Source organism: Moschus berezovskii, chromosome 4, assembly GCF_049115385.1.
Source record: "Moschus berezovskii isolate FMDL1 chromosome 4, NW_MosBer_1.0, whole genome shotgun sequence".
NCBI classification, from domain to species: Eukaryota; Metazoa; Chordata; class Mammalia; order Artiodactyla; family Moschidae; genus Moschus; species Moschus berezovskii.
The window spans coordinates 83,131,952-83,204,040 of NC_142463.1; the positions used below are offsets into that span (position 1 = coordinate 83,131,952).

The 72,089-nt window shown below is 37.7% G+C and overlaps 1 pseudogene; it reads left to right on the plus strand.

Moving 5' to 3' along the window:
* Positions 1–25,071: 25,071 nt before the first annotated feature.
* LOC129540397 (NEDD8-conjugating enzyme UBE2F-like) lies at positions 25,072–25,655 on the plus strand (annotated as a pseudogene).
* Positions 25,656–72,089: the final 46,434 nt, after the last annotated feature.

Genomic DNA, 72,089 nt, shown 5'->3' on the forward strand with positions numbered 1-72,089 from the left:
ACACAGTTTACAAGTCATAGGAATGCAACTCGATGAATTTTCAAAAGTGTACAACCATGTAATCACCACTCAGATCAAGAAACAAAATATTACCAGCAACCCAGATGTTCTTCTTGTATCCCGTTTGAGTTACTCCCCTTTTCCAAAGGTCATCACCATCCTATGTTAGAACAGCAGAAATTATCTTTCTCTTGTTCTTGGACTTTATAAAGACAGAATCATACGGCATGTAACAATGTAGTCCATTCTCTCAATTTGCATAAGCACATAGTACCAGTTTCTTCATTATGGATAATTACTACTCTGACTGTTGTTCTCTGGGATCTTGGTTCTAGTTCCTGAGATCTTATATCATTCTTTATTTTCAATAAAAACAAACAATAACAAAAACCTAAGATTGAAATTTGGGAAGAGCTTTGATGAGTGGTTCTTGTTTGAGTCTCTCTTGCAGCTGTGGTCAGATAGTGGCTGTAGTTACAATGTTGTGGTTGGGAGCTGATTGGATATTTCTCTTTCTTCACACAGGCACATAGATTCTGCATGTAGTTTCTCCATGTGAGGTAGTTCAGGCTTCCTTTCCATGTGGCAATCTCAGGACATAAGCATGAGTGTTTCAGTAAGCAAGGTGAGCAATGCATTGTCTTTTCTTACTTTGCCTTGGGGCTTGGGGATCATGCAGTGTCATACCCATCACATTCTATCACTTGTAAGTAAGTCATAAATCCATAGATTTAAGGGGGAGGCAATTAAATACCACACTTGAAAGATGTGTAAAGTTTCTATGACAGAGTTTGGCAAAGTTTCTGGAAAGGGGCAAATAAATATTTTAGGCTCTGTGTCCCCCACACAATCTGTCATGTATTCTTCATTATTTTATAATTGTTAAAAAGGTAAAAAAAAAAATTCCTAGCTTGAGGGAAGTAAAATATGAACAAGGTGATATAAGTCTAGACTGATTTGCTTAATAGTCTGTAGCTTGTCAAATCCTATACTGGAAGAACACGTGGGATGAAGGATACTACTACTGCAGCATCTTTTTAAAACACTACATAGCAATGAATATGAAGGACTTCCCTGTAGCTCAAACGGTAAAGAATCTGCCTGCGATGCAGGAGACCAGGGTTCCACCCCTGCGTTGGGAAGTTCCTCTGGAGAAAGGAATGGCAATCCACTCTAGTATTCTTGCTTGAAGAATTTCATGGACAGAGAAGCCTGGCAGGCTACAGTCCACAGGGTCACAAAGAGTTGGACAAGACTGAGCGACTAACATGCAATGAATATGAAAGGGACTCTCAGCCTGGGATGACCACTGAGGCTTGATATCAGAGTATAATGAATAGAAAATTAGACTCAGTGTAAATAATAAACCATATGCACTTGATGCTGGGAAAGGTTGGGGGCGGGAGGAGAAGGGGACGACCGAGAATGAGATGGCTGGATGGCATCACCGACTCTGTGGACATGAGTTTGTGTGAACTCCGGGAGTTGGTGATGGACAGGGAGGCCTGGCGTGCTGTGATTCATGGGGTCGCGGAGAGTCGGACACGACTGAGTGACTGAACTGAACTGAACTGAACTGAACTGAATGTTTTTATATTTTATACTATGAGGAATTGGGAATATATAGGTAGACTAAGACATAGACCTTGTATTTTCAAGAGTTTATATTATGTTAGAAGGACATAAAAGGAAAGATATATGATAGAAAAGCATGATCAGTGTTATGGGAAACATTTATGCAAACTGCTCTCAGAGATAATGCATAGAAGTAAAATTAGTTTTGTTTTGAGAGATTCATTCAAAGAAAAAGAAATACTTGAAGGATGAATTCAAGTTATTAAGCATAGAAAGCGATGAAAGAAAACAAATGAATAAATGCTACATTCAGTGAACTTTGAGTAGTTAGGATTGCAAAATTTAGGATAAATGATATGGGAGTATTAAAAAAAAAAGTAGATAGGCATAGCCCATTTAGGGTCTTCAATAAAACGCCGAGAAGTCTGAGGCTTTTTAACAGGAAATTTTTTAGAAAAGGCAGAGGAACCAGAGATCAAATTGCCAACATTTGCTGGATCATTGAGAAAGCAAGAGAGTTCCAGAAAAACATCTACTTGATCCTATCACTTCAATGCAAATAGATGGGGAAACAATGAAAACAGTGAGAGACTTCATTTTGGGGGGCCCCAAAATCACAGATGACAGTAACTGCAGCCATGAAATTAAAAGATACTTGCTCCTTGGAAGAAAAACTATGACCAATCTAGACAGCATATTGAAAAGCAGAGACATTACTTAACCAACAAAGCTGCATCTACTGAAAGCTATGGTTTTTCCAGTAGTCATGTATGGATGTGAGAGTTGGACTATAAAGAAAGCTGAGCACCAAAGAACTGATGCTTTTGAACTGTGGTGTTGGAGAAGATGCTTGAGAGTTCCTTGGACTGCAAGGAGATCCAACCTGTCAATCCTAAAGGAAATAAGTCCTGGATATTCATTTGAAGGACTAATGCTGAAGCTGAAACTCCAATACTTTGGCCACCCGATGCAAAGAACTGACTCATTTGAAAAGACCTTGATGCTGGGAAAGATTGAAGGCAGGTGAATAAGGGGATGACAGAGGTTGAGATGGTTGGATGGCATCAGTGACACGTTGTACATGAGATTTAAGTAGGCTCTGGGAGTTGGTGATAGACAGGGAAGGCTGATGTGCTGCAGTCCATGGAGTCACAAAGAGTCAGACATGACTGAACGACTGAACTGAACTGACTGATCTTGAATTCTCAAGATTCATCAGAGGTGGTCCAGAATGCAGTGAATAAAAGGATTCAGCAGGCAAAACTAGGTCCTTTACCCACTACCACTCACATCCCTGCTTTGGCTAAAGTAATTTTTCCTATGTATGGACATCTTCACAGAGAAAAATAATAAAGAGCCATTGCTGATGTGATGATAAAATGAACTATTGCTATATGAACTAAGGAGCCATCGAGTGTTTTTAAAAAGGAGAATGCTACACTGAATTGTATGTTTTAAAGTGAGGTTCTGATTATTTGTGGAGAATATGCAGTTTGGAGGTAGTAGACACATCAAACAGGGACACCAGTTAGGAGGCTGGTGGTTTGAAAAAGCTTCAATTAAATGTAGGGGTAGTGCAGTTTCTAGTAAATGTATGTAGGAAGCAATATTTAGGTAATGCAGAAAGAACCCAGATGTGAAGGAAAAAGTGTATACAAGCAATGATTCATAAGATTGTTGTTGTTGTTGTTTTACTGTTTTTGGTCACTAGATCTTGTCTGACACTTTGCGATCCCATGGACTGAAGCACACAGGCTTCCCTGTCTTTCACAGTCTCCTACAGTTTCATGCTCTCATGTTCATTGAGTTATTATTGCCATCTAACCATCTCTTCCTCTGTCATCTCCTTCTCCTCCAGCCTTCAACCTTTCCTAGTATCAGGGTCTTTCCCAATGAATCAGCTCTTCACATCAGGTGGCCAAAGTATTGGAGCTTCAGCTTCATCAATACTTCCAATGAATATTCAGGATTGATTTCCTTTAGAATTGACTGGCTTGATCTCCTTGCTGTCCACGGGAGCCAAGAGTCTTCTCCTGTACCACAATTCAAATTCATAAGATAATTGAAAATTTATTCTGATGCAAACAGAATAAGAAAAGCAGGCTTGCCATTTGAGGAGGATAATGAAATTCATTATGAACATATTAGGTTTGAGGTATTATCAGAACAATAATAATCAGTAAGCAGCTGAAAATACAAATTAGAGTATGAAATAGAATTTAGAAAATCTTCAATGGTATCCACCAAAAGACTGGAGAGCAGATGCTATCCCTACAGACATGTGTAGCAGAAAAGAAAAATGAAAAAAGGCTGAACTCTAGGAAGTCAATTGCTTAAGAAGTAATAAGAGAGAGTAAAAAGAATAATTGAGAAATAGAAAAAAGGATTAGGAAAGATCAAAGAATCCAAACTAAAACACAGCCTAAGAAAGAGGTAATCAACAGAAGCAAATTCATCAGGTATGAAATAATCCAAAATGATAACTCAAAAGAAGCCAGTAGATATAGGGATGAGAAAGTCATGAGAGAGTTTTGCAAAGCTTCAGTAGAAAGGTGGAAAAAGAAGTCAGATTTGGTAGGTAATTTCTAGGCCTTATTATTTTGGTTAATCCTATATTTCATATTACTTGTTGGATCAATTTATTTTGATTTACAACTGTATAAATTACCTTTATTACAAGTTCCCAAAGAAGTAAATAAAATTAATAGCACAGAAAAATTACTAAATTTTAAAGTGTACAATTAAAATTTGCATTTAAAATAGATCCCTGAAATTTCTCAAGTTTAATTTTTCATAAAAATAGTTTCATAATGAAATATTGAAATAGTATACTATACATCTGAAAAAATGCACATGGAATAGTAAACACAAACATTCTGATAAAACTACTAGATTTTAATAAAAGGAAAATATCCTTTGGGTCTCTAGGAAAACCCACTTGTAAGTGAAGGAAATCAAATTATTATTAGACATTTAGATAATAATTTTATGCCAGAGGACAATAACACATTTAATATTCTAGGAAAGAAAATGTGAACCAAATACTTTATATCCAAATAGCTGACTTTCAAATAAAAAGACTGTGCACTGTTATAAAAATACAAGTGTATAATACTGGCACAATCATTACCTTAGGAAACATTATTTTCACAGATGTTTCTTGAGGAATCTATTAAAGAGTTAAATTAGATTACCAAATGACATCATAAACATTGGCATGAATATGTTGATAAACATAAAAGAAACATTTTCCTTCAGAACCAAGAGTAAGCAATGTTTATAGAAAAAAGTGGTTATAATAATGATTATAAAAGAGTAAATTATGGCAAACTTACACACTCTGATGATGTAGAAAAAGTATATTCATAAAAAATAAGAAGATAGCGATCAGTATGAAAGGTAGAATAAACTTTTTGATTGTTTTTAAGTTATTGAAGCTAAAATTTATTATTATATATCAGATGCTATAGGAAAGGGGGGAGGGTGGAAAGAACTGGTTAATGACTAATTTCCTTGTTGATCATAGGAGGATATCAACATATATGAAAGGAAAAAAGTCTTTTACTTTATATATAGTTATTAATGTAAAAGAAAATGTTGGAATGAAACTAAAACCCCTCCTACATATAAAAATAAAGACTAAATAAATCACATAATGAATATAAACTACATAAAATGGTTAACACAAAAAACTATCAGTCATTAAGTGCAAATGAACCTGACTAATCTGTTAAGTAAAAGTATTTTCATATTGCCTGGCAAACAGCATATTAGATAATAAATTGGCAAAGGGATTTAGAAAGGACCAGTCAAACAAAATGCAGTGTGCCCACCAATGGACAGGGCAATAAATGATGTGGATGTCACACAGTTCAGTTCAGTTCAGTTGAGTTGCTCAGTCGTATACAACTCTTTGCAACTCCATGGACTGCAGCACACCAGCCTTTCCCGTCCTTCACCAACTCCCAGAGCTTACTCAAACTCATGTCCATTGAAACGGTGATGCTATCCAACCAACTCATCCTCTGTCGTCCCCTTCTCCTCCTGCCCTCAATCTTTCCCAGCATCAGGGTCTTTTCAAAAGAGTCAGTTCTTCGCATCAGGTGACCAAAGTATTGTAGTTTCAGCATCAGCCCTTCCAATGAATATCCAGGACTTATTTCCTTTAGGATGGACTGGTTGAATCTCCTCGCAGTCCAAGGGATTCTCAAGAGTCTTCTCCAACACCACCATTCAAAAGCATCTATTCTTTGGTGCTCAGCTTTCTTTATAGTCCAACTCTCACATCCATACATGACTACTGGAAAAATTATAGCTTTGACTATATGAACTTTGCTGGCAAGTAATGTCTCTGCTTTTTAATATGCTGTCTAGGCTGGTCATAGCTTTTTTTCCAAGAAGCAAGCATCTTTTAATTTCATGGCTGCAGTCACCATCTTCTGTGATTTTGGAGCCCCCCAAAATAAAGTCTCTTACTGTTTCCATTGTTTCCCCATCTATTTGCTGTGAAGTGATGGGACCGGATTCCATGATCTTAGTTTTCTGAATGTTGTGTTTTAAGCCAATTGTTTCACTCTCCTCTTTCACCTTCATCAAGAAGCTCTTTAGTTCTTTACTTTCTGCCATAAGTGTGGTGTCATCTGTGTATCTGAGATATTTCTCCTGGCAATCTTGACTCCATCCTCTGCTTCATCCAGCCTGGCATTTCACACAATTATTTATTTTTAGTTCAACTGAAGTAACCACCATTTTTAATCTTATACTCAGTGTCTATTTTGTACTGTAATTTTATTGCACCTATATATATTACTATATATTTTTGAATTTTTTTTTTTTTGGTTGGTTTTGCCATACATTGTCATGAATTCGCCCCGGGTTTACATAAGTTCCCCCTCCTGAACCCCCCTCCCACCTCCCTCCTCCCTTTATCCTCCCTCTGGGTCATCCCCGCATGCCAGCCCCGAGCATCCTATAACATGCATTGACCCTGAACTAGTGATTCGTTTCACATATGACAACATACGTGTTTCAATGCCATTCTCCCACATCCAAAATCATGTGATATGTCTTCTGTCAAACTTATTTTTCACTTCCATTAATGCAATATCAATGTGGTTCTAGTTCATTTGCTTTGACTGTTTTATATTAGTTGTAGGGGTGTGTGTGTGTGACGTTATTTATCCTCTTTTCCATTGTTACCCTCTTAACTTTATTCTAAGTTTTTGCTATTGTAAATAGTGTTAATATGGATGGATAATCCTATATGTAAATGAGGTAGGGAAATAGTTTCATTCTTTTTTTAACATAGTTAATTACTTTTTCTAACTTACTTGTCACTCATTTGACCTGCTTGGAGAAGGCAGTGGTACCCCACTCTAGTACTGTTGCCTGGAAAATCCCATGGATGGAGGAGCCTGGTGGGCTGCAGTCCATGGGGTCGCTAAGAGTCGGACACGACTGAGCAACTTCACTTTCACTTTTCACTTTCATACATTGGAGAAGGAAATGGCAACCCACTCCAGTGTTCTTGCCTGGAGAATCCAGGGATGTGGGAGCCTGGTGGGTTGCCTTCTATGGGGTCGCACAGAGTCAGACACGACTGAAGCGACTTAGCAGCAGCAGCAGTAGCATTTGACCTGCGAACTCTGACTTCTTCCAGGTTCCATACCTGCATATGTCAGTGTGTTGGGATCTCTATTCTGTATGTTTAGTATATATTTCTGTCAATATATCAAAAGCTTATTTACTATGGTTTCGTAAGTTCATTTTTCTGTTCTAAGATTCATCCTCCTACCCAAGATTCAATGTTGAATTTAAGTGTTACTTCTTAGCGTCCAGCAGTCCTTCAACAGATCCTTAGCTTTGCTTTGTCTTTCAGGATCTTGACACTTTTGAAGTACTTACAAATTACTTTTTAAAATTCTCTCTTTGGGACTCTGTGGGAGAGGGTGAGGGTGGGATGGTTTGGGAGAATGGCATTGAAACATGTATATTATCATATGTGAAATGAATCGCCAGTTCAGGGTCCATGCATGTTACAGGATGCTTGGGGCTGGTATGTGGGGATGACCCAGAGGGAGGATAAGGGGAGAAGGGAGGTGGGAGGGGGGTTCGGGAGGGGGAACTCATGTACACCCGGGGTGGATTCATGTCAATGTATGTCAAAACCAACCAATATAATATTGTAAAATAATTAGCCTCCAATAAAAATAAATTAAAAAAAATAAAGTTTGAGACTCCATAAAAGTCTCAGCAAAAAAAAAAAAAGGGGTCTATGGTTATATAAATAATCAGGTCAAGTTTATTGAGAACAGATCTATTTTTTAAATGTCTTAATTTGGTTATATTTGGTAAAAATGAGGGTGATTTTAGGGAGAAAAGGATGTTTCAATAAATGTTAAATCCCAGTTTGTTAATGGTGGTCTACCAATGGAGTAGTAAGACTCAAATTTAATTGAATTCTTAAAGAACACCTTAAGTTTGTTTCTGAAGCTTATCTCAGTGATCTATCTTTGGATGAAGATCAGATGCCTCGTGACCTGCAACCAGGACTAAAAAAAAAAAAGGACATAATATAAAGGACTGTCTCCAACCTGGATGGAAGAACTATTTTCAGAAGAAACTACACTACACCAGGATGAGAAGACGACGACATCAGAGGTAGACAGCTTGCCCAAGATGCTGGACCTGATTCATATGATCATTTATAATGTTTTCTTGACTTCTTAGCCCTCTGCATATAAATCAAATGCTTTTCTACCATAGGCCTGATCCTATGCTAGTTTTAGAAATTAATCCAATTGTCGGGTTTGTAGACATGTAAAAACTCATTCTCCTTCTGCAAAAACTCTGTTAAACTTGTGCCATCCTAATGTCCTTAAACCATGGCAACAGTCTGCTTCTAAATTTGAAAATTAAAAACAATAGCTGGAAATCAGAATCAGGGTTATGGGAAATCCAAGATGGCTGCTTGGCTTTTCCCAGCTCCCTGACAAACCTCATTTTTTATTTGATGGGTTAAAGCCTCCCTGGCTACAGGGCCTTAATGATGAAAAATCACGGAATATTAAGTTTTGTAAATTGTTAAATTAAGTTTCTAGTTTTGTTAATGTCTAGTGTTTACTAAGACTCACTGCTGAGACAGTTCCTTGTTACGTGATACTGCTAAAAGATCTAATTAAGTTATTAAAAAGGACACTCTAGGTTAGTTTCTAAGGCTTATCTCAGTAACCAATCTTCAGATAAAGGTCGGATGCTCCATAATGTGCAATCAGGAGATTAACACCAGACTATAATCATTTAACAAATGAAGTCAGGTGACTTGGGGTATACCAGGCTTTATCTAATGAAAGTTCTTGGCTTATAATTCTTATTTTACTAATAACTGCTAGCTATGGTTTATTATTTTCTATGTCACTTGTTTCACTGAGCCTGTGATATAATGCTGAACTGACAGTTCCATATGAGATCAATAATCATAATAATGTGACTCTGGGTATGGGAAAAAGCAACAAGAGGAAATATTTTCCTGGACCAGGAGGTTAGTAAGACAGTGGTCCAGAGACTTTTGCTACTTGCAAGGCCTGGTCCAATTTTAGCACACTGAGTGGCCCATCAATTCCCTAGATCTGGGAATGAGCCTTCCCAGCATCGCAGGACACAATGGCCATGAAATGGTGTCACATGGTCAGATATGTGGCTATGAAGGGACCCTGCTGACTGGAAGTTGGTACTTGCCAGCTGTCTCTACAAAGATTACATCATGACCATTGCAAGCTGCTGACCTTCAACAACCCCTGAAGGAAGTCCAGGGTGAAAATCAGGAATGAGGCACTCTGTGCTCTGAAAAAAAGAAAAAAACTGGCAGAACAGGCCTTCAGATAGTTAGATCTTTTCAGAAAAAGGTTTTGTGAGTTCCAATTCTTGCATCTTCTCATACCTAGAAAAACACTGATGTCATTAATGGTGAAACCTGCTTTGGCTATTTAAAAAAATTTTTTTTTTACAATTAAAAGTCAAAATAGAGTAGCTATGGTTCAGACACCCTGGGAAATAACTATTTCCCAGATATCCTGAAAAATGATATTATGGGTGTGATTTCAGATTAGATGCTGTGACCTAATGTAGAACTTAATGCTCCTGTAATGCATTTTTGATTCTGTACTTTGCTTCCTGCTCATAAAACCAAAGTTACTCCATTTTAAGATAAGGTTGTTTTTAAGTAAATATTCCTAAAATTGTTTTTGAAAAAATAAAAAAAATAACTATCAAAGAAAAAAAAATTTTTTTAATAATTAAAAAAAAAAAAAAAGAGAGAAAGCATGTAAAAAAAAGACATGACAGTAAGGGCAGGAGGGTGCCAAAGAAACAAAAGGACAGATTTGAATCTGGAGACGGTAGAAAAAAAACACAAAAAAATGCTGCTAAAGCATGATTCCACATAATAAGCAGTGAAAAAACCTGCTTGTGAAATAAAGAAAAATACTAGTCACATTTATAATGTGGGCATTATTGTAGTTAAGACGGTAAGATTAAGATACCAGCAGCCAAAATTGAGTACTGTAGGAGGTCATATGATTGAAAACTATAATTTTCTTAGAAACTAAGAGATTTCCTATTATATGAGAAAGGCACATATATAGAACATTCAGAGTTATTCTCCCTTACCTTTTCCATAGCAAGCATGGGCAATACATTGTGAGCCTTTTCTCTCTGGAGCTTGGAAGTGGTCTCTTAACACCATTATTATTCATCTGATGACCATTGCCAACCAAAGCTGGCACATGATCGACATTCTCTCTTACCAATGTTGAATCTTTGAAAGTGAAATTGTTAGTTGCTCAGTCATGTCTGACTCTTTGCCTGCCAGGCTCTTCTGTATGTGGGATCCTCCAGGCAAGAATACTGGTGTGGGTTGCCATTCTTTCTCCAGGGGATCTTCCCTACCCAGGGATAAAATGCGGGTCTCCTGCTTTACAGGCAGATTCTTTATAGTCTGAGCCACTGGGGAAGCTTTTTTTGTTGCTATTGAACCTTTAAGCTTGTACTAATATAATCAACATAATATAATCGAATTATATGTCTAAAAAGGCACCAAACAACATTGGGTTTGTCACCTGCTTACCCACAATAATTAGATCTTTGCATTAGAACCTTCCCAAATTTTGATCTACACTGTGACTGAAGACAGAACCACTGGGAGAGGTTTTATGACGGAGAAAAAATTCTCAGGTCTAACATTTGGGCATTTGCTGTTCTTTTTCTATTTTCTTAACCTGCTTCCTAAGATGAGTATTACGGATTGAATTGTGTCACTCCCAAATTAGTATATCATCACCCTTACTTCCACTACCTTAGAAGATGACCATATTTGGAGATATGGCCTTTAAAGAGGTAAGTTTAAAAGGGGTCATTCAGATGTGTCCTAATCCAACATGACTTGCGTCCTTATAAGAAGAAGATTACACACAAGACAACACAAACTGAGGGATACCCGTGTGAGGACATGGAAAGCGGGAAGAAATCTTAGGTCTCACAAGAAATCAAGCCTACTGACACTTCGGTCTTAGAACTCTAGCCTCTAGAATTGCCCTTTTCATTACAGCACTAGTAACCTAACAGAATGAGAAATATTTCCTGGTTCAACACATTACTTTAAAGGACTTCTCTGGTGGTACAGTGGATAAGAATCTCCCTGCCAGTGCACGGGACATGGGTTTGATCCCTAGTCCAGGAAGATTCCACATGCCACAGAGCAACTAACCCTGCATGCCACAACTAATGAGTGTGCATGCTCTAGGGCCCACGAGCCATAACTAATGAGCCCTTGTTGCAACTACTGAAGCCCATGCACACTAAAGCACATGCTCTGCAACAAGAGAAGCATTGCAACTAGGTAGTAGTCCCCACTCTTTGCAACTAGAGAAAGTCCACTTGAAGCAATGAAGACTCAGCATAGCCATAAATAAATAAAACAGTATGCATGTAAAAAAAAAAAAAGCCCATCACTTTAAAGAGCAAAATTTTAACTGACAGATCATTCCATTTTCCTAAATTCTGCTTTTTCTCCCCATGACTACTTTTTAGAGGTAAATTGTCATGAAGTCAAGCCAAGAACTTATCAAAAGCTTTGTTTTAACTGAATGACATGTGTAGCAGATGATTTCCTATTGAAGATATTTTGTGTATGACTATTATATACTGTGAATTAGCAAGGCATGGATCTCTTTCCTTCATTCCATTGCATTGTATATTTTTACAAAAGCATAAGGGATAGTTTGTATGCCTTACATACATAGTTTGTATGTTTATACAAAAATAAAATTTTTCCCATTCATTTCATCCAAATGTATTCCATTGTACTTTAATTATCTTTTTTACTATTTTCACTGAGTATACTTTGTTTTTATACAATACTAGGACTTCTTCTTGGAGAAGGCGATGAAGGAAATGGCAACCCACTCCAGTGTTCTTGCCTGGAGAATCCCAGGGACGGGGGAGCCTGGTGGGCTGCCGTCTGTGGGGTTGCACAGAGTCGGACACAACTGAAGCGACTTAGCAGCAGCAGCAGCAGCATCAGGACTTCTTCTTACCTTTCTTTTAAATTATATATTTCTTTTTGTTGCTTCTGGCTAGTTTTGAAAACTGCCAAGGCACTTAAGGGGCTTCCCAGGTGGCACTAGTGGTAAAGAACCCACCTGCCAATGCAAGAGATGTAAGAGAGGCAGGTTTGACCCCTGGGTTGGGAAGATGCCACCTGGAGCAGGGCATGACAACCAACTCCAGTATTCTTGCCTGGAAAACACCATGGACAGAGGAGCTTAGTGGGCTATAGTCCATAGGGTCTCAATGAGTTGGATACAACTGAAGCGTCTTAGCACACATGCACAAAGCATTAAGAAGCTATTTCACATTTCGTATAATTTCATGTTTAACATCCAAAGTCTATGCATTGTTATAAAGACATCTGATGATATAATTGTTGTTTCTGACTTTATAATTATACTTTTAAGTTTATTAATAGAAAATTTGTCCATCATTATTTTTCTTATATGTAGTTTTTACAGTCCCTTGCTCCTGTTCCCATATCATTAGTGAACTTCTAGATAATACACTTGTCATGCATCTGCCTGAATATATTTCTCCCACTAAATCAGGTCTAAAAATATTCAGATTTAAAAAATGTAGTCTTTCTAGCATTTTTCTTGATCGCTTTTGGGATGTGGATATCCTCATCCTTATTTTCCAAACATGAGAACGTGGTAAAGATAATGGGTTTATGTCCAAGAATGAACGTAAAAACCCTAAAAAAAAAACGAAGAAACCATCAAGACACGTCTTTTTTTCTTCTAAATTAATTTATTTATTTTAATTGGAGGCTAATTACTTTACAATATACTGGTCATATCTGTGAATCTACAAAGATTTTTTAAAAAATTAATAAACTCATGATATTTAGTGAATCCACAAACAACACCAGCTTCTTCTCGTTTCTTTTCAAACTGGAATGATAACCCATTATGCAATGAGACATAGATCTATGTGCACATTTATACATTCAGATACACATGCACAAAATTTTTTTAATTTTACATCTTATCAAAACAATCGCAAATCACCCTGACAGTAGTATGTCTTGGTTTTTGAATCACCTACCATGCTTGTTTACCTGCTGATTAGCCTTCAAAATTCAGATCAAGGACCACCTTTTTTATAAAGCATCTTCTAACTCTCCATGATTACCAAGAACTACTTATTCCTATCTAAATTTTGTGTTGTTGAACATTTGATATCTTATTGCTATATTTATTTGCAATCAGTTCCGCTAAGTCACTTCAGTCGTGTCCAACTCTGTGCGACCCCATAGACGGCAGCCCATCAGGCTTCCCTATCCCTGGGATTCCGTTCAGTTCAGCTCAACTCAGTCGCTCAGTCGTGTCCGACTCTTTGTGACCCCATGAATCGCTGCATGCCAGGCCTCCCTGTCCATCACCAACTCCTGGAGATCACTCAAACTCATGTCCACAGAGTCGGTGATGCCATCCAGCCATCTCATTCTCCGTCGTCCCCTTCTCCTCCTGCCCCCAACCTTTCCCAGCATCAGAGTCTTTTCCAGTGAGTCAACTCGTCGCATGAGGTGGCCAAAGTATTGCAGTTTCAGCTTTAGCATCAGTCCTTCCAATGAACATCCAGGATTGATCTCCTTTAGAATGGACTGGTTGGATCTCCTTGCAGTCCAAGGGACTCTCAAGAGTCTTCTCCAACACCACAGTTCAAAAGCATCGATTCTTCGGCGATCAGCTTCCTTCACAGTCCAACTCTCACATCCATACATGACCACGGGAAAAACCATTGCCTTGACTAGACGGACCTTGGTTGGCAAAGTAATGTCTCTGCTTTTTAATATACTATCAAGGTTGGTCATAACTTTCCTTCCAAGGAGCAAGCGTCTTTTAAATTCATGGCTGCAACCAGCATCTGCAGTGATTTTGGAGCCCAAAAAAATAAAGTCTGACACTGTTTCCACTGTTTTTCCATCTATTTCCCGTGAAGTGATGGGACCAGATGTCATGATCTTTGTTTTCTGAATGTTGAGCTTCAAGACAAACTTTTCACTCTCCTCCTTCACTTTCATCAAGAGGCTTTTGAGTTCCTCTTCACTTTCTGCCATAAGGGTGGTGTCACCTGCATATCTGAGGTTATTGATATTTATCCCGGCAATCTTGATTCCAGCTTGTGCTTCTTCCAGCCCAGCGTTCCTCATGATGTACTCTGCATATAAGTTAAATAAGCAAGGTGACAATATACAACCTTGACGTACACCTTTTCCTATTTGGAACCAGTCTGTTTTTCCATGTCCAGTTCTAACAGTTGCTTCCTGACCTGCATACAGGTTTCTCAAGAGGCAGGTCAGGTGGTCTGGTATTCCCATCTCTTTCAGAATGTTCCACAGTTTATTGTGATCGACACAGTCAAAGGCTTTGGCATAGTCAATGAAGCAGAAATAGATGTTTTTCTGAAACTCTCTTGCTTTCTCCATGATCCAGCAGATGTTGGCAATTTGATCTCTGGTGCCTCTGCTTTTTCTAAAACCTGCTTGAACATCTGGGAGTTCACGGTTTACATACTGCTGAAGCCTGGCTTGGAGAATTTTAAGCATTACTTTACTAGCGTGTGAGATGAGTCCTTATTGCCAAATTCAGACTGAAATTGAAGAAAGTAGGGAAAACCACTAGATCATTCAGGTATGACCTAAATCAAATTCCTTATGGCTATAAGGAAGTGGAAGTGAGAAATAGATTTAAGGGACTAGATCTGATAGATAGAGTGCCTGATGAACTATGGACGGAGGTTCATGACATTGTACAGGAGAGAGGGATCAAGACCATCCACATTGAAAAGAAATGCAAAAAAGCAAAATGGCTATCTGAGAAGGCCTTACCAATAGCTGTGAAAAGAAGAGAAGCAAAAAGCAAAGGAGAAAAGGAAAGATATAAGCATCTGAATGCAGAGTTCCAAAGAACAGCAAGGAGAGATAAGAAAGCCTTCCTCAGCAATGAATGCAAAGAAATAGAGGGAAACAACAGAATGGGAAAGACTAGAGATATCTTCAAGAAAATTAGAGATACCAAGGGAGCAGTTCATGCAAAGATGGGCTCGATAAAGGACAGAAATTGTACGAACCTATCAGAAGCAGAAGATATTAAGAAGAGGTGGCAAGAATACACAGGGGAACTGTACAAAAAAGAGCTTCACAACCTAGATAATCACGATGGTGTGATCACTCACCTAGAGCCAGACATCCTGGAGTGCAAAGTCAAGGGGGCCTTAGAAAGCATCACTATCAACAAAGCTAGTGGTGGTGATGGAATTCCAGTTGAGCTATTTCAAATCCTGAAAGATGATGCTGTGAAAGTGCTGCACTCAATATGCCAACAAATTTGGAAAACTCAGCAATGGCCACAGGACTGAAAAAGATCAGTTTTCATTCCAATCCCAAAGAAAGGCAATGCCAAAGAATGCTCAAACTATCACACCATTGCACTCATCTCACACGCTAGTAAAGTAATGCTTATTTGCATTACTGCATTTTTATTAGACCATAAAAGCTCCTTGAGTACAAGAACTTAATCATCTTTATATGTTCAGCATTTAGCAGTATGTTTGCAAAATAAGTACTCAGTAAGTGTGTGGTGGATTAAAGAATAAATATATATGAAGCAAAGTCTCTAGATATGAGTCTAATGAATACACTTTTTTTTTCAGTGTTCAGACAACCTAAAAAATCATGTGCTTGCATTTTTGCATTGAAAAGTGAAGTGTGTTAATGTTTCTTAACTGTTAAGAGACAGAGCTAGGCTATTAGAAATAAGACTAATGAGTATAATGCACATGGAGCATATCTCATTTTTGTGCCCCAGTGCCTCCTACAATAGCAGTAAGGGTAAATGATTAATGGATAAAAAGATGATTAATGTGATCCTTTTTTACTAAGAAAATAAGAACACTTGCAGTTTTGACTGAGATAATATAGTTCTAATATGTTTTTGAAATTGCTAAAAGAGTGTTAAATAGCAAATATAGAGTCTATATGCCATTTATTTTTATTTTTAAATTCAAAGCCTTGATTATATAATAAACGGTTTTGTTTACCTGTCATCCTTGGTTTAATCAGTATATAAGTTGAAATAAAAAGAATACACCTATTCAGATAAGAATTTTATTTTCCTAAAATAGCTAAAATTCTTCACCAGGATTCTGAGGGACAGCAGCATCACAAGTAAGTGTGCAGCAATTGAACTGAAATATCTTTCATATTTCTGATGGTTGGTGGTAATTTGGTTGGCTCCTGAATGTCTATGACCTTGATCAGTGCTCATGAGTTTTCCTTTTGCTTTGCCACACAATACCAGAAGATGAGTTTTGCAGATGGAGGATAAATATTCTTTAGTCAAGGATATAGAAAATGGAGCTAAAAAGGAAGGTGAGAACTTTTAATATGATTTCAGCACATTTGCACTTCATCATCATTTACGTACTTCACTTCCTATTCTAACTAGTAATCTCTATTTCTGCCATCAGGAATCTATGCATTGCAAACAGACTTGTACAAAATTATGAAATTTTGCTCCTTGAATTTTAAATGCAAAATCTGTCATGCTCATTTGCATGAGAGGAAATTTGTAGTTATAGCCAACAGAAACATTTATTTTCTGTATGTTCAAAAACATATTTATCTATGAACAAAAGAGAAAAATATTTGAACAAATTGAATGGTATGTTATTCTTAAACACAAATCAGTTTCATTTTTGGCTATTTCATCCTATTATTATCTGACATTTATATTCTGCTTTAGTGAACTTTGTTTCTTCACTATCTCTTATTTGCCATCATTTCTGGAGTACATTCACCCTTCTTTTCTTTACTGTTCAAGTTCTCCATATTTTATAAGATTGAATGCTTGTTTTCTTCATCCCAAAAGTCTTTCAGAAATATTTCAGTCCCATTTAAATTTGTTTTTGGCACCAGCTGACAATTCTGACAATCTCCTCTTTGAAAGTGAAAAGTGAAAGTCACTCAGCTGTGTCTGACTCCTTGTGACCAATGGAATATACAGTCCATGGAATATTCCAGGCCAGAATACTGGAGTGGGCAGCTGTTCCAATCTCCAGGGGATCTTCCCAACCCAGGAATCTAACCCAGGTCTCCCGCATTGCAGGCAGATTCTTTACCAGCTGAGCCACAAGGGAGGCCCAACCTTCTCTTTACTCCTTCTTAATTTTTTTTGCATATATATTTCTGTGTAATAATAATAACAAGACTTTTTATGACATGAGCTACATCTTATAATTTTTTAGTGTTTCCTATTTCACTAAACTAAGTAGCAAGAACAAGATTCAACAAATATTTTTTGAACCGAAATAAATGGATCGTAAAAATGCATTTTATATTTAAAAAAAAACTATGAAAAATGCTTTAAGATTCAGAGGAATAAAATTGACATGGCAGTATAATAGAGGTTCCCAACTAAATTCAGAGCTGCCACTATGATCACAGAAATTGTATACCCCAACAAAGTGGTTAATACACTCTATTTTGGTTATCTGTTGCTGAATAATAATCTCAACATTTAAACCAACAACAGCCATTTATTATCTTTCACGATTTTATGATTTGTCTGAACATATTGGGTGGATCTTCTGTTACATGTGGCATTGACTGGGGCTGCAATCACCTGGAAGCTCCATTGAAACATCCAAGGTGACTAACTCGCATGTCTTACAGTTTAGTAATGGCTGTTGGCTGGGAACTCAGTTGAGACTGTACAGCAAAAATCCACAGTTCACACCTGTGTGTGGCCCCTCCCTGTAGCTTTAGTAATAGCTACTAATAGTGTCTCTTTCCCTATTAGTAAAGAGGATCTCTCTCTATAGATTGGATTTTTCACAGAATTCCAATTAGATTTTAAAATGGAGTATTGCAAGTGATTAAAGTAGAAACCACAAATCTCTTTAGGTACAACTTTAGAAGTTGTGGCATCACTACTACCAGATTCTGTTATTTAAAGCAAGTAATAAGGTCAGACAAAAAGAAATAAGGAGATAGATGCTATTTCTTGACAGGAGGAGTGGCAAAAGATTTGCTGTCATCTTTGATAAAAAATCATCTCTTTGATTTTCAACTAAAATCCTGGATATTCATCAATTGACTAACTAATTAGCTGATACTTTGAAACTAGATTTTTCAACGTTTAAAAGTTAATGTAAATGACTGTACTGGATTTTCTATCTTGCAATGTTAAATTGCACTTTGATGATGAAAATATTATTTTTAGTGAGAAATATTTCATAATATTAATATGCCTTCTCAGATTTGTATAAAGCAAGTATAATTACCTCTTCTTCCTATACTTGTACTATAATATATATAACTTTTAATTTTTGTTCATCTTTTCATCTGTCCACTGAAAAAGACAAAACCAGAGTTTTCTTACAGATTGTGTAAGACAAATAGTAGTCCCAGATAATACGTCAATCTGCAGCATATATCATTAAAAGCTAGAATGACTTCAGGTCATTGCCTATTCTTCTTGTCCAGTTTGATGGATCTAGTTGACATAATTCTCTGAGATTCCCACAAAGTCTCCTAAGGTGATTTGATGTTAATAACTGTGAGTTTCTGAAATGTTAGGGTATAGTCTTAGTATAGAAACCACAGAAAACTGAAAGCACCATCAGAAGGTTTCAGTGCTAAACTGAATCTGGCATATTTTATTGGAGTTAGAAGTACAAAAAAAAATATCAATAGTAAGTTATCTGTGGTTTCTTTGAAAAAGACAACCATGGTGGCTAAACTTAGAAAAACAGTGTTATTTTCATCAGCAACTACAAATACTGTATTGTCTTAAATTTTCTTTTATACTGACCCTATGACATAAAAGGTACACTTTAGAGAATAATATATGGATAGTTAAATTCTAATACTTATATAATTATAGGATATATTTCTAGCTTAGGGAAACAGAAATACATTATCAAACTACTTTTATAATTTGTACTATACTTTTATCATTTAGTTTTTTTAATTCTTCATTTTGAAATAAATTCAGACAACAAAAAAGTTACAAAAGTAGTCAGCAGATTCTTATACACCTGACCTTGTCTCCCAAAATGTCAAAGTCTTACATAGCCACAGTATGATTCTCTAAACCAAGAAATCAGCACTGATACAATATTGTTAAAAAAAACCTACAGGACTTATTTAAATATCATTAACTGTCTCAGTATCCAATCCAAGATCATAAATTGAATTTAGTTATCAAGTCCATTTAGCTTCCTTTAGTCCCAGACAGTTTCTTAAATTGAAGTCATTTCTACCTGATGAGAGAGTGAAAAGAAGAGCTTCTATAAATATATGTGATATTATCATGTTTAAAGTATTAATTCCCCTCTATGTATTAGGATCAGAAAAAACTCCTGAAACTGTGCTCAGTTGCTTTCTAGTCCCCAAAATAGCTTCTTCCAGATGAGTCTTGCTGAGGTTTCCAGGTTAAGGATTAACACCAGTGGCATATTAACCAAAGACTTTATAATATTCTAATACTATTTGAATATGACACATTATACTAGAAGATTTAACTTTGTACAGATCACATCACATTGTCTTATAATTATCTGTTTTCGTGTCTCTTTCCTTACTATACTATGAAGTACTTAATGAACCTAGTCATCTCTTATTTATTCTTATGTTCATGATATCAAATACTACCACCAATATATAGTTGATTGTCAGTACATGCTTAACATATATATTGTTAGTCATTTAGTCATATCTGACTCTTTGCTACCCTATGGCCTGTAGCCTACCAGGCTCCTCCGTCCATAAAATTCTCCAGGCAAGAATACTGGAGTGGGTAGCCAACCCTTCTCCAGGGGATCCTCATGACCCAGGGATTGTGCCCAGGTCTCCTGCATTGCAGGCTGATTCTTTTACCATCTGAGCCACCAGGGAAGCACAATAAATTGGACAATGGATATTATCCATATATACATATATATGTATATGCATACATACACATATACCATTTTACCTTTAAAACAACTTTCAAACAAAATATGGATTAATAAATTGCCAAATGTTTTATGTATGCTTTATAAAATTTAATGCTTTGTTTTCCAACAGAATTGAGAATTATCTCTAAATGTGTTCTTTGCAAGCTGGTTTGGAATTCTCTGTATTGGTCATTTGCACTGGAAAATAATACTTAGTAATTTTCCAGTCCTGTGTTGAAAGGTCTTCTATTTGGCTCATGCAATCCTCTTGATCATCTTTTAGCCAATACTGACAATATAATCCAGGTTTAGACCAATTTACATGTAAATAGAAGTACATTGTGAGCTTCTTATAGAACTTTTGCTTTTCTTACATAGATGTCATCTTGTTCCTTCTTTCATCTTTCCACTGAAATAAGTACAATAAGACTCCTTTATAATGAACTGCTGCATTAAGCATCTTATGATCGTGGGAGACACAAGTAAAAGCCAACGACAACGACCATGGTTATAGGTCCACCTTATTTAACTCCCAAAGAAATGGCAGCAATTGCTTTCATCTGAAATGTCTGCATATGAGGTGAATAAGCCCTATGTGTTTTTTTCACTGTATCTGTGATTTCTGTTACTTAAAAACTTGATTCATTCCAAATGGATAATAAGGAAAAGCTACTTTTTTTGTTAACCAGATTTTAAATTCTATGAAGCAAGTGCCATGTTTATCTTTACCTTATGTTATCTTTGTAATGACTAGTAGAGGGCTTCATACATATTAGAGGACTGAAAAATATTTGCTTAATTTATGAATAAAAAATTTCTGAAATTTGTAGGTGAAGTTTATGTTAAATTGAAAAGTATTCTTTTTGAGATAGCCATCCTTATTCAGAAATTTAAAAAATAGATTTTCAGGAATCAAAAAATGCAAAAGGACAACCACAGAATGGGAGAAAATATTTGCAAACGATATGACTTTTAAGGAGTTAAATATCCAACAATATAAACAGCTCATAAATTCTACATTTAAAAAAATAAACCTGATTTTAAAAAATGGGCAGGACTTTTCCATCAGTCCAGTGGTTGGGACTCCATACTTCTGCTGCAGAGGGCATGGATTTGATCCCTGGTTGGGGAAGTTGTGCATACTGTGCAACGTGGGGGAAAAAATAGGCAGATCTTAATAGACATTTTTCCAAAAAGGATGTTCAGAGGGCCAACAGACACTTGAAACGATGCTCAACATGTCTAATCATCAGGGAAATACAAACCCAAACCATCATGAGATATGTTTGGCAAGGATGTGGAGAAAAAGAAACCCCCATGCACTGTTGGAAAGAAGGTAAGTTGGTGCAGCCACTGTGGAAAACAGTATGGAGGTTTCTCAAAAATCTAAAAACAAAACTAGCACATGACCCAGAAATTCTACTTCAGCGTAATTTGGAGTAAATTGGAGTATTTGGTGAGTAAATATCTGAAAATAACCAAAAACACCAATTTTAAAAGATACACACATCCAAATTTTCATAGCAGCAACTGTTTACAATTGCCAATATATGGAAGCAATCTAAGTGTCCATCAACAGATAAATGGATAAAGAAGATGTGGTACATATATACAATGGAATACTACTCAGCCATAATAACGAGTGACATTTTGTCATTTGCAGCAAAATGGTTGGACTTGGAGGGTTTTAATCTAAATGAAATGTCATGTATAGTCTGAAATTAGAGTTTTCTCCTGATACATGGCCAGGAAGGGGATTTCAGGATCATATGGTAACTATGATTAGTTTTTTAGGGAATCTCCATTCTATTCTCCAAAGTGACTGTACCAATTTACATTCCCATCAATAATACATGAAGGTTCCTTTTCCTCCACATCCTCTACAGCATTTATTATTTGTAGACTTTTAATGAACTCCGGGAGTTGGTGATGGACAGGGAGGCCTGGCGTGCTGTGATTCATGGGGTTGCGGAGAGTTGGACAAGACTGAGCAACTGAACTGAACTGAATGATGGCTGTTCTAACTGGTCTGAGGTGATATCTCATTGTAGATTTGATTTGATTTCTCTAATAATTAGCAAACTTGAGCATCTTTTCATAAGCTTATTGCTGTCTGTATATCTTCTTTGGTGAGATGTCATTTTAGAACTTTTGACCAGTTCTCAATTGGGTTGTTTTATAATTCTTGAGTTTTAAGAGACATTTATATGTTTTTAATACCAGCACTTTATCAGCTATGTGTTTGCAAAAATTTTCTCCAAATCTACGTCTTTTCTTTTTGTTCTCCTAACAATAACTTTTTTCCAATATAATAAATTTAAAGAACAATAATACAATTTTAATCTGTATTTATTACTTGTAGAGATTCTCCATAGCAATAAAACATTATATAACTATAATTATTTATATGACTAAGGAAATATAATATATAATATTAAATAATTCTCAACTATTTCTGGGAAAATTGTCTCCATTTATTTGAAATAATTTCTGAAAAAAATGTATGCCTATGTGTTGGGTATTGGTATTGTTGATTAATGGAAGTAAAATAAATAAGTTTCTTCTAGGGATTTTTCAAATATAATGTTGCCATAAGTGACAAATTGTTTATAACTATGAGACCTTCCTTGTTTCTAAATGTATACACCACAAACAGAGGCTTGCAACTTTTTTAGTGTTATAGAGTCACTAAAACAGTCATCTGTTTAGTGTCACAGATGAGAGTGGGTTTCATGAGCTATTTATTGATAAATAATCCATTTATTATTAAAATAAGAAAGTCAATAACATAAAAAGAGTTAATTCAATGTAATTTATACTAACTGGTCCAATTATAGGTTGATTTTGATCAAGTAATGAGAATACAGCTATATTAGGAAGAATTCCCAGTTGCAAACAATCTACCTCTGGCAGATTTAAGCAAAACAAACAAGTAAACTCATTGTAACACACTCATAGCACAATGTCACAAAAATGGATAATTATGACACAGGTTCTGTATTTTCTATTCTGTTGAAAAGAATTGTTGCTAAGAAATTGCTGCAAATTATGTACAATATCACCCTTCACCCGTGAATCCATGTGGGTCTGGTGTCTGGGTCTCATCTAAGAAGGTGAGGATAAGTGATGCGCGTTGTTTCAAAGAATGACTTTAAAATAGAGTAACTTCTTCATTCCTATTTGTTCTTGCTTTTATTGCAGATGCTGACAGTCTTAGGGAGTGACAGAGTATCAAGATGGAAACAATCCAAGCCATCTACTAACTAAAAAGCCTCGAAGTTTAGTGACTTGATGAGAAATAAACTTCTATATTTTAAACCACTGAGGCTTTGAGTGGTTTATTCAAGCAGCTACAGTTACCTCAACTGATATATGAATAAATTTGCTGGAATTCTAGATTATCATGCTTGGAAAACTGGCAACAATAAAAGAAAAGTGAAAGTGTAAGCCACAGCCAAATTTCACCACTGAATCAGTTGGGTGAAGACTCCTGTTTCTACAGCTGAACACTGGAAATTGTAACTTTGACTGCCACTAGCACTAGGCAGTGGGTATGGCTACTGGTTCTGTGGCCTCTGGCACACCAGGGTGCTTGAAGTTGCTATAGTCTCTAAAGCTATTATTAGAATTTGTTTTATATCACCTTTGATTGACTGTATTAATAACTTTTGACTCAAAGTCCCAGGTGAAATTGAATGAGCTTATCTAACATGTAGGTACAGTGTTCAGTATTGAAAATGTTGGAAAAGTGAGTGTCTGCCCTTTTGGAGCCTCTACAGTGGGAGGCAATCACTAAGTTTATATGCTGGAGAATCATCAAATTTTTAGGTTATTCAGATATACACTAAACTAGCACTTAAGACATTAATTTTGAAAAGTATACTAGTTAACCATTGTATTTGTGTTACTCAGTCGTGTCCAACTCTTTGTGGCCCCATGGACTATAGCTCACCAGGCTCCTCTGTCCAGGGAATTCTCCAGTCAAGAATACTAGAATGGGTTGCCATTTCCTTCTCTGCTAAACTTCCCAACCAAGGGATCAAAACCAGGTCTCCCACCTTCCAGACAGATTCTTTACCATCTGAGCCACCTGGGAAATCCCAGTTACCCATTATTACACAAAAAATTAATCTCCAAAAAATCAATTCCCTAAATGAAGGACTAAAACAGTAAAAATTAGTATCTTACAGTTTCTGTGAGTTAGGAATTCATGAATAACTTGTTGACTGGTTAGTCACATGGCCTCTCATGAAAGACCTCATCATGAGAGGAGATAAAGGGTCTTCTCATAAGATGGGTCACTCATAGGGCCTTTGGCATAAGGTGTAAGTGGATCTCTTCATAGTATACCAAGTGACCTCATGACATAGCAGCAGGCTTCCCCCTAGCCACATAATCTAAGACAGAGCAAGAGGTAAATGCCATAATTTCTATTATGCTTTAAACTTCTAAATTGTACATCACTTCTGTCATATTTTATAGGTCACACAAGCCAATTATGACACAATATCAGAGAGAACTACACAATGATGTGAATATCCAGAGTCAGGGATCATAGGGGTCACTTTGAACAGTGACAGTCACAGGAAAAGTGGACTTTATTAAGCCACTACATACTTCAGTTTTCACTACAGAATTTTAATTGTAGAATCAGTAAGTTTCACAGAATAGTTAATTTTATTGATTTAGGTACTACCAAATATTTCTCTGAGTTTGACTCTTTAATTGCTATCTATATCTACCGATTTCTGGGATTCCAGTCAATTTGGGGGCTGGGAGGTGTGTGTGGAGATTAGCTTCTTTCAGCTTTTAAAAAAGACTGCCAAGGAAAAAGGGAGTAGCTGAGTCTCTTCCTCACTACTCTGGTCCTACTGTGCGCCTGGCCACTTCCTGTCCCATATTCTGCCTCGCCTGTCTCATGGTGACCAGAGTAAGGTAGCCATAATGCTGATGCTGGCAAGCCAACTGAATCAGGATAATCATCTTAAGGAGTCCCAAGCATAGACACAGCCTCTGACTTCACCCATCAGGTTTCTGTGAGAGACAGGATACTTGTTACAGAGGTTGAAACTAATTTACCTTGTAGGTATAAAATTCATTTTCTTCATCCAACCAAGATTTATTGCTTTCAGCTAACTGTAAACCCCAGGATTTGTTGTTGCTGTTTTGTGGTTTTTTGATAGATGAGGGTTACTACCAAGGTAGAAAAATTGTGTGAAATTGAAGTTCCTGATGCATATAATGTGGTGCCTCCCACAGTGAGATGCTTCACCAGGTTATAGCATTCCAACATCACAGAGACAGGTGAAATATGTCTAGGTTTATTGAGAGAACATTCGATTGACAGCACTGGCTGGGATTCCAGGAGGACATTGAGGAATGTTGTTTGGAGATTCAACTCATTGTTAACTGATCTTTTGAATTTTGATTATCCACCAAATATTGTAGCTGCAGAACATCATTTGCAGGAAAAGGATGGCTTCCAGAATAAAGTTGAAGACAGAATGAAGTGTTGTGCCAGAGGATAGGAGAAGACTACAGCACTATGTACTGTGTGTTATAAGTTTGTCTCCAACTGAAACAAAAAGGAAGCCTCTTCCCCAGTCCTCAGGCTCCCCTAAGTCCCACTGGGTCCTCCAGAGTCCTGTGAATATGTTGTCCTGAGGAAGAACCTCTTCACACAGCCCATGGTATATAGAGAGTTCCACACAAATACAGCAAGATAATGTGTTTGGGGTTATCAAGAGTTATCCACTTATCTTAACATGTTTACCTTTCTTAAAACTGTAGTGTATAGATTGTTGATGAGATTCTTGAGAAATTGTTATGAACTCAGAATTGAGGCTAAGGCATGCTTCTTTCTCTTTTCTCAGAATCAGTCCCAAAGTCAGTCTCCTGCACAGGTGATGCTCCGATGTGCTCCGTGTAGCTTGCAGATGGGTGATTAGAAACCAGTTACAAACTGTGACTGGATGCAAAAATCTTAGCTCCTTTCTGGAATATTAGCCCTGCCTAGATGTCATGAAACTGCCCAGTCACCATAAATCTCTTTCCAAAATGAGTATTTTCTATAATATAAGTATATTTTGGAATAGATTTGGAATTTATATGATTTAATTAATTTTTTCTATTCTCAGTTAATTTGTCTTTTCATTGTGTAGAGAAGACAGAAAGACGCTGAGTCAAGCAACTATTGAAGAGGAATACAAACAAAATGTCAAAGAAAAGATGACCAGCAAAAGCACTGCTGATAATTTCTATACCTTCATATTTCCAAGGCAGGATCAAACAAATGGTCTGGTGAGAACTGGTAAGAATGAAAGGTAAGATGAGAAGTTGATGCTGTTTGGTTGTCTGCATGAGAGTTGCTAAGACTTAGGTGCCAATGTCTGAGGGAGAAAAAATACAGAAATACGCTGAGTATCCAAGAGAAACGATGTGCATTCAGGTCCAGGTACATTCTTGGACTTTCCTGATGGAAAGCATGTATATTTGGAAAATATCAGCAGAGGAAAGAGTGTTTAGTTGGAGTAGAATGAACAAGGAAAAGTACAAAAGATATAAGCCATAAAGTGTAATGGGGGACCAGATTATGTAGGTTTTTATAGGCAATTATAAAGACACTGGATTTTACTTTAATATAAGAGGGTTTTAAAGGGTTTCAAGTAAATGAAAAACATTAAAAACACTTTAAGGAATAAAGAGTGAATGTAGAGAAACAGACTAAGAAGGTAATACAATGAAAGAAGCAAGAAATGATGGTTGGTTGAACTATAATAGTATCTTAAAAGTTGGTGTGGAAAGATTGGTACTGGATATAATCTGATGGTATACAACTTACTTCTGAGTTGGATGTGAAGTATGTGAGAAACAAATAAGCCACAGATGATATCAGGATATTTACTTTGAGCTCCTAAAGTAAGGGAAAATTTTTTAAAGAAAGACCGTTCTTTATTAGTGGTGAGAGAATCAAGAGATTGGTTTTGAACCTGTTACATTATTTAAGCACGCTAAACTTCAAGCTAAACATTCCTTTATTTGGGCTTCCCAGGTGGTGCTAGTGGTGAAGAATCCATCTGCCAATGTAGGAGACATGAGATGTGGGTTGCATCCCTAGGTTGGGAAGATATCCTGGAGGAGAGAATGGCAACCCACTCTGGTATTCTTGCCTGGAAAATTCCATGAACAGAGGAACTTGGCAGGATACCGTCCATGGGGTCACAAAGAGCTGAACACGACTGAAGCAACTTAGCATGCATGCAAACATCCGAGGGAATTTTGAATAGGCAATTTGATGTACCAAAACCTGTACATTATGAGATGTAGAGGAATCAAATATGTGGTTGGAAAAGAGACAGGGTGGTGCCTCAGAAGCCAAATGTAGAAAGTGAGTCAATAAAATTGAACTATTAAATTGCACTAAAGGTTTAAGTATGGTGATAACTGGGTTTAGTTTAGTCACGTTATTGTCACTAACCATTGCTACTGGACTGCATTCCTACTGGAATGAGATTAAAAATAATTCAGTTCAGCTCAGTCTCTCAGTCGTGTCCGACTCTTTGCTACCCCATGGACTACAGCACACCACGCCCCAGAGTTTACTCAAACTCATGTCCAGTGTCATGATGTCCAGTGCCATGATGTCCAGTCAGTGATACCATACAACCGTTTCATCCTCTGTTATTCCCTTCTCCTCCCACCTTCAATATTTCCGAGTGTCAGAGTCTTTTCAAATGAGTCAGTTCTTCACATAAGGTGGGCAAAGTATTGGAGTTTCAACTTCAGCATCAGTCTTTCCCGTGAATATTCAGGACGGATTTCCTTTAGGATGGACTTGTTGGATCTCCTTGTGGTCCAAGGAACTCTCAAGAGTCTTCTCCAACACCACAGTTCAAAAGCATCAATTCTTCAGCACTCAGCTTTCTTGGTACTCCAACTCTCACATCCATACACAATTACTGGAAAACCCATAGCTTTGGTGAGACAGACCTTGGTTGCCAAAGTAATGTCTCTGCTTTTTAATATGCTGTCTATATTGGTCATACCTTTTCTTCCAATAAGCAATCATCTTTTAATTTCGTGGCTGCAGTCACCATCTGCAGTGATTTTGGTACCCAAAAAATTGAAGTCAGCCACTGTTTCCATTGCTTCTCCATCTATTTGCCATAAAGTGATGTGACCAGAGGCCATGATCTTAGTTTTCTAAATGTTGAGCTTTAAGCCAACTTTTTCACTCTCCTCTTTCACTTTCATCAAGAGGCTCTTTAGTTCTTCTTCACACTCAGCCATAAGTGTAGTGTCATCTGTGTATCTGAGGTTTTTGATGTTTCTCCCAGCAATCTTGATTCCAGCTTGTGTTTCATCCAGCCCAGCATTTCTCTTGATGTACTCTGCATATGTTAAATAAGCAGTGTGACAATATACAGCCTTGACGTACTCCTTTCCCGATTTGGAGCCATGTTGTTCCACATTCAGTTCTAACTGTTGCTTCTTGACCTGCATACAGGTTTCTCAAGAGGCAGGTCAGGTGGTCTGGTATTCCCATCTCTTTAATTTTCCACAGTTTGTTATGATCCACACTGTCAAAGGCTTTGGCATAGTCAATAAAGCAGAGGTACATGTTTTTCGGAACTCTCTTGCTTTATCGATGATCCAACACATGTTGGCAATTTGATCTCTGGTTCTTCTGCCTTTTCTAAATCCAGCTTGAGCATCTTGAAGTTCACAGTTCAAGTACTGTTGAAGCCTGACTTGAAGAATATTGAGCATTACTTTGCTAGCGCGTGAGATGAGTGAAATTTTGTGGTAGTTTGAGCATTCTTTAGCATTGACTTTCTTTGGAATCAGAATGATAACTGACCCTTTCCAGTCCTGTAGCCACTGCTGAGTTTTCCAAATTTGCTGGCATATTGAGAGCAGCACTTTCACAGCATCATCTTTTAGGATTTCTTTATTTTTTGGCGGGGGTGGGGTTCAAATAAATTTTATTATTTTTTTCTTTTTATTTTAATTGTATGCTGATTACTTAAAAATATTGTAGTGGTTTCTGCCATACATTGACATGAATTAGCCATGGGTGTACATGTGTTCCCCATCCTGAACTCCCCTCCCACCTCCCTCCCCATCCTATCCCTCAGGGTCATCCCAGTGCACCAGCCCTGAGCACCCTGTCTCATGCATCTAACCTGGAGTGGCAATCTGTTTCACATATGATAATATACATGTTTCAATGCTATTCTCTCAAATCATCCCACCCTCACCTTCTTCCACAGAGTCCAAAAACTGTTCTATACAGCTGTGTCTCTTTTGCTGTCTCGCATATAGGGTCATCGTTACCATCTTTCTAAATTCCATATATACACGTTTGTATACTATATTGCTATTTGTCTTTCTGACTGACTTCACTCCGTTTGATACATTCCAGTTTCATCCACCTCATTAGAACTGATTCAAATGTATCCTTTTTAATGTCTGAGTAATATTCCATTGCATTTATGTACCACAGCTTTCTTATCCATTTGTCTGCCGATGGACATCTAGGTTGCTTTCATGTCCTGGCTATTATAAACACTGCTGCGATGAACATTGGGCTATACGTGTCACTTTCAATTCTGGTTTTCTCAGTGTGTATTCCCAACAGTGAGATTGCTGGGTCATATGGCAGTTCTATTTCCAGTTTTTTAAGGAATCTCCACACTGTTCCTCATAGTGGCTGTACTAGTTTGCATTCCCACCAACAGTGTAAGAGGGTTCCCTTTTCTCCACACCCTCTCCACCATTTATTGCTTGTAGACTTTTGGATAGTAGCCATTCTGTCCGGCTTGAGATGGTACTTCATTGTGGTTTTGATTTGCATTTCTCTGATTATGAGTGATGTTGAACATCTTTTCATGTGTTTGTTAGCCTTCTGTATTTCTTTTTTGGAGAAATGTTTGTTTAGTTCTTTGGCCCATTTTTTGATTGGGTGGTTTATTTTTCTGGAATTGAGCTGCAGGAGTTTGTTGGATATTTTTGTGATTATTTGTCAGTTGTTTTGTTGCTATTATTTTCTCCCATTTTAAAAGCAGTCTTTCCACCTTGCTTATAGTTTCCTTCATTGTGCAAAAGATTTTACCTTTAATTAGGTCCCATTTGCTTATTTTTGCTTTTATTTCCAATATTCTGGGAGGTGGGTCATAGAAGATCCTACTGTAGTTTATGTCAGAGAGTGTTTTGCCTATGTTTTCCTCTAGGAGTTTAATAGTTTCTGGTCATATGTTTAGATCTTTAATCCATTTTGAGTTTATTTTTGTGTATGGTGTTAGAAAGTGTTCTAGTTTCATTCTTTTACAAGTGGTTGACCAGTTTTCCCAGCACCACTTGTTAAAGAGATTGTCTTTTCTCCATTGAATATTCTTGTCTCCTTTGTCAAAGATAAGGTGTCCATAGGTGTGTGGATTTATCTCTGGGTTTTCTATTTTGTTCCATTGATCTATATTTCTGTCTTTGTGCCAGTACCATACTGCCTTGATGACTGTGGCTTTGTAGTATAGCCTGAAGTCAGTCAGGCTCAATCCTCCAGTTCCATTCTTCTCTATCAAGATTGCTTTGGCTATTCGAGGTTTTTTGTATTTCCATACAAACTGTGAAATTATTTGTTCTAGTTCTTTGAAAAATACCATTGGTAGCTTGATAGCGAGTGTACTGAATCTATAGATTGCTTTGGGTAGTATACTCATTTTCACTATATTGATTCTTCTGATCCATGAATTTGGTATATTTTTCCATCTATTAGTGTCATCTTTGATTTCTTTCATAAGTGTTTGGTATTAGGGTGATGCTGGACTCATAGAATGAGTTTGGAAATTTACCTCCCTCTGTAATTTTCTGGAAGAGTTTGAGTAGGATAGGTGTTAACTGTTCTCTAAATTCTTTGTAGAATTCAGCTGTGAAGCCATCTGGTCCTGGGCTTTTGTTTGCTGGAAGATTTCTGATTACAGTTTCAATTTCCATGCTTTTGATGGGTCTGTTAAGCTTTTCTATTTCTTCCTGGTTCCGTTTTGGAAAGTTATACTTTTCTAGGAATTTGTCCATTTCTTCCAAGTTGTCCATTTTATTAGTATATAGTTTCTGATAGTAGTCTCCTCTTATGATCCTTTGTGTTTCTGTGTTGTCTGTTGTGATTTCTCCATTTTCATTTCTAATTTTGTTGATTTGATTCTTCTCCTTTTGTTTCTTGATGAGTGTGGCTAATGGTTTGTCTTATTTATCTTCTCAAAGGACCAGCTTTCAGCTTTGTTGATTCTTACTATGGTCGCTTTTGTTTGTTTTGCATTTATTTCTGCCCTAATTTTTAAGATTTCTTTCCTTCTACTAACCCTGGGGTTCTTCATTTCTTCCTTTTCTAGTTGCTTTAGGTGTAGAGTTAGGTTATTTATTTGACTTTTTTCTTGTTTCTTGAGGTAATCCCGTATTGCTATGAACCGTCCCCTTAGCACTGCTTTTACACTGTCCCATAGGTTTTGGGTTGCTGTATGTTCATTTTCATTCTTTTCAATGCATATTTTTATTTCTTTTTTGATTTCTTCTGTGATTTGTTGGTTATGCAGAAGCGTGTTTTTTAGCCTCCATATGTTGGAATTTTTAATAGTTTTTTCGTGTAGTTTACATTTAATCTTGCTTCATTGTGATCAGAAAAGATGCTTGTAAAATTTTCAGTTTTTTTGAATTTACCAAGGCTAGATTTATGGCCCAGAATGTGATCTATCCTGGAGAAGATTTCTTGTGCACATGAGAAAAATTTGTTGTTTTAGGGTGAAATGTCTTATAGATATCAATTACGTCTAACTGATTCATTGTATCATTTAAAGTTTGTGTTTCCTTGCTAATTTTCTGTTTAGTTGATCTATCCATAGGTGCAAGTGGGGTATTAAAGTCTCCCACTATTACTGTGGTGTTATTGTTAATTTCCCCTTTCATTTTTGTTAACATTTGTCTTACATGTTGCAGTGCTCCTATGTTGGGTGCATATACATTTATAACTGTTATATCTTCTTTTTGGATTGATCCTTTGATCATTATGTAGTGTCCTTGTTTGTCTCATTTCACGGCTTTTATTTCAAAGTCTATTTTATCTGATATGAGTATTGCTACTCCTGCTTTCTTTTGGTCTCCATTTGTGTGAAATATCTTTTCCAGCCGTTCACTTTCAGTCTGTATGTGTCCCTTGTTTGGAGATGGGTCTCTTGTAGACAGCATATATAGGGGTCTTGTTTTTTTATCCATTCAGCCAGTCTTTGTCTTTTGGTTGGGGCATTCATCCCATTTACATTTAAGTAATTATTGATAAGTATCATCTCATTGCCATTTACTTTATTGTTTTGGGTTCAGGTTTATACACTCTTTCTGTGTTTCCTGTCTAGAGAAGATCCTTTAGCATTTGTTGGAGAGCTGGTTTGGTGGTGCTGAATTCTCTCAGGTTTTGCTTGTCTGTAAAGCTTTTGATTTCTCCTTCATATTTGAATGACATCCTTGCTGGGTACAGTAATCTGGGCTGCAGGTTATTTTCTTTCATCACTTTAAGTATGTCCTGCCATTCCCTTATGGCCTAAAGAGTTTCTATTTAAAGATCAGCTGTTATCCTGATGGGAATCCCCTTGTGTGTTATTTGTTGTTTTTCCCTTGCTGCTTTTAATATTTGTTGTTTGTGATTGATGTTTGTTACTGGGATTAATATGTGTCTTGGGGTTTTTCACCTTGGGTTTATCCTGTTTCGGACTCTCTAGGTTTCTTGGACTTGGGTGGCTATTTCCTTCTCCATTTTAGGGAAGCTTTCAACTATTATCTCCTCAAGTATTTTCTTATGGCCTTTCTTTTTGTCTTCTCCTGGGACTCCTATGATTCAAATGTTGGGGCATTTGACATTGTCCCAGAGGTCTCTAAGGTTGTCCTCATTTCTTTTAATTCTTTTTTTCCTCTCTGCTTCATTTATTTCCACCATTCTATCTCCTACCTCACTTATCCTATCTTCTGCCTCCGTAATTCTACTGTTGGTTCCCTCCAGAGTGTTTTTGTTCTCATTTATTGCATTATTCATTATATATTGACTCTTTTTTATTTCTTCTAGGTCCTTGTTAAATATTTCTTACATCTTCTCAATCCTTGTCTCCAGGGTATTTATCTGTAACTCCATTTTGTTTTCAAGATTTTGGAAAATTCACTATCATTATTCGGAATTCTTTATCGGGTAGATTTCCTAACTCTTCCTCTTTTGTTTGGGTCAGTGGGCATTTATCCTTTCCTTTTATCTGCTGAGTGTTTCTCTGCTTTTTCAGCTTGTTTATATTGGTGTGTTTAGGGTGGCCTTTCCGTATTCTGGCACTTTGTGGTTCCTCTTTATGTGGAGGTTCCTCACTGTGGGTGGGGTTGGATGGGTGGCTCATCAAGGCTTCCCAGTTAGCGAAGCTTGTGTTGGTGTTCTGGTGGGTGGAGTTGGATTTCTTCTCTCTGGAGTGCAATGAATGTCCAGTAGTGAGTTTTGAGATGTCAATGGGTTTGGTGTGACTTTGAGCAGCCTGTATATTGAAGCTCAGGGCTATGTTCGTGTGTTGCTGGAGTGTTTGCATGGTATGTCTTGTTCTGGAACTTGTTGGCTCTTGTGTGGTCCTTGGTTTCAGTGTAGGTATGGAGGCTTTTGATGAGCTCTTATAGATTAATGTTCCCTGGACTCCGGAGTTCTCTGGTGTTCTCAGGTTTTGAACTTAAGCCTCCTGCCTCTGGTTTTCAGTCTTATTCTTACAGTAGCCTCAAGACTTCTCCATCCATGCAGCACCGATGATAAAACATCTAGGTTAATGGAGAAAAGATTCTCCACAATGGTGGACACCCAGAAAGGTTCTCTGAGTTACATGGAGAAGAGAAGAGGGAGGAGGAAGATAGAGGTGACCAGGAGGAGAAGAGGGGGAATCAAAAGGGGAGAGAGCAATCTAGCCATTAATCACTTCCCTATGTGCTCTCCACAGTCTGAAACACCCAGAGAGTTTCACGGAGTTACACAGAGAAGAGAAGAGGGAGGAAGGAGACAGAGGTGACAAGAAGGAGAATAGAGAGGGTCAAAAGGAGAGAGACAGATTTAGCCAGTAATCAGTTCCCTAAGTGTTCTCCACAGACCAGAATACCTAAAAATATTCACAGAGTTGGGTAGAGAAGAGAAAGGGGAGGAAGGAGATAGAGGTGACCTAGGGGAGAAAAAGGAGAGTCAAACGGGAAACAGGGCAATCAAGACTGTAATCACACTTCTAAGTAAAAATGGATACTGAAGATTGGATTCTTAAAGATAGAAAATTGATAACAAATACCAAAAAACAAAGATTAAAAATCTAGAGTAGAAGTTAGACTCTCAAAAATACAATATTAAAAAACAAAACAAAATCACAAAAGTTATAAAAAATATATATACAAAGATTGCTTTAAAAATAGGGTCTCTTTTTGCAAGGTAATAGTAGGTTATATAAATGAAAATTAAAGGAGTAATAAAGGACTTAAAATTTTTAAAAATGTTAATTTAAAAACTGATAATAAAAATATATCTAGGAATTTCTCTGGAGCTGTTGTGGGCAGTGTGGTGTCAGTTCAGTTTCAGATAGTTCCTTGTTCCAGCTTATACTTCTCAAGATCTATAGGCCCCTTCCAATGTAGTTGGTGCTAACGACAGGGCTTTAATATGTTGCACCTGTTGTTTCCAAAGCGGTTCCCTCTGTTTATTTTGTCTTCTTCTGTTTGCAAGTCTCTTCAGTGTCTAATTTCTGCCCTGACACAAGGGGGCGAAGGTGGTCACTTATTTAGGCTCACTTGTTCAGTCGTGCTATGGAAAGGGAGGAACACTGCAAACAAATATCACTGGTGTGTGTGGGCAGTGCTCACAGTGTCTCAGCCACATTGGCTTTGTCCCCGCTCACGACGTGTGTCCTTTTCCAGTCTACACTGCTCAGGCTCCAGATTTCTCAGCAGGGGAACCGTCTAAAGCAGGCCCTGGGTTGCATGCACTTCCCAGGTCTAAGCCACTCAGGTTCAGGTTCCTGGGTACTCCACAAAGGTGCAAACTCAATTGGGCCTGTGTTTTGTGCCCTCACATGTCTGAGCAGCTCAGGCGACCAGGTGCTTGGCGAGCTCACACTTCCCAGGTGCGGTGCGTCTTATTGCCTCACCCATCCCAGCCGCTCAGTTTCCTGGGTGCGCAGTGGGAGCGCCATCTCAGGTGTGCCATGTGTCTCTTCTGGAGAGCTGATCTCTGGTTGCGACCCTCCTGGCAGATGTCAACCATCCAGGATCCCAGGAAGAGTTGGTTAGCAACTGGGGGCCTGCTCACGGTTTGGTGGAGAATGTCATCTCTAGGGTCGAGATTGCCCCAAGCAATCTCTGGGGTCCACGCCTCCCTGTTCAGCCCCGACTTGCTGGTGTCGGATGCAAGCCTCTGGGCTACTTCTCCGCTGGGAGTTGCTGTTAGTCACGTAATCTGGGGTTTATTTATTTATTTTTCCTCCTGGTTATGTTGACCTCTGAGATTCCAAAACTCCCCACAGACCCACTGGTGAGAGGATTTCCTAGTGTTTGGAAACTTATCCTCTTTTATGACTCCTGCCTGGGATGGGTCTCCATCTCTAACTCTTCTGTCTCTCTTTTTATCTTTTATATTTTGTCCTACCTCCTTTTGAAGACAATGGCCTGCCTTTCAGGGTGCCTGGTGTCCTCTGCCAGAGTTCAGAAGTTGTTTTGTGGAAATTGCTCAGAGTTCAAATGTTCCTTCAATTAATTTGTGGGGGAGAAAGTGATCTCCATGTCTTATTCCTCTGCCATCTTAGAACCGCCCCTCCATCTTTTAGGATTTCAAATAGCTCAACTGGAATTCCATCACCTTCACTGTCTTTGTTTGTAGTGAAGCTTCCTAAGGCCCACTTGAATTTGCATTCCAGGATGTCTGGCTCTAGGTGAGTGATCACACCATCGTGATTATCTCGATCGTAAAGACCATTTTTGTAGAGTTCTTCTGTGTATTCTTGCCACCTCTTCTTAATATCTTCTGCTTCTGTTAGGTCTATACCATTTCTGTCTTATATTGTTCCCATCTTCGCATGAAATGTTCCCTTGGTATCTCTGATTTTTTGAAGAGATCTCTAGTCTTTCCCACTCTACTGTTTTCCTCTATTTCTTTGCATTGATCACCGAGGAAGGCTTTCTTATCCTCCTCGCTATTCTTTGGAACTCTGCATTCAAGTCTTTCCTTTTCTTCTTTGCTTTAGCTTCTCTTCTTTTCTCAACTATTTGTAAGGCCTCCTCAGACAACCATTTTGCCTTCTTACATTACTTTTTCTAGGGGATGATGTTGATCACTGCCTCCTGTACAATGTCACAAACCTCCATCCATAGTTCTTCAGGCACTCTGCCTATCAGATCTAATCCCTTGAATCTATTTGTCACTTCCACTGTATAATCATAAGGGATTTGATTTAGGTCATACATGAGTGGTCTAGTGGTTTTCCCTACTTTCTTCAATTTAAGTCTGAATTTGACAATAAGGAGTTCATGATCTGAGCCACAGTCAGCTCCCGGTCTTATTTTTGCTGATTGTACAGAGCTTCTCCATCTTTGGCTGCAAAGAATATGATTATATTTTTTGATTGATTGATTAATCTGATTTTGGTATTGACCATCTGGTGATGTCCATGTTTAGAGGCTTCTCTTGTGTTGTTGGAAGAGGGTGCTTGCTGTGACCAGTGCATTCTCTTGGCAAAACTCTATTATCCTTTGTCCTGTTTCATTCTGTATTCCAAGGCCAAATTTACCTGTTACTCCAGGTATTTCTGACTTCCTACTTTTGCATTCCAGGGCCCCATAATGAAAAGAACATCTTTTTTGGCTGTAAGTTCTAGAAGGTCTTGTAGGTCTTAATAAAACCATTCAAGTTCAGCTTCTTCAGCATTACTGGTCAGGGCATAGACTTGGGTTACTGTGATAGTGAATGGTTTGCCTTGGAAACAAATAGAGATCATTCTATCGTTTTTGAGATTGCATCCAAGTACTCTATTTTGGATTCTTTTGTTGACTATCATGACTACTCCATTTCTTCTAAGGGATTCTTGCCCACAGTAGTAGCTATAATGGTCATCTGAGTTAAATTCACCCATTTCAGTCCGTTTTAATTCACTGATTCCTAAAATGTCGACGTTCACTCTTGCCATCTCCTTGATTCATGGACCTAACATTCCAGATTCCTATGCAACATTGCTCTTTACAGCATTAGACTTTACTTCCATCATCAGTCACATCCACAACTGGGTTTTGTTGTTGCTTTGGCTCTGTCTCTTCATTCTTTCTTCTCCTCTGATCTCTAGCACTATATTGGGCACCTACCAACCTGGAGAGTGCATCTTTCACTGTCCTATCTTTTTGCCTTTTCATACTGTTCATGGGATTCTCAAGGCAAGAATACTGAAGTGGTTTGCCATTCCCTTCTCCAATGGACTACATTTGGTTAGAACTCTCCACCATTAAAGAGAATAGAAAGAGATAAATAAGAAGTAGCTCCTGCCTAGAAGCTCAACTGTAGAGGAGAGTAAACAAGTGAATGATATCTATAAAGGGATATAAGTGGGGGCAGGGGGTGTGGAGAGAGAGGGATTTTTTTTTTCACCAAGAGTGAGAACCCAAAGCCAAGTATCTAATTAGTTTTTGGAGTTGAGAGTCTATTTATATTACTACTTATTTAAACCTTCCTTGGTGTTCATAACTGGATAGTTTACATATAGCTGAATTTTCATTCCAAGTAGTAGAGACTAAATAAAAGAGAAAGATTGATTTTGTTGAAAAATCATAAGAAAACTGCAGCTATCCTCTCTTCGGAAACTCAGAAATTCATGATATACAGTTAAAATTTAGATGTAAGTCTGAAAGATTTCAGCACTGGACCTCATGTTTTGGTAAAGAGCCCACAAAACTTAGTATAACATTCCATTGCCTAAAGATGAAAAAATGAAGGCATTGTACATTTAATGTGTGACATAAGAAAGATAAAATGATACTTTCTAAATCAAAAGATTGGGAGTCATATTAGGTCTATAAAATATGCCTACCTATCTCATTATTGAATCTAATTAATAAATTCATCAAATTATACTCTTTGAGTTTCTAATTTTGTGCAAAGTAATGTACAAAATTTAAACATGTATTAACTCTAAACAATTGTAATTCGCATCCTGTGCCTTAAGACAGGTTTTGAAAGTTGTTTGAATAGAGTTTTATTGGGATCTGATAGTATCTTCTTCGGGATACACATTAGTTTTAAGTCTATATCTTGACTTACTTTTTTATCAATTACTTTTTTATCAGTTAGAAGTTGACAATTTACTGCACTTTCTTATTTGCATTATCTTAGTTTTAGAGTCAATAATAGCAATAAAATATCCTGATTGATCTTGGGTAGCACTGGCCTGCAATAGCTTGAAGTGAGACTTGCGTTCTCAGAGTTTGGGGTCAGGTTGTGGCAGTTAAAGCACCGAATCCTTGCCACTAGGTCAGTGGTCAGTGACAAGGGCCCTGGCCCTTTGGCTTTGCAGAAAAGAATTTCCACAAAGATCTAAAGTAGTGGAACAAGTAAAGTACTTATTAAGTGGGAAAAATATACGGTATATGTGGATAGACACATGGGCAGACTCAGAGAGAGAGAGTCCCTGAGTCACGTCCTTGTGGCAGCTTGAATTACATTTTTGGGACATTTCTTCTGGGCTTCCCTGGTATTAAATCTCAGGATCCTACCATGTGTGCACACGCCTCCCTTAGCCAAGATGAATTTTACTGAAAAGGTGTATAGGTAGAGGCCATCACTTGAGGGAATGAATCTCCAATTGCTTTACACCGGAGAGGGGTGCACATCTGTCTCCTGTCTCATGATTAGGAAAATCCTGGTATTTACAATCGAGGTAATAGCAAATAAGGTGACAGATAGTCTTTATCTGATAAAAATACATGCAAAGCAGCTTTTTTTGTCTTTTTCAGTAGAATAATAAGAAATAGATTAGTTCCCTTCTCTTTGTTCCCTTCCCACAGCTTTACAACTGTTTCCCTACATACACTATAGTCTCTGATTACATAGGTGATTCATACTACTTGGAGAAATACATTATATTTTTAGGATTACAGGATATTTTTATTGTGAACATTTATAGAGTAGTATGGAATAATAAAGAATATTATACCTTAAAAATACAATACACATTGACAATTCCTTGAAAATACTTTATAATAAGTATTTCTTATAATTTTTAGGGAAATTTGTAGTTTCTGTGTTTAATTTATTCTTGAATTTATTATAATTTGGGTTCTTTTCTTGGCACCCAACTACCTAGTTGTCGTTGTTCAGTCACTCAGTTATGTCTGACTCTTTGAGACCCCATAGAGTGCAACACTCCAGGCTTCCCTGTCCTACACCATCTCCTGGACGTCATATCCATTGAGTCGGTGATGCCATCCAACCATTTCATCCTCTGTCTTTCCCTTCACCTCCTGACAAATTTTCCCAGCATCACGGTCTTTTCCAATGAGTCAGCTCTTCATATTAGGTGGCCAAAGTATTGGAGTTTCAGCATCAGTCCTTCCAACGAATATTCATGGTTGATTTCCTTTAGGATTGACTGGTTTGATCTCCTTGCAGTCCAAGGGACTCAAGCATCTTCTCCAGCACCACAGTTTGAAAGCATCCATTCTTTGGTGCTCAGCCTGTTTTATGGTCCAGTTCTCACATCCATACATGACTACTTGAAAAACCATAGCTTTGACTATATGGATCTTTCTGGCAAAGTAATGTCTCTGCTTTTTAATATGCCGTCTAGTTTTGTCATAGCTTTTCTTCCAAGGTGCAAACATTTTTTGATTTCATGGCTGCAGTCACTGACTACCTAAATAGCTTTAATAGAAATTGCCATTTAACTCCTAAGTCTGTCTCTCTTTCTTCCTGTATTTTAGTTTTTAATGTCCAGGGAATCTGTCTGGCATTTTACACTTTATACACAACTCTTCCTTCTTGGGACTCCCTCATCTCCGGGCTTCTGAGACAATACAGCTTTCGGATCTCTTACTTTTTTGAATCATCTTTCTCAGTTTCTTATTTATCTGCTTGTTTGATTTAAAATTTTATACTCTTTGTTCATTTTTTGTTTATACTTTTTCTTATCCTGATCTTTAGACATTTTTTAATCCTGAAGGTGATGTCTTTTACATTCAGGTGATGTCTTAATTCTTTTTTTTTTTTTTTTTTTAACTCCAGGAGTTGGTGATGGACAGGGAGGCCTGGTGTGCTGTGATTCATGGGGTCGTGGAGAGTCGGACACGACTGAGCGACTGAACTGACTGACTGACCAGTATTTAACTCTGACTTTGCATTAGAATCACCTGGGAAGGTTTAGGAAACAGGATTGTTTGGCTCCACCCACAGAGATGTTGCTTCAGAATTCCTGGGGTGGATCCTGGGTGTTTTTATTTTTTTAAAAGCTCACTAGGTAATTTGACACAGAAGGCAATGGCACCCCACTCCAGTACTCTTGCCTGGAAAATCCCATGGACAGAGGAGCCTGGAAGGCTGCAGTCCATGGGGTCGCTGAGGGTTGGACACGACTGAGCGACTTCACTTACACTTTTCACTTTCATGCATTGGAGAAGGAAATGGCAACCGACTCCAGTGTTCTTGCCTGGAGAATCTCAGGGACGGGGGAGTCTGGTGGGCTTCCATCTATGGGGTCACACAGAGTAGGACACGACTGAAGCGACTTAGCAATAGCAGCAGCAGGTAATTTGAAAGTGCAGCTAGATTTGAGAACTCGTGCTATTTACATTCTCTGGGAGTGATCTCATCCACTCATAAAGCTTCAACTACCTGCTCTACTCAGAAGATTTATAAATATGTATCAGCAGCTTTAGCCTTTCTCCTGAGCCACAGGCTTGTTACAGATAATTGCTCAGTTTGGATTCCTTCCTTCCTTCACTCTGAATGTTTTAGAGTGCTACCAAGGGCTAGGTGCTCTGCTAGATGTAGGGATTCAGAAATGATTTAGATATTATTCCTGCCCTCAGGGGATTTAAGTAGTATATGAAATAAAGACAAATAAATAAACAACTCAGTACTATACTCTCATAGCCACGACAGAGGTAAAAGGAGAATGTAGGATATACACCTAATCCAGATTAGGCAGATTTATACAACTCAGGGGAATTTTGTCTCAGATAAGTACAAAAGATAAAATATGCCTCGAAATATGGAAATATATTTTGCAGATGTAAAAGATGGTGGTGATGGGGGAGAGAGAGGATTATTCACAGTTACAGGAACAAAGCAAACTAGGCTATATCTGGGGAAGTACACACACAGGTTTCTGTGGCATAACTGTTTCCTCTTCATGATTTCTCAGTAAAATATCAATAGTTCTGTTATTTTTATGACTAAATTTCATAGAACAAATATATCTTTCAGTTAAAAACTGTCAAAATTTAAATAAGAAAAATGTTATATTTATGAACTAAAATGCAAAATATTGTGTGGGAAGTTGCCAGTTACATTCTAAAATATAATTGGTAGAATGTCAGATTTATGTGTAGATATTTTAAAAACCACATTGAATATAAACAGGGAACATACATCTTCACTGCTTCTTGTCCTAAGAGAAGCAGTTACACTCCATTATGCAGCCTGTAATATTCTCTGTCACTGTCTTGAACATGTTCATTACCTCAGAAAGAAAACTTGTACTACTTAGCCTCCAACTCCTGAGCCCTCATCTCCTCAAACTTAGGCAATAACTATTGATAATTTACTTTTTGTCTCTGTAATTTGCATGAGTGTATGTGTTTGTTGTTTAATATAAATGGAATCTTAGATTCTGTTGTTCCTTGTGACCAGCTTCCTTCACTTTGTTTTAAAGGTTCACCCATGTTGTAGCATATATCTATATTCATTCTTTTTTTACACACACAAAAAAATTGGTTTATTTTTAGTGGTCTTATAACCACTTTATTAAAGTTTATTTCTGTTCGAATCCAATGAATTTAGCTCCTTTACTGTGGTAAAATACATACAAGATATACCATTTAACCCATTTAAAAGTGTAAAATTCAGTGGCCTGAATGTTGTGCAACCATTACCACTATCTAGTTCCAGGGCTTTTTCATCACCTCAAATGAAAATCCGTTAAGTAGATTCTCTCATCATCTTCCCTACAGTCTCTGATAATCACCACTCTGTTTCTGTCTCTAGGTATCTGCCTATTCTGGATATTTCATATAAATGAAATCATACAATATGTGATCTTCTATCTCTGACTTCTTTCTTTAATTTTGTGTTTTTTGTGTTTTTAATAATGTTTTTCTGAGCATGGACCTGTGGCATCATAATGAACTATAACATGTAATTGGACAAAAGAAGATTTACAACAAGCTTATTGTATAAATTGCTTTTTGCAAAAGAAAAAGAAAAAGCTTATTGAGCCTCTGTTATGTGGTAGTATCCAGGTCTAAGTATTTGCACGTATTTTTCCATCTTTATTGAGCTATAATTTACAAATAAAAATTGTATATATTTAAAGCATAAGAAAATTTTATAATATGTATACCTTTTGGACTAATCCCCATGATCCAGCTAATTAACATATCCATTACCTTATAGAGTTGCAATTGTTTTTTGTGTGCATGTGATCGACACACCAAATTTAAAGTATACAAAGTATGCAATTAAAATATTGTTAGCCATATTCACACTGCTCTACATTACACCTCCAGAATTTAATCATCTTGTATAATGGAAAATTCATATCCTTTGATCACCTGTCCCTATTTCCCCCATCCCAGGCCCTGGCAACTGCCATTCTGCTATCTGCTTCTATGAATTTGACTAGTTTAGATTCATCTTATAACAGAGACCATACAATATTTGTCTTTCTGTATGTGGTGTATTTCACTTAGCATAATGTCCTCTAGTTTCATTCATATTGTTGTAAAAGTCAGGATTTCCTTCGTTTTCAAAGCTGAATATTATCCCATGTCTATATAATATTACACTGTATGGATATAAAATGTTTACTTTATTCACCAGTTAATGGACATTGGTGTTATTTATACCATTTGGTTATTATGAGTAATGCTGTTATAAATCCATATATCTGTGGTCAATTGATTTTCAGTCAGGATGCCAAGATCATTCAATGGGAAAAGAATAGTCTTTCCTACAAATAGTCATGAGGCATGACTGGATATCCATATTCAAAACAATGAATTTGGACCCATATCTCACACAAAATATAAATATTAACTTAAAATGAATCAGAAACCTAAATATAAGAGCTAAAACTAGAAAACTCGTGGGAGGAAAAATAGATGTAATTTTATTGGACTTTGGACTAGACAAGGACTTCTTAATTATGACATCAAAAGCACAAGCCACAAAGGAAAATACAAGTAAGTTGAACTTTACTGAAATTAAAAACTTTGGGCTCAAAGGAAACCATCAAAAAAGTGAAAAAGTAACCCCAGAAAGGGAGCCAATATTTGCAATTCATATAATTGACAATGGGATAGTACACATATATAAACAATTCTTATAATTCAACACAAAAGACAAATAACCCAATTTAAAAATTAGTAAGCTTAGACATTTTTCCAAAGATACACAAATAGTCAATAAGCACTAGAAAAAGATACTCAGCATCATTAATCATTAGGAAAAGTGTTAAAACCATAATGAAATACCACTTTATACCCACTAGGAAGGCAATTATTTTTTTTTAAAGGAAACTGACAAGTTTTAACAAAGATATTTAGAAACTAGAATTATCAATTTACTGCTGGTAGGAACATAAAATGGTGCAGCCCCTGTGGAAAACATTTGGTATTTCCTCGAAAAGTTGATAAAGTTACCATATTATCCAGAGTTTAAGTTTGCTAGAACTGCTACCAGTACATCAAGAAAATTGAAGATGTGGTCATACAAAAACCCTCACCATAAACTTAGACAGCTCTTAACAACCTATTTCTACATCAAGCCTACCTCCTTCTCTTTCCTCAAAGTTTTTCACTCTTCAATTTTCTTTCTCATTTGGGAGTACATTTTTTTTTTTTTTGGTGGAATCACTTTGTTTGTTTTTTTAATCGAATATTTTTAATGAATTTTGTTCTAACAAAAATTCATTTATTTGGTTTAGCTTTGCCTTGCTGTATTGTAAATCTTAACATTTATGGCCTGACATACAAACAATGTATGTATCACATAAAAGTCAACTGCTTGATTACAAACATATTGATAGTTTAGCAATGGAGATATTTTAATTAGTGTGCACCCTAGTAATATCAATTTTTATAAATCTAAGCTTTTAAATATATTTTATTATAGTTTTCAGAAACTGGTTAGAGATATTAGCTTGATAATTTTTCCATTGGCAAATGAGCTCCTAGTTGCCATTTTCATACACTGACTAATTTTACGGGAATGATTGTCAATGTTATCTGAAAAAAAATAGCAATGCCATTATTTCATTGTGCCCAGAAAACAGATCTTCAAGGTACTGACCTGTTGAAAGATGTAGACAGGTTTTAGATCATAATGAATTGTATCTACCATGATTTAAAAAAAATGTATAAAGATGGTTCTGGAAAGTCTTTGAGCAATCTTAGTGATATGAATGTATTTGAACTTAGAGAGTTCGTCTGCTGTCAGCGTTGAGAAGGCATGAAAGGGGCACTACTGGAGCCAATGGGAGTAGCTAAAAGTCTATAGCGGTAATCGAGTGCCTGATGAACTCTCGACGGAGGATCGTGACATTGTACAGGAGACAGGGACCAAGACCATCCCCATGGAAAAGAAATGCAAAAAAAGCAAAGTGGCTGTCTGAGGAGGCCTTACAAATAGCTGTGAAAAGGAGAGAAGAGAAAAGCAAAGGGGAAAAGGAAAGATATAGGCATCTGAATGCAGAGTTCCAAAGAATAGCAAGGAGAGATAAGAAAGCCTTTCTCAGTAATCAATGTAAAGAAATGGAGGAAAACAACAGAATAGGAAAAACAAGAGATCTCTTCAAGAAAATTAGAGATACCAAGGGAACATTTCATGCAAAGATGGGCTCGATAAAGGACAGAAATGGTATGGACCTAACAGAAGCAGAAGATATTAAGAAGAGGTGGCAAGAATACACAGAAGAACTCTATAAAAAAGATCTTCACGACCAAGATAATCACGATGGTGTGATCACTCACCTAGAGCCAGACATCTTGGAATGTGAAGTCAAGTGGGCCTTAGAAAGCATCACTATGAACAAAGCTAGTGGAAGTGATGGAATTCCAGTTGAGCTATTTCAAATCCTGAAAGATGATGCTGTGAAAGTGCTGCACGCAATATGCCAGCAAACTTGGAAAACTCAGCAGTGGCCACAGGACTGGAAAAGGTCAGTCTTCATTTCAATCCCAAAGAAAGGCAATGCCAAATAATGCTCAAACTACCACACAATTGTATTCATTTCACAAGCTAGTAAAGTCATGCTGAAAATTCTCCAAGCCAGGCTTCAGCAATATGTGAACCGTGAACTCCCAGATGTTCAAGTAGGTTTTAGAAAAGGCAGAGGCACCAGAGCTCAAATTGCCAACATTCGCTGGATCATGGAGAAAGCAAGAGAGTTCCAGAAAAACATCTATTTCTGCTTCATTGACTATGCCAAAGCCTTTGACTGTGTGGATCACAATAAACTGTGGAAAATTCTGAAAGAGGTGGGAATACCAGACCACCTGACCTGCCTCTTGAGAAACCTGTATGCAGGTTAGGAAGCAACTGTTAGAACTGTACATGGAACAACAGACTGGTTCCAAATAGGAAAAGGAGTACATCAAGGTTGTATATTGTCACCCTGCTTATTTAACTTATATGCAGAGTACATCATGAGGAACACTGGGCTGGAAGAAGCAGAAGCTGGAACCAAGATTGCCGGGAGAAATATCAATAACCTCAGATATGCAGATGACACCACCCTTATGGCAGAAAGTGAAGAGGAACTCAAAAGCCTCTTGATGAAAGTGAAAGAGGAGAGTGAAAATGTTGGCTTGAAGCTCAACATTCAGAAAACAAAGATCATGGCATCTGGTCCCATCACTTCATGGGAAATAGATGGGGAAACAGTGGAAAGAGTGTCAGACTTTAATTTTTGGTCTCCAAAATCACTGCAGATGCTGGTTGCAGCCATGAAATTAAAAGACGCTTGCTCCTTGGAAGGAAAGTTATGACCAACCTAGATAGCATATTAAAAAGCAGAGACATTACTTTGCCAACAAAGGTCCATCTAGTCAAGGCTGTGTTTTTTCCAGTTGTCATGTATGGATGTGAGAGTTAGACTGTGAAGAAAGCTGATCGCTGAAGAATTGATGCTTTTGAACTGTGGTGCTGGAGAAGATTCTGAGAGTCCCTTGGACTGCAAAGAGATCCAACCAGTCCATTATAAAGCAGATCAATCCTGGGTGTTCACTGGAAGGACTGATGCTAAAGCTGAAACTGCAATACTTTGGCCACCTCATGCGATGAGTTGACTCACTGGAAAAGACTCTGATGCTGGGAGGGATTGAGGGCGGGAGGAGAAGGGGATGACAGAGAATGAGATGGCTGGATGGCATCACTGACTCTATGGACACGAGTTTGAATGAACTCCGGGAACTGATGATGGACAGGGAGACCTGGCGTGCTGTGATTCATGGGATCACAAAGAGTCGGACACGACTGAGCGACTGAACTGAACTGATGCAAAAAATTCTGAGAACTTTTACAGAAACAAAGAGAAAGAGGATAGAAAGTAGGTGACGGATTTTAGGAAGTTGAAGCAAGTGTATAGGAGGCCAACAAAGGGTGTTTTTCAAAGTTAAAGTAGCCACCAGTATTAATAACATTGGGTAAGCACATAGTCTGTGTGTTCTGAGGAAAACAGAGACCTATAACCATGCTAATGATCTATCATGGAAAATAAGAAGAAGAAAATACTTCACAAGAGCATGTACGTGTCAAACATGGTGGTAAGTATATTCCATAGGTCATACTGCATAATCCAAATACCTATACCCTGAAAATGAAAGTATTAATCAGTTGTGTCCAACTCTTTGTGACCCCATTGACTTAGCTCTCCAGGCTCCCCTGAATTATTGAAACCGAGTGGGGCCTGTGGGGCTCCCAGACATAGAGGCCTTTATGTACCCTATTTCTTGGAAGCGAGACTCCAGCCTCTGTGAATCTCTAAGTTCCAAAGGGCTGATTTGAACACTTGTTAATCAGGGAACAAGCAGCTAAGAAATCACCTGACACAAGATGAAAGGGAAGAAGGAGCTCATTAAGATTAGGAGAGGGACCACCTGAGATTAGGAACCTGCAGGTCCTGCTAACACCCTAATCTTGTCAGGGAACCCACCTTTGACCCACTGTTATAAAAACACTCCTTAAGTTCTCTAGGGTTAAGACACACAGTTTTTTGAGGCAGAAGCCTCGTGTGTCTCCCTTTGCCAGGCAAAATAATAAAGATATTCTTTCCTACTTCACCCCAACCTCTGTCTCCAGGACTGGATTCAGCATCAGTGTACAGAGAGGACAAGCTGTCAGTAATATTACAGGTAGAGGAATAACTCTTCCTCAAAATGACATGCCCAAACAAAATGGGTCATAATATCGTGACTGTAAGGTAAGGGAGTTACAGACGGTGAGGGTCTGAAAAAGAACCAGCACTTTACAGGAACAGATCACCTTTAATGAGGTGAGAAGGGGCAGCAGTCAGATTAGTGGACTGCTGCGCTAAGTCAAGAAGAGAGTAGGTATATATAGAAAACATATATATGCGGAGATACATCATTTTGAGGGGATCTGTTTTTCCTCATGATTATTTTTGATTAGTTACCTTTCAACAACTGGGGCAAGGAAGTCCTGAGACCAGCCGGAGACTGGAATTGGCTATGAGCTGAACGTAATCAATCTTAATATCCATTCCTTTCTTTGGGGGCAAAAGTTCTTTATTCTGTATAGAATGGTGGGGAGTTTTAACTCCAGGCTATTTTGAGCTCTGTAGCTTTCCTTCAGTGACAGCTGTAATTGGCCCTTTCATGAGAAGGAGGTAATGCTCTTATTACTCTTTAGGGTAAGGGGGAAAATTTTTTGGCCTCACATGATCCATATGAGCTCTTTTTGGCTTCCTCTTGCCCAGTTTTGAAGGTAAATGGACAAGCATAACAATCTCAATCAGAAAAGAGCCTGATAACAATGTGCTTAGATCCCTCATATCAGACCACTAAGAAAATAACCTGAAGGCCCCTTCTCTAACACAGTAATAGAGACAAGTGAAGAGGCTTTCTCCATTTTATTCCAAAAGAAAATCCATGGTGGAAATTTAGAAAAGTCAGTGGGACAAACAGCAGTGCCCACCACTGTAGCTAGTCTCATTTGAGGCCACAAATAACATTCATCATCTTCCTTCTGTACCGTCACTGTCAGCACCTCTTCTGGCCTTGAAACTGAGCAGGACTCTGTGGGGCTCCCAGGTACAAATCCTTTCTGTGTCCCTTGTTTCTTGTTCACAGGAAACAGGCTTCTTTCAGTTTCCTTGACCTTCCACTGAGTTTCAAAGGTCAGATTCAAACAGTTGATAATAAGGGAAAGGTGGGGATGCAGAGAAAAGGGAGAAGCAGTCAAGAAACAATAGTGCAGCCTTGGGGGCAAGGATTCTGGTTAGGCCTCAAGGAATATACTTAACAACTTCTGAGTAATTTTGTGGGAACTAAGGTCCCCACCCAGGTGGACAAAGGTAACTTCCGGCTAAGGACAAGATTCCTGGAGCACAATCCTGTTAGCTCTCCAACAACTAGTCAGAAGAAAGTCACATACCCTGCAACCCTCTACCCAAATTTTGCCTTTCATTTCCAGGGCCTGTTGGTTACCATCCTGTTAGTCCTCCTGTTTGACCACTGTCTATTTCAACTGCTCATGAAGTTTATTTCTGACAGGATCCAACAGTTTCAGGCTAAAGTATTACTCTATGAAAGTGTGAGTCGTTCAATCCTGTCTGACTCTTTGCAACCCCATGGACTATAGCCTGCCAGACCCCTCTGTCCGTGGAATTCTCCAGGCAGGAATAGTGAAGCCAGTTGCCATTCGCTCTTCCAGTGGATCTTCCAACCCAGGGATTGAACCCAAGTCTCCTGCATTGTAGGCAGATACGAAGTAACACCTATGACTATATGGTGGAAGCTAATCTGGGGCATGAAATATCTCAACTTAGATCAGATAGAGCAGGAGTCCCCAACCTCCTGATGATTTGAGGTGGAGCTGGCTAAATAATGATAGAAATAAAGCGCACATTAAATGTAATGCACTGAAACAACCTCAACCCCCACCCTGTCCCCTGTTTGTGGAAAAGTCATCTTTCATAATATGAGTACCTGGTGCCAAAAAGGGTGGGTACTGATGAAGTAAAGAGAGACTTGTCTATGAGGCAGGATGGCACTCACTCCCAGGAGGAAGTAGTTACAGAAGAAAGGGACCCTCACCCTAATTCTCAAGAAGTATCTTGGGTATCAATATATGCAGATGACACCACCCTTATGGCAGAAAACAAAGAGGAACTAAAGAGCCTCTTGATGAAGGTGAAAGAGAAGAGTGAAAGAGCTGGCTTAAAACTCAGGATTCAAAAAACTAAGATCAAGGCATCCGGTCCTATTGTTTCATGGCAAATACATGGGGGGAAAATGGAAACAGTGTCAGACTTTATTTTCTTGGGCTCCAAAATCACTGCAGATGTTGACTGCAGCCATGAAATTAAGCGCTTGCTCCTTAGAAAAAAAACTATGACAAACCTAGACATTGTATTAAAAAGCAGAGACATTACTTTGTCAGCAAAGTCCATATAGTCAAAGCTATGGTTTTTCCAGTAGTCATGTATGAATGTGAGAGTCGGACCATAAAAGAAGGCTGAGCACTGAAGAATTGATGCTTTTGAACTGTGGTGTTGGAGAAGACTCTTGAGAGTCCCTTGGACTGGAAGGAGATCCAACCAGTCCATCCTAAAGAAAATCAATCCTGAATATTCTTTGGAAGGACTGATGCTGAAGTTGAAACTCCAATACTTTGGCCACCTGATGCGAAGAGCCAACTCATTGTAAAAGACCATGATGCTGGGAAAGATTGAAGCCAGGAGAGGAAGGGAACGACAGGGTACAAGATGGTTGGATGGCATTACCAACTCAATGGACATGAGTTTGAGCAAGCTCCGGGAGATGGTTAAGGACAAGGAAGCCTGGCATACTACAGTCCATGGGGTCGCAAAGAGTCAGACACGGCTGAGTGACTGAACAACAACAACAATCTTGAGTACGAAGTTTTCAGGGGAGTTGTTTGGGAATGATTAACTAAAAACACCTGCCCTGGCCAACTTCAGGGAATTATCCCACAAGTCCTGATAATAAACACAGAACTGACAGCCTGTAGCCAACCAGAAGAACTGGGGAGGAGTCAAAATACGGGAAGAGACACCAGCCCATCTAAGTCCTGCCAACCTCCCAGAAACATCTGAGACAGAAACCATCATGACTAAGAGATGGATATACTGTCAAGAATGGCCTTGAACTGGACCAAATACAGGAACAGGAAAGATGATCATTCTCCCAGGTGGCACAAATGGTAAAAAATCAACCTGTCAATGCAGGAGATGCAAGAGAGAGTGACTTCTATCCCTGGATTAGGAAAATCCCTCGGAGGAGGTAATGGCAACCTGTTCCGGTATCTTGCCTGGGAAATTCCATGGCCAGCAAAGCCTGGAGGTTTATGGTACATGGGGCCTTAAAGAGTTGGATAAGACTGAGCAAGTGAGCACGTGTAGCAGCACATGGCAGTTTCCTGGGTGGTGCTAGTGATAAAGAGCCTTCTTGATGCAGGAGGCATAAGAGATATGGTTTCAATCCCCAGGTCAGGAAAGTCTCTTGGAAGTGGAAATGGAAACATGCTTCAGTATCCTTGCCTGGAAAATCTCATAGACAGAGGAGCCTGGTGGGTTACAGTCCATGGGGCTGCAAAGTATCCGACACAACTGAGCACAAAGCAAAAGATGATCAGCCAGAGGCAACCCAAAAGACTAACCCTATCTCCTTAAACCCTGAGTCTGCAAGTCAAGTGACAGAACAGTTCTTCTGGGTTTCGTTATGCTGTTGCTGTCTGCTCCAGTGCCCCTTTCCAAGAAACTACTTTGCTTTGTCAATATATCTGTCATTTCCAAGTGTTAGTCAAGAAAGCACTCAACTATGGAAGATGCCCCCCTGCCAGTAACTCCTGAAGATATAAAACCTGGACCAAATGCCCAGAACAGCTTTTGGAAGGTCTGAAAAGAAAAAGAAGTAGGTCAGTTTTGGGGGAGGGGGCAAACAGAGGTAAGTGTATATTTGTTTTTGCTTTGGTATGCTTTGTTTTTGTTTACTTTGGTATGCTCCAGCCTAAGCTCAACATAGTCTGAAACATAGACATGGCCACTGGGGCATAGATGGGAACAGAGCCTAAAAAGCAAGATAGTTCTAGCTGAAAGAGCATAGAAAAACTTCATTTTTCCATTCTTCTCTTTTCTCAGTGCTCTCCTTCCCCAGGCCCCCAGCCATCCTGGGTTGGCAAAGGCAGCCCTGTCTGCATGATTTCCAAGGAGCCAAAATTCTTAAGGAGGGAAACTTCATCTCTAATCAATGAAACTGTGGCCCCAAGGGTGGGGGGTGAAACCTTTTAGTGTTTTTCTTCTCTGCTCTCCTGTTGCTTGATCTCAAATGCAAGTGCAATAATAGAAAGGCGTATTGGTGGGGTAATAAGCTACAGCCTTCAGAATGGAATAATGAGAAAGGGGCCCTAGGAAACTAGAAAGTACTGGAGAGATTGTGGAGAGTGGTTGTTCTCAGAAAGCAGTCCCCATAAGTTTTGCATGAAGTCCTGCACTTACTCCTGGACTACATAGGCAGAGAACTGGTCTTCATTAGAATACACTTGGAAAACTGGACTAACAAGCCATCCACTGGCCAGTGGGAGAACTCATGTGGAAGAAACCAAAATTCTCAAAGGTTTTGAACTCTGAAGTGACATTGGAACCATAGTCCACAGAAAGTGGTTTGAATTGTGACTTGAAGAGGCTTTGTATTCTAGTTAAATTCTAGTTAGAAGATGAAATGGGTACTCAATTTCACAAAGCACTAGATTTAGACACAAGCCTGTGATAAGTACAGTCAATTTATTCAAATGGCCAACTGGATTAAATACTCTGCCTTTGAACAGAAAAAGAGACTTATGTTGACACACACTGTCAAAAATAAGCCAATAGTTGTAGTGTTGTCTGAAAAGTGTTTAAAGAGAGCCTCCTGGTTAAGACTCAGTGCTTTTACTGCCATGGCCTAGATTCAATCCCTGCTCAGGGAACTAAGATTTCCAACCTGCAAGCTATGCAGTCAAAAAAAAATAAGAATAGTGTCTAAGTAGGAACACAAGAAACATAAAACAAAACATCACATCTGATCTGTTGATTTTTTTCCCAGATGTTTGTAATACTATTTTATGAAGTGCATTTAATAATTGAAATCCTAGCACATCAATGCATTTTAAATTACAGGTCAGATGAGCTGAACTAAACAGTTAATCCTAGTGGTTGGTGTTTTGTATAGAAAGTATATTTTTAAAGATTTTTAAAACATAAATCTTTGCTTATGAGTTATATTTTGATCTTTAAGTGCAAGTAAATAGTTACTGGGCTTCCCTAGTGGTTCAAATGGTAAAGAATCTGCCAGCAATGCGGGAGACCTAGGTTCTATCCCTGGGCTGCGAAGATCCCCTGGAGAAGGGAACAGCTACCCACTCTAATATTCTTGCCTAGAGAATTCTATGAACAGAGGAACCTGGTGAGTGACAGGCCATGTGGTCATAAAGAGTGGGACCCACCTAACTGAGTGATTTTCACTTTTATTTTCATAATGGAAACCAAAGAGGAGAAATTTTTCAAGAAGGGAGTGATAGATATCGTAAAACACAAAAAGGGTCAGACAAGACACACAGAAGAGAAGGTAACTCTTTATAAATAACTGAGAAAGTATTGTTAACTTTAGCTAAAGCAGTTTCAGTTTAATGCTTGGGGTTTGAGATGGATGAAGAGGTCTTAGGTAGACAGATGATTGCTTTCAATTGATGGAATGGGAAGTGAGGAAGTGAAGATGCTCAGTGGGAATTATATTTGAGAATGTTTCTTGTTAACAGTAGAAAAAAGGGCCCTTCTGGGACTCCCAGGAGAAGGAAGCAGCTACCCACTCCAGTATTCTTGCCTAGAAAATTAATGGTGCTCAATTTTTTTCTTTTTTCCTAAGAAAATATAGGAAACACTAAATGTTAATTTGAGAACTGACTAAACGATTTCACAAGGAGAATAGTTGTTTAATCATGAATGATAAAACACAGAAATTATTTCTGGCATACTAGAATGGGGCTTACTTTTGAACTTCAGATAAGAGACTAATAATTTTTCCTTATGAATCTGTCATTTCAAAAATATTTTTACATCTTCAGCTTATATTTTTTCCAGTGATGTTTTTAATTTCTAATAATTGGAATACTTTTACAGTTTCAAAATGTAAACAAGATACAGGTTTACCTTTCTCCTTTTATAAGTCAAGGATGCATCACTAAAGAGGAAAAGAGAACACAATATAATTGGTACTTAGTGAGGATTTAAAATTATCTTGATATGGTGCCTTATTTGTGGGAACTTAATACTGTTTCAGCTTCTTTAATGGCTTTTAACCTCTCCAGATTTACTATTTCTTCTTATTTATATTATCATATTGCTTAATTTTGAAGAAAAAACTTTTCTTTATATATTTTAAAATGCTTAAATTTATACAACTGTCATATTTTAAATGTAATTGTATCTATATATAACTTCTTTTTATCACCAATATTATTTCATTAAACATTATGTCTTAATTTTAGCACTATAAGTAGTTTGACAGTTTTGTCTTTTCAAAATCTATGTTTGTTCTCTTTTCAATTTAATGAATGATTTTGCCTTATTATTTTGTTCCTCACTATGTTTTAATGCTTCCCTGATAGCTCAGTTGATAAAGAATCCACCTGCAATGCAGGAGACCCTGGTTCAATTCCCGGGTCAAGAAGATTCCCTGAAAAATGGATAGGTTACCCACTCCACGATTCTTGGGCTTCCCTTGTGGCTCAGCCGGTGAAGAATCCACCAGCAATGTGGGAGACCTGGGTTCGATCCCTGGGCTGGGAAGATCCCCTGGAGAAAGGAAAGGCTACCCACTCCAGTATTCTGGAGAATTCCGTGAACTGTATAGTCCATGGGGTCACAAAGAGTTGGACAGAGTGAGTGACTCTCACTTTCATGTTTTAATGAATTATTTTCTCATTGTTTTTTCCTTGAATCGCACTTCTTTCTTCTGGCTTCAATTTTCCTTTTGTTGACGGGATAATTTGTGAGCCTAAATGTCTTAAAATGTCTTTATTTTGTATGTACTCAACAGTAATTTATAGTTCATATTGTGCCTATAGTTCTATTTTCCCAGTAATTTTCTTATGGCATCTACCTTTATTTTCTGGTGATTTGGGTTGTTTTCTTTAATTCCTCATGTTTAGCAGTTTTACTATAATATGTCTCAGTTCAGTTCAGTTCAGTCACTCAGTCGTGTCTGACTCTCCGCGACCCCATGAATCATGGCACGCCAGGCCTCCCTGTCCATCACTAACTCCCAGAGTTCACTCAAACTCATGTCCACAGAGTCAGTGATGCCATAATATGTCTAGATACTAGAAAAAATCTGCTGTATATTTTGTGAATTTTTTAATTCATGTAATTTTTCAACATATGTGATTTTTCTCTGATAAATTCTGAGAAAGGCACACACACAACACACTATCATTAGCTCCTCAAATATCACTTGTCTTTCCTTTATTCGAATATGTTGAAACTTCTTGCTTATTGTCCATATTTTTAGTGTTTCTTTACTATCATTCATTATTTAACTTTTCTATGCTGTACTTTTAGAGATTTTCATCATTATAATCAATAATTCTCTTAAGCTATATCCAGTTGTTAAATTCTTTTAGTTGTTATCAAATTTAACCTATATAGACATTTTTACTATATTTTTAAATTTCTGAAGTTCCTATGAAAATTTATCTTATATTCAATTTCATAACTGCCCTTTCATGTTGAATAAATTCTCATTATTTATAAATATTATTTCATTATTTATTTATGTAAAGATTACAGAATTGCTTTATGGTCTTTTTCAGATTGCTCTATTATCTTCTCTCTTCTTTTGACAATTTGTTCAATGTGTTGAACATATTTCATGGAAGCAGATATTCTTTTGTAATTGGCATTTCATATTTAAGAGATAATCTGTTGAGCAAGCCTCTCTCTATATGATGTCTGGGCTTTAGGCAAACTCTGGTCTTGTTTAATGTATAGTTCTTTAGTTAGAAATTTTGCTTGTGGCTATGGGTGGTAGACCTTCAGGTTTTGATCCTATGTGTTCACAACTTGTTCAGACCATCAGAGCTCTTTCATCATCTTTTATATATGGAAAACACAATTGCAGCTTTAGACATCATGAGTGGATGGCAAGATTAATTTCTTGTCCAATATGAGATGTTTGTCTTCTGCCCTCAGCTAGCCTTAGTGTTCTTATGCCATATTTCTTATGTCAAAGCACAGAATTGAAGTCTCATCATAGTTTCATTTTTATTTTCATTTGTTTATTTTTAATTTATTTTTTTTACTCTTTGACCATGTTGTGTGGCATGTGTGATCTTAGTTCCTTGACCAGGGATCAAACCCGTGCCCCTTTCATAGGAAGCATGGGGTTTTAACCACTGGATCACCAGAGAAGTCTACCATTTTTACTTTCAATAAAGATATTTTTATTATTCTCAAACATGACAATGCATTTTTTAACCTATTTTTTGTGCAAGTTGTGTACCATGAAATGTACTCATTTTAAATGTACAGTTCACTGAAATTGAACAAATATATACACAATCAAGATATCTAATAGTTCTATGATCACATAAATTTCCTTCATGTCATTTTTGTTTTTTAATGTAATGTTAAAAACTATTTCAAACTGATAAAAATGTAGCAGGTACTGATATAATACAAATAACCTTCTTTACTAAATTGTCTGAAAACAAATTGCCAAACTGATGGCCTCTCACTATGAATATGTTGTGGGTAATTTTTTACAGAACCACAATATGATTATCAAAATCAGAAAATTAACACTAATCAGTACTTACATTACTACATTTAATCTTCAGATCCCATGGAAACTTTGCCAATTATCCCAATAATGTCCTTTATACAAAAGGATACAATTGAGAGTCATGCTTTTTAGTTATCAGGTCTTTACAGACTCCTTCAGTCAGAAATGGTTCTTTAGTCTTATTTTGACCTATAAGCTTCAAAATTTGAAGGTTCACATCAGTTCTTTATAGAAATTCAAAGGAGACTGCTGTACACTACCACTTTTAATTTTGAAGATGGGCCTATTTACGAAGTCTCTTTTGGCTATGGATATCTGCTTTGTGGGCTTCCTAGGTGGCACTAGTGGTAAAGAATCCATCTGCCAATGCAGGAGATGCAAGAGACATGGGTTTGATACCTGGGTAAGGAAGATGCCCTGAAGGAGGGCATGGCAACCCACTTCAGTATTCTTGCCTGGAGAATCCCATGGACAGAGAGCCTAGCTGCCTACAGTCCACATAGTCACACAGAGTTGGACATGACTGAAGCAACTTAGCACAACCTTGCTTTGGTTTTGCCTCATATTTTCTCATAGCTAGATTGAGATGATGCTTCATTGATAAGAATACTAGACGAATGACATGTATGCTTCTCATTGCATTTTATCAGTTATACACAGGTTCCAGTTACTTAGTACTGTGCTGTTCTCTTTAATCTTTTCATTAACAGTCATGGCTTGTGGTTTTCTCCATTTGTGAACATTTTTTTTTCCCTTTGTGACTTTTACATGTTTTGTGGAGACATACTTAGGAATAACTCATTACTCAACAAATTCTCAGTTTATTCATTTATTTCACTGTGGATACACAAATCTTTTTTAATTAAATACATAATGATTTCAATTTTGTTACTGATATTGTCTCAGAGAGTTGACCAGTTAGAGAAATCCTCTTTAAACTGGTTACTTTGGCCTTTTGATGCTGAAAACTTGGCCTCTGCATTGGTGCTGAATTGAATAATTGAATCTTGGAGACAGAATTGTGAGTGAAGTACAAAAGAATAGCAAAGGGGGACAAAGCAGGTACCTTCCCTTGATAACTATATGTCCCAAGCCAGGGGAACATAAAACTTCAGAATAACTTTATAGCAATAGTTCAAGGGTGAGGTTGCTGATATGATTAGGGTGTGTTCAGGGCCTCTGCTCCTCTAATTTTGTCTCTGGCGGTCTCCTGATGGACTTTTTTGGTCCCATTAATCTTGCCTCAGGTGGCTTCTTGGCTACTCCTTCCTTGATTAGCAACTGTTTGAATCTACCCTTTAGAAGTCAGGGAAGGTCATGGAAGCTGGAATATTGCCTACAAGAAACAAAAAAGAACAAAAAGTCTTGTACACCCAAAAGCCCCACAGGGACCATCTTGGCTTATTTTCCATTTTTCTTTAAGCAGTTTTCTTTTTTTTTTTTTTTTCTGGCTCAATGAACGTTCCAGGTATTTTATAATCTCCCTGTTCTACCTCTGTGTCAGGGTAGTGTGTAATTTACTCAGTTCTGTCTCACTGCAACAAAGATTTGAAATGGTAGACCAGTGTTACAGCTCAGTTACAGCTCAGTTTTATTAAGCAAAGGATAATACACCCTTGAGGAGTGAGGGTGGGCTGACCCCAAAGGAGAGGCATCAGTCCATCTTGGCTTCCTCTTTTTATTCATCTTGTCTCCTCCCCAGTGACTCTGCCCTATGCAAATTGGTCTGGCCAAGAAGGGAGCATGTTTGTTTCACCTGAAGTTCTCACTCCCATCTGTGAATTTTCTTTTGTTACATTTTTGCAGGCTTTCCCCCTTTTTGTTTTATAACCACCACAATTTTGGACTCCTTTTTCCTATTCTAACTACCTAACACCTGGATTCAGCCATTTCTCCAAGGAGCCCTCATATTGTTTAGTGGATTATGATATGTATAATCTGGCTGTGTGGGTACTATGTGTGCTCATTGCTATGGGAGTTTCATCTACACAAGCTCCTGTCCTTTAACCTAAAATATTGCCTCCTCCTCATGCTACTTCATCATTCTCCTCTACTTCAATTTTAGACATTTTTATAATCTACAATTTTTCTCTTTCTGTTTTAACCTATTCTTGCTTTTAATCTTATTTTACTTCACAATTTAGCCTATTTCAGTTTTCATGTTGTAGTTCTTAACATTTATCACATTGTCCTTGAATGATGTAAAAATGCAAAAAGCATCAATGAGAAAATTGCAAAAAGCATCAATGAGAAAAATGCAAAATGCATCAATGAGAAAATTAGCCACTAAAATTATAAGCTATTCTATTTATATGACCTATTAAAAGAGCAAAAGAAAAAAATATTATTAAAAATGCAAAAAATTTGAAATATTATGGATTAAAATGATAATTATTTTGTATCACACTTCATATAATGTGAATAAAACTGTGATTTTAGTTGTTTCTAATCTACTCAACTTTTATAAAATTATGTTAGAGAAGAATTTTAACTTTCAGTAGGTAAAGTGCAAAATTTAACTTAAATTTTGATATCAGTAACATTTTTTACTCTCATGCTAAATTTTTGACTGAAAAATGTGTAACTTCAGTTCAGGATAATGGAAATGTTTTGTAGTAACTTGAAAAGCTTTAGGAAAAAGTCATTCATTGGATAGCTCAAGACAAATATACAAAAGGTACAATGTATTATAAATTTGCAAAAATATGAGTGCCAAAACAGATGATTGTATCTTTGTAAATCAATAAGACTGACTTTATTTAGATGAATTTTAAAGCTCCCAAATTTATAAATATTTAGTGAGAATACTCAAGCACATTTATATTTCCTTTATTTAAAACACTGATCACATGTTGGCAAAGGTTGAATACTGTCTAGTTCACAGATTTAGCATACAAATATTTGCCTGGAAGCAAGCTGTGTAAGCGTGCTTCATTATAACTGGTAATTGGATAGCTGGCAAAGGATAGATAACCTTTCAAGAAAAAGAAATACAAAAGGGATTTCAGGCTGTTTATCAACATACCTCAATCCTGAGATTCACATTCATGGTAAAATTCAGTGCTTCATAACTACACTACCAAGTTAAAGATTAATTTATGTTATAAATATTTGTTGACCACCTACTACATTACTGTGATAGTTGCTGGAAGGACAAAATTAAAGGACTGAATAAGATACATGTGCCCTCAATGATCGTACAGTTTAGTAGGTTTAGTGCTTAAATATACCTGTTCAGTGGCTAGCAGATGCAGGAGACACAGGTTTGATCTCTGGGTGGGGAATATTTCTGCAGGACGAAATGGCAACACACTCCAGTATTCTTGCCTGGGAAATCCCATGGACAGAGTAGCCTGTCAGGCTACAGTATATAGGGTCACAAAGAGATGGATATGACTGACCACAGAACAGAAGAGTGCTTAAATATACACAAATAGCACATTTCATTATCAGCTTAAAAGTGCTATGATAAGGATATGTTCAGGATGTCTTCCCACTGATTAAGAGGTGGCTGAGACAATATCCATTCTGGGGGGAAGGCACTTTCATGCATAAGTCATTTTGTGTGAAGATGCCATCATTTTGCCATAGATGCTCCTCTAGAGTGATTTATGCCTCTATGTGTTCAATATAAATCATGTGACCTGTCTATAGTGTAAATAGCTGGATTTAGACATTGTACTGTGTGTAAAATGTGAATATATGACAGACTTTAGTTGTAGCTATTTGTTCTAAAATATCTTCTCATTCTTCAATCACTGTAGTAGATCAACTAGGAAAGTACCTAGTCAGTTTTGATATGACAGTTTACATAGCTCATGCCTGTTTTTTAGTGTTTCATTAATTCTCAACCTCACCCAGCTGTCTGAGGTGGAGCTCAAGAATCACTCTCTCTAGTATTGTTGCAGGAAAAAGTAGGATGCAAGAGGATGGTCACATCCTAGGTTATGTTAGAGTCCCTGGGACAGCTGCCAAGTGTGGCTTTTTGGCTTCTTGCAGGAAAGAATTCAAGAGTGAAACGCAGTAAAGGGAAAGAAGGTTTATTCAGGAAAGAAACACACTCCATAGATTGTGGGCCATCTCAGAAGGCAAAAGAGGCACCGGGGTATAGAGTTGTCATTGCAGCTTCAGTTTTAGCATCAGTCCTTCCAATGAACACACAGGACTGATCTTTAGAATGAACTGGTTGGATCTCCTTGCAGTCCAAGAGACTCTCAAGACTCTTCTCCAGCAACACAGTTCAAAAGCATCAATTCTTCAGCGATCAGCCTTCTACACAGTCCAACTCTCACATCCATACATGACAACGGGAAAAATCATAGTATTGACTAGACAGACTTTGGTTAGCAAAGTAATGTCTCTGCTTTTTAATATGCTATCTAGGTTGGTCATAACTTTCCTTCCAAGGAGTAAGTGTCTTTTAATTTCATGGCTGCAATCAGCATCCGCAGTGATTTTGGACCCCCCAAAAAAATAAAATCTGGCACTGCTTCCACTGTTTCCCCATCTATTTCCCATGAAGTGATGGGACCAGATGCCATGATCTTCGCTTTCTGAATGTTGAGCTTCAAGCCAACCTTTTCACTCTCCTCTTTCATTTTCATCAAGAGGCTTTTTAGTTCCTCTTCACTTTCTGCCATAAGGGTGGCGTCATCTGTATATCTGAAGTTATTGATATTTCTCCCAGCAATCTTGATTCCAGCCTATGCTTCTTCCAGCCTAGCATTCCTCATGATGTACTCTGCATAGAAGTTAAATAAGCAGGGTAACAATATACAGCCTTGACGTACTCCTTTTCCTATTTGGAACCAGTCGGTTTTTCCATGTCCAGTTCTAACTGTTGCTTCCTGACCTGCATACAAGTTTCTAAAGAGGCAGGTCAGGTGGTCTGGTATTCCCATCTCTTTCAGAATTTTCCACAAGTTATTGTGATCCACACAGTCAAAGGCTTTGGCATAGTCAATGAAGCAGAAATAGATGTTTTTCTGGAACTCTCTTGCTTTCTCCATGATCCAGCGGATGTTGGTAATTTGAGCTCTGGTTTTCTGCCTTTCTAAAACCAGTTGGAACATCTGGAAGTTCACACTTGACGTATTGCTGAAGCCTGGCTTGGAGAATATTGAGCGTGACTTTACTAGCGTGTGAAATGAGTGCAATTGTGCGGTAGTTTGAGCATTCTTTGGCATTGCCTTTCTTTGGGATTGGAATGAAGACTGACCTTTTCCAGTCCTGTGGCCACTGCTGAGTTTTCCAAATTTGCTGGCATATTGAGTGCAGCACTTTCACAGCATCATCTTTCAGGATTTGAAATAGCTCAACTGGAATTCCATCACCTCCACTAGCTTTGTTTGTAGTGATGCTCTCTAAGGCCCACTTGACTTCACATTCCAAGATGTCTGGCTCTAGGTCAGTGACACACCAATGTGATTATCTTGGTCGTGAAGATCTTTTTTGTACAGTTCTTCTGTGTATTCTTGTCAACTCTTCTTAATATCTTCTGCTTCTGTTAGGTCCATACGATTTCTGTCTTTTATCAAGTCCATCTTTGCATGAAATGATCCCTTGGTATCTCTTATTTTCTTGAAGAGATCTCTAGCCTTTCCTATTCTGTTGTTTTCCTCTATTTCTTTGCACTGATCGCTGAAGAATTCTTTCTTATCTCTCCTTGCTATTCTTTGGAACTCTGCATTCAGAGACTTATATCTTTCCTTTTCCCCTTTGCTTTTCACTTCTCTTCTTTTCACAGCTATTTGTAAGGGCTCCTCAGAGAGACGTTTTGCTTTTTTACATTTTTTTCCATGGGGAAGGTCTTGGTCCCTGTATCCTTTACAATGTCTCGAACCTCCATCCATAGTTCATCACGCACTCTATCAGATCTAGTCCCTTAAATCTATTTCTCACTTCCACTGTATAAACATAAGGGATTTAGTTTAGATCATATCTGAATGATCTAGTGCTTTTTCCTACTTTCTTCAATTTAAGTCTGAATTTGGCAATAAGGAGTTCATGATCTGAGCCACAGTCAGCTCCTGGTCTTGTTTTGGCTAACTGTATAGAGCTTCTCTATCTTTGGCTGAAAAGAGTATAATCAATTTGATTTCAGTGTTGACCATCTGGTGATGTCCGTGTGTAGAGTCTTCTCTTGTGTTGTTGGAAGAGGGTGTTTGCTATGACCAGTGCATTCTCTTGGCAAAACTCTATTAGACTTTGCCTTTCTTCATTCTGTGCTCCAAAGCCAAATTGGACTGTTACTCCAGGTGTTTCTTGACTTCCTACTTTTGCATTCCGGTTCCCTATAATGAAAAGGACATGTTTTTTGGATGTTGGTTCTAAAAGGTCTTGTAGGGCTTCAGAGAACCATTCAACTCAGTTTCTTGAGTGTTACTGGTTGGGGCATAGGCTTGGATTACTGTAATATTGAATGGTTTGCCTTGGAAACAAACAGAGATCATTCTGTCATTTTTGAGATTGCATCCAAGTACTGCATTTTGGAATCTTTTGTTGACCAGGATGGCTACTCCATTTCTTCTAAGGGATTCCTGCCCACAGTAGTAGATATAATGGTCATCTGAATTAAATTCACCCATTCCAGTCCATTTTAGTTCACTGATTCCTAGAATGCTGACATTCACTCTTGCCATCTCCTGTTTGACCACTTCCAATTTGCCTTGATTCATGGACTTAACATTCCAGGTTCCTATGCAATATTGCTCTTACAGCATTGGACCTTGCTTCTATCACCAGTCACATCCACAACTGGGTATTTGTTTCGCTTTGGCTCCATCCCTTCATTATTTCTGGAGTTATTTCTCCACTGATCTCCAAGAGCATACTGGGCACCTACCGACTTGGGGAATTCTTCATTCAGTATCCGATCATTTTGCCTTTTGATACTGTTCATGGGGTTCTCAAGGCAAGAATACTGAAGTGGCTTTCCATTCCCTTCTCCAGTGGAACACATTCTGTCAGACCTATCCACCATGACCCCCTGTCTTGGGTGGCCCCACATGGCATGGCTTAGTTTCATTGAGTTACTAAAGGCTGTGGTCTGTGTGATCAGATTGACTAGTTTTCTGTGATTATGATTTCAGTGTGTCTGCCTCTGATGCTCTCTCGCAATACCTACAGTCTTATTTGGGTTTCTCTTATCTTGGTCATTGAATTAGACAAGGCTGTGGTGCCAAATTCAGACTTAAACTGAAGAAAGTAGGGAAAACCACCAGACCATTCAGGTATGACCTAATCAAATCACTTATGATTATACAGTGGAAGTAAGAAATAGATTTAAGGGACTAGATCTGATAGATAGAGTGCCTGATGGACTATGGATGGAGGTTCATGACATTGTACAGGAGACAGGGATCAAGACCATCCCCATGGAAAAGAAATGCAAAAAGCAAAATGGCTTTCTGAGGAGGCCTTACAAATAGCTATAAAAAGAAGAGAAGCGAAAAACAAAGGACAAAAGAAAAGATATAAGCATCTGTGCCGAGTTCCAAAGAATAGCAAGGAGAGATAAGAAAGCCTTCTTCAGCGATCAGTGCAAAGAAATAGAGGAAAACAAAGAATAGGAAAACCAAGAGATCTCTTCATGAAAATTAGAGATATCAAGGGAAAATTTCATGCAAAGATGGGCTCGATAAAGGACAGAAATCGTATGGACCTAACAGAAGCAGAAGATATTAAGAAGTGGTGGCAAGAATACATAGAAGAACTGTACAAAAAAGATCTTCATGACGAAGATAATCACGATTGCCTGATCACTCACCTGGAGCCAGACATCTTGAAATGTGAAGTTAAGTGGGCCTTAGAGAGCATCGCTACGAACAAAGCTAGTGGAGGTGACGAAATTCAATTGAGCTATTTCAAATCCTGAAAGATGATGCTGTGAAAATGCTGCACTCAGTATGACAGCAAATTTGGAAAACTCAGCAGTGGCCACAAGACTGGAAAAGATCAGTTCATTCCAATCTCAAAGAAAGGCAATGCCAAAGAATGCTCAACTTCCGCACAATTGCACTCATCTCATACACTAGTAAAGTCACGCTCAAAATTCTCCAAGACAGGCTTCAGCAATATGTGAACCGTGAACTTCCAGATGTTCAAGCAGGTTTTAGAAAAAGCAGAGACACCAGAGCTCAAATTGCCAACATCCGCTGGATCATGGAGAAAGCAAGAGAGTTCCAGAAAAACATCTATTTCTGCTTCATTGACTATGCCAAAGCCTTTGACTGTGTGGATCACAATAACCTGTGGAACATTCTGAAAGAGATGGGAATCCCAGACCAACTGACCTGCCTCTTGAGAAACCTGTATGCAGGTTAGGAAGCAATAGTTTGAACTTGACATGGAACAGACTGGTTCCAAATAGGTAAAGGAGTACGTCAAGGCTGTATATTGTCACCCTGCTTATTTAACTTATATGCAGAGTACATCATGAGGAATGCTTGCTGGAAGAAGCATAAGCTGGAATCAAGATTGCTGGGAGAAATATCAATAACCTCAGATATGCAGATGACACCACCCTTATGGCAGAAAGTGAAGAGGAACTCAAAAGCCTCTTGATGAAAGTGAAAGAGGAGAGTGAAAAGGTTGGCTTGAAGCTCAACATTCAGAAAACGAAGATCATGGCATCTGGTCCCATCACTTCATGGGAAATAGATGGGGAAAAGTGGAAGCAGTGTCAGACTTTATTTTTTTGGGCTCCAAAATCACTGCAGATGGTGATTGCAGCCATGAAATTAAAAGACGTTTACTCCTTGGAAGGAAAGTTATGACCAACCTAGATAGCATATTAAAAAGCAGAGACATTACTTTGCCAACCAAGGTCCGTCTAGTCAAGGCTATGTTTTTTCTCGTTGTCATGTATGGATGTGAGAGTTGGACTGTGAAGAAAACTGATCGCCGAAGAAATGATGCTTTTGAACTTTGGTGCTGGAGAAGACTCTTGAGAGTCCCTTGGACTACAAGGAGATCCAAGCAGTCCGTTCTAGAGGAGATCAATCCTGGGTGTTCATTGGAAGTCCTGATGCTAAAGCTGAAACTCCAATACTTTGGCCACCTCATGCGACGAGTTGACTCACTGGAAAAGACTCTGATGCTGGAAGGATTGGGGGCGGGAGGAGAAGGGGACGACAGAGAATGAGATGACTGGATGGCATCACCTACTAGATGGACATGAGTTTGAGTGAACTCCGGGCGTTGGTGATGGACGGAGGTCTGGCGTGTGTGATTCATGGGGTCGCAAAGAGTCGGACATGACTGAGCGACTGAACGGAACTACCTTGGTCGTGGGGTATCTCTTCACAGCTGCTCCAGCAAAGCACAGCCACTGTACTTTACCTTGGACGAGGGGTATCTCCTCCTGGCTGCCCCTCCTGATCTTGAACCTGGAGACTTAATATGTTCTAATCAGTTTACATCATATCCTCAGGCTATATTATTCTTTTAAAATTTGTGCCCTGCCCACTGTCTCAGTGTTTTGAGACAATTAAACACCACAAACTTCAGCTATAACTGCTATCCCTCTGTCGGGAGAACATTTGCCTCCTCAGCCATCTGGATGTCATATATATTGCCTGAAATAGAGAAAACGAGTGATTCTTTCCTCTCCTCTTTGATTAGGTACATTTCCCTTTCTTAATAAGGTCTTCGAAGGATTGGGAGGCAATCTTCTTTAAGCAAATTTAACCTAAATATTTTATTATTAATATATTTGAAAAATTATATTTTCAAATATATCTGTATTTCCTCTTTACTGCTTTGTACATCTGTTGCTCGTTTGTGTTTCTTGGAACGTTAGTAATTTTCTTATTATTTGTATAAATTTAACATTTTTTAAAACTTTATTGAAGCATATTTTACATGTCATATTATGCAAACATGTCAATAGCTTTTGAAATAAATTTACCAAATTGTACTAATATCACCAGAAATCAGTATTATAATATTTTCATCATCCATTAAGATCCATAATCCCCATTAAGTATGTGTCCTCACCGTGCTGCTTAATGAAGCCTTACCCTGAAAGAAAAGTGAAAGTTGCTCAGTCATGTCCAACTATCTGTGACCCCATGTACTACACAGTGCATGGAATTCTCCAGGCCAGAATTCTGAAGTGGGTAGCCTTACCCTTCTCCAGAGGATCTTCCCAACCCAAGCATCAAACCCAGGTCTCCCACACTGCAAGGAGATTCTTAACCAGTTTAACCACTAGGGAAGCCCAAGGATACTGGGTTGGGTAGCTTATCCTTTTTTCAGCAGATCTTACTGACCCAGGCAATGAACCAGGGTCTCCTGCATTGCAGGTGGATTCTTTACCAACTGAGCTATAAGGCAAGCCCCAAAGCCTTACCCTCAGGTCAGTTCAGTTCAGTTCAGTCGCTCAGTTGTGTCCGACTCTTTGCAACCCCATGAATCACAGAACGCCAGGCCTCCCTGTCTATCACCAACTCCCAGAGTTCACTCAAACTCATGTCCATCGAGTCGGTGACGCCATCCAGCCATCTCATTCTCTGTTGTCCCCTTCTCCTCCCTCCCCCAATCCCTCGCAGCATCAGTCTTTTCCAGTGAGTCAACTCGTCACATGAGGTGGCCAAAGTATTGGAGTTTCAGCTTTAGCATCAGTCCTTCCAATGAACGCCCAGGACTGATCTCCTTTAGAATGGACTGGTTGGATCTCCTTGCAGTCCAAGGGACTCTCAAGAATCTTCTCCAACACCACAGTTAAAAAGCATCAGTTCTTCAGCACTCAGCTTTCTTTATAGTCCAACTCTCACAGCCATACATGACTACTGGAAAAAGCATAGATTTGACTAGATGGACCTTTGTTAGTAATGTAATCTCTCTGCTTTTTATTGAAATCTTATTGCTGTCATCAATTTGACATCATTTAACCTAAAAATGTAAGTATGTTTGTTTATTGTTCATATGGTTATTGTGAGGATAAACGCAATATATAAAATGTAATTACTGTGCTTTTTTGACTTTTAAATTTTCACTTCTGAGATTAGGTATAAATTAGAATTTATAATTTTTAAAACACGTTTTCTGCATTTCTCATAATTTTTGTTATTGTACACTTGCACTGCCTTCATGGAAAGTTTCTATTTTCTTTTCTATCACTGTTTCTACTTTTCACCCCAAAAATCCTTTTCCTTACTGTTTTCAATGTCTCCAAGGTAAATTTTATAATTATTTATAATTATTTTGATGTATTCTAAAAATAATTTCACTTGCAGCTCATCCTGCTTTCTCTTCATCGCTCTCATTTTTTATTACTTTTCCTTTTATTTAGTTTATTAAATATATATGGTCTCAGATTTTTTTAAAAATTCTTTATAGTTAAAAAAAAATTGTATCTATTTATTTTTGGCTGCAAGTGGGGTCTTCATTGACATACACAGATTTCTCATTGAGGTGACTGCTCTTGTGGAGCACGGACTCTGGGCGTTTGGATTCAATAGTTGTGGTGTATTAGCTCAGCTGCCTTAAGGCATGTGGAATCTTCCCATATGAGGAATGCAACCTATGCTCACTGCATTAGCAACTGAATTCTTAACCACTGGATCACCAGGGAAGTACCTGGTCGATTTTTATCTTTTTGCATTATTTGGGCTTTCTGAGTTAAGGTTTCAGACCATCACTTATTTGACTATATAATGTCTTAACTTTTCTATCTATAAGATGAAAATGTGTGTATTTGTGTATGTATGTGTGCACACTTGCTCAGTTGTGTCTAACTCTTTCACATTCCCTGGACTATTGCCTGCCAGTCTCCTCTGTCCATGGAATTTTCCAGGCAGGAATACTGGAATAGTTTGCTATTTCCTCCTCTAGACCGTCTTCCCAATTCAAGGATCGAAACTTCATCTCCTGCATGTGGGGAGATTCTGTACCACAGCACCAACTGCAAAACCCAAAATTAAAATATAATAGTAATAATGACTACTACATTGATTCAGGTTAAGAATAATGACAAATTACTCTCCAGTAGAACAAGACATGGTGTAATAAATGCTCAAAGGAGAATAATACTTCAGTTTTCCCTTTGGGAATCATTCTTTACCTAAAACTGGATGTATAATTACAAATAGTAAAAGAGTGATTTAACTTCAGCCAGAATTTCAGCTCTTGCTAGGAAATTTTTTTTTTTTTTTTTTTTGAGTACCTGAGGTATCCCTGAAACAGGCTGTTTGGATATTTTCAATGATTTTATCTAATTTTACTGCAATGTAACCAACACAGCATTTTCCCCTTCACTGAGGAAACTGTTATCAGAAAGATCAAGAACTTTCTGAAAGTTACACAGCTATAGGAATATTTGTGTGAAACTGGATTTATAAACTAGATCTGTTAAAACATAAAACCCATGTTCTTTTCCCTATATCACAATAATGTTTATTGTAAATGTCTCTGAAAAAATTCAAACTGATACAAGTGGGCTCAGTGTAAAAATATAAATTGCTTCTAAATGTATATAAATTCTTGGGTGATGAGTAATGAATTAGACAAATGAATTATCTTTGATACTCAATGTTTTGTTTTTGGCCATGCCACTCATCTTATGAGATCTTAGTTCCCCTAACCCCCTTAGTAAAAGCTCAAAAGCATGGAATCCTAATCACTGGGCTATCAGGGAATTCCCTCAATCTTGTATATTTACAATGAATTAAGATAATTGATTTGCTAGATAAAAAATGAATCAGTTTCCTTGTCAGTCTTTTTTATTTTTCTGAATTGACCACATAAAACCATATAAAACTAAAAATTCTGTCAACTAATCAGCGTTTTAATTTCTAGTCATTAAGCATAAATAATTGGTATAGTTTTCAATACACTGATTATTTCACATTATATCTAAATATCTATTATAATTACCTTGTGTATTAATATTAATTACTTTTAACAAATATTGCTAAAGAAATTTGCAGCAGATCATTATATTTAAGTATATTTAATAGCTGGTTTAATATTATAACTTTATTGCTGGATATTAAAATTGTATATATATCTTTACATTAAATATAGATTTTTCAGTAGTAAACATAATGAATTTTCTCCTAATAATAAAAATCCCTTAGGTATTAGAAACTATATATTCAGTTATGTAAAAGATACAATTTGACTCTAGGGTTTGAAATCAAGCATTTATCTAATTGTGCTTTTATATATTTGAAGAGGAAATCACTCTGACCATCCAAAAATTATTAGAAATACAGAAATGATTAGTACACCCCAGCCATAAAAACTGAATAAACTAGGACTATGTTCTTTACTGTTTGTTCTTAAAAGTGTTTCATTTCTAGAGAAACATCCTGCTGATGTGGTTACCTTTTTCTGAGCTTGCTTAAATTCCATGAGGACTTCTTTTGGATCACTTGCCGCAAAGATTACATTCTCTTTGGAGTTCAGATACCTTACATCAAACACTGGAGCTTTTGCAAGTTTTCTCTCAACAGGGGAAATACATCCCGTATAAACTAAAAGCAAAGTCAAAAGAGCAGTAAACAACTTTCTAACTCTCTTCTCCTAGTCTCCTTCATTAAAGAATGTAACTATCCTGTTCCTTCCTTATAGTAAGTTTCATCATTAATACTAGATCACTGACATGAATATTGCTAATGTGAAACTACAATAGACCAATTCTTCCTGCTCGTTTGTTTGCTTTTGCTTGGTTCATGACTTTCTTAAATATAAGCAAGAAAGATAAGCTGAAAATAATCTCAAGGTTGTTTTTTTCTGGGACAAATAATTTCTAAATTTAATTATCACTAGTTGCCAAGTAGACTAAAAACGAAACTTTCTGGAATCGTATAATACAAGACTACAAATACAAGCAAATCACATCTATTTTTCTGAGCCCTTTATGTATATTTTACCTGCTCTTGTAAAGAGGAAACATCTGAGTTCTACAACTGATTTATAACCATCCAAGTCATTATTATATCTATACAATTTGGGGAGGGTTATAGTGATAATTTCTATATAACTGTACTTTTATCAAGTTCATTCATTTCTAAATATGATTTTTTGTTTTTTATATGCTGTTACTTAGATGTGTGACTCATATTACCTTCATAAGCCTGCCTTTTTATTACCCAGTGTCTCCTTTATTTTGTTTATTGTTTTTATATCTTTTAAGATTGTCTACCTTGGCTAATTTTAATATTGCCATTCTTTCTTTCCTTTTGTTTGCATATCAGTTCAGTTCAGTTCAGTTCAGTCGTTCAGTTGTGTCCGACTCTTTGCAACCCCATGAATCACAGCACGCCAGGCCTCCCTGTCCATCACCAACTACCAGAGTTCACTCAAATTCATGTCCATCGAGTTGGTGATACCATCCAGCCATCTCATTCTCTGTCGTCCCCTTCTCCTCCCGCTCCCAATCCCTCCCAGCATCAGACTCTTTTCCAGTGAGTCAACTCGTCGCATAAGGTGGCCAAAGTATTGGAGTTTCAGCTTTAGCATCAGTCCTTCCAATGAACACCCAGGATTGATCTCCTTTAGAATGGACTGGTTGGATCTCCTTGCAGTCCAAGGGACTCTCAAGAGTCTTCTCAGGCACCACAGTTCAAAAGCATCAATTCTTCGGCGATCAGCTTTCTTCACAGTCCAACTCTCACATCCATACATGACCACGGGAAAAACCATAGCCTTGACTAGACGGACCTTGGTTGGCAAAGTAATGTCTCTGCTTTTTAATATGCTATCTAGGTTGGTCATAACTTTCCTTCCAAGGAGTAAGCGTCTTTTCATTTCATGGCTGCAACCAGCATCTGCAGTGATTTTGGAGCCCCAAAAAATAAAGTCTGACACTGCTTCCACTGTTTTCCCATCTATTTCCCATGAAGTGATGGGACCAGATACCATGATCTTCGTTTTCTGAATGTTGAGCTTCAAGCCAACATTTTCACTCTCCTCTTTCACTTTCATCAAGAGGCTTTTGAGTTCCTCTTCACTTTCTGCCATAAGGGTGGTGTCATCTGCATATCTGAGGTTATTGATATTTCTCCCAGCAATCTTGATTCCAGCTTGTGCTTCTTCCAGCCCAGCGTTCCTCATGATGTACTCTGCATATAAGTTAAATAAGCAGGGTGACAATATACAACCTTGACATATATGCCTGTTATTTATTTGTTCATTTCTTTTTTTTAAATTTTTATTGGAGGCTAATTATTTTACAATATTGTATTGGTTGGTTTTGCCATACATTGACATGAATCATAGCCCCTGGTATACATGAGTTCCCCTTCCTGAAACCCCCTCCCACCTCCTTCTTCTCCTTATTCTCCCTCTGGGTCATCCCTGTGCACCAGTCCCAAGCATCCTGTATCATTTGTTCATTTCTTAATTTTATCTTTCATTTTTCACCATGCTTAGGATGTTTTATTGTAAGCATCATCTAAGCTATATTTTTTTGACTTCAATGATTGTTTATCTATTTCAATGGAAATATTTAGTCTGTTAGCATTATATTTAATGATTTTATTATTTTCCTTCGTATTTATTACTTATTTTATTATTTGTTCAGTTTCATTTTATCTGCTTCTTTGTTCAAGCTGTTCATTTCATTTTCTTTCCCTTTCTAATAAAGAATTTCTATTGTCAATTTTCATCTATTAATTGTTACATTTCCTTTCTGGGATCTTGTA